Raw genomic sequence first — 72,089 nt, 5'->3', positions numbered from 1 at the left:
ACAGCTCCGGGACCAGCTAACAAATCCAGAGCTCATTCTTGATAAAATCCTCATTAACTGGAAGAGGAGCCCTCGACCCGATAAAGGTCATCTGGAAACACCTCAGTGGGTGGGAGACTGAAAGCTTTCCCACGAAGATCGGGTACAATGCAAAGGCATCTGTCTCCGTCGTGCTGGGGTTCTGGCCAGGGCAGGTAGCTTGAAAGGGAGCTAAAAGGCATCTGGACTGGGGAAAAAAGACATAACCTATGTCCATTTGCAGATGACATCCTCTTGCACATGGAAAAACCTAAGGAATCCACAAAAAGTATAAAGGCTAGTAAACGGTTCAGCAGGGTTGCCAGATACAAGATCAATGTACAAAAATTATCTGTATTTCTGTAATTAACATGAGAATCCAAAAATGAAGTGAAAACAAGTGCATTTTCCCTGGCAGCAGGGTGTGTGCTGGGGTTAGAGTGTGAGCCCAGGGGCTCCTGGACACAGGGGGAAGTCAGGGAGGGAGGGGCCTGCAGCAGGGGCGGGGGGATGGGGGGTTTGCGGATGTGAGGAGACAGGGGCCCAGGGCACCCACCGCCCAGCATCCAGCATATCTGGTGAGGTGCCATGGAGAAATAAAGCAACGTTTTCCCAGAAAAATACACAGGAAGTGGGAGCTGCTGAGTTATCACGTCAAAACAGTTGCCTCACTTGGTTTTTTAAAGTTTAAGAAAATATTTGAATGATCTTTATCATAGTGAAAAAAAAAACCAAGTGAAAATCTCAGCCAGAGTCCAGAGTTCATGTGTTCTTCCGTTGTCTAGATTCTGCTTATCCTTTCTGCTGTTTCACGTTGAAATTTCCACTTACTAATTATCCTTAACGTAAGTTATTTTCAGTACAATTACTCTATATCCATCATAGGAAAAAAAATTGAAAAACAAAGAAAAAGGAAGAAAGATGACTGGGAATATGCCCTATGCCCTTCAGATACATATTCATGTGTTGAAAAGTTACACACTAAACTTGTCAGTGAGGGGAGCAGGGCTTCTGCTTTTAGTTGAGGGAGATGGAAAATAAAAGGGAAATGAAAAATAAGGTATCCAAATAAATAGATAGAAAATGCATATTCAATACGCCTGTCAATAAATGTACATTTCCTAATTGCAATCCTATTGCTAAGGGGTTTCGTTTTCTCCTGTCAGTTTGAGGCTTTTCAATGTTCGCTCACATAAAAAATACGCCACGGTCCCGATAATAGATTAGAAAATGAAGTCGTAATTGCAATAAAATTCTAAGGGACTGACTGCAAAAGTCCGTTTCTCCAGGGAGGAGAGTAAGTGGCGTCACGGTCACGCTGGAAGGTTCTGGATGATCGTCGCAGTCGGTCCCGCCTTTTTCCACCTCTTGCCGCTTCTGACGCAGCCGCCTCCTCACGGGGCCTGACCGCGCCCTCAGGTGGCCCTGCCCGCCCTCGGCCCCTGGCCCCGTTAGGTCGGCCCCACGGAGCCTGGAGCACGTGGGCCGGGAAGGAGGAGATTATGCAGTCCCTGCCGGGGCGGGGCGGGGAGCGGGCCTTTCTGTGGCCCCGGGGGCTGCCCCGGGGATACTTCGGCCCAAGTCTGAACCCCTGGGGATGCTCTGCGACGCCTTTCTGGCCCTCGTTCATCCCCTGTCTTACAATCAGCTTCTTCTGCAGCGCGCACGCCCGCTCCAGACCGCAGAGCGCGCGGCCTCGCCAGGTGGGCACGTGGTCTCTGCGTGACTCTGCGTCACGGGTCCAGCGGGTCGGAAGCCCTGCTCTGCGGCCTCCCCTCCTTCTGCTCCAGCTGGAGGCTCCTCCGGCCCCACATCCCACGGCCACACAGAGCAGCTGCCTTGGCCGCGTCCCCTGGGCACCGTCGCTGCTTGTGAAGCAGGAGGGTGTGGGCCCCCGGGGGTCCCGCCTCTGCCATTAGGACGCAATGCGCCCCGCCCACCAGACACGCGGCCCGGGGAGCTGCACCCTTCCCGCGGGTTCGCGAGGCTTCGGGTCTGCCAAGGTGTGTCCCCCGTCTTTTCACATATTTCCAGGAAGTAAGATTTCTACTTTGCTTTCTTTTTCAGCCTGTATCCTTCTGCGCTCCCGGAGTGGAGGGCTTGGGCCTGGTGGGCCCCGAGAGACACCCCGGATGGCAAGGTTCGGGTGCTGGCATCCCTCCGGGAGGCTCCTGGGGCCCTGCCCACCGCCTGTGAGTTTGCGACGTGGGCCATTCCTGTCCTCTGGCCCTAGTGGCAGGTAGAGTGGCCACAGGAAGGATTCTGAGCTGAGAAGCAGCAGACGCAGGGCTGAGGCCCAGTGTCCCCTCTGAGCCCCGAAAGACCCCAGCGGGGGGTCTTCAGAAAAAAGGGGGACAGCCAAAGCTTTGGATAAGTTGAAGGAACGTGGTGAGTGCAGACGGGTTATCACTCGGTCCACAATATCAGCCACTCTGAAAATCTCCCCACACAGGTTGTAATATTTTAGGACAGGGATGTTCTTTATCAGATAAGTAAATAGTTTTCCAGATAAATACAGCTCAGCTTTAAAGAATTATTTCTATGATTAAATAAAAACCCCAAAACGTGGAAATTCTCTTGTGGGTCCAAAAGAGAGAATTTTCAAAGGACATAATTGGGATAAATGCAAGACTACAGGAAGCTTATTGAAAAACAGGGAAGAAGATGCCCATTTATTTGAATGAGAAAAAAATGAATAGGCAGTATCAGTAATCTGTAGGAATTAAAATACATTGATAAGACTGTGATGCTACCAACACAGAGAAAATATATAATAGGTGTAAAGAAATTGTAAAATTCGTTAGAATGATATAAGGAACCCTGGATTTCTTTAAGAAAAAATTACAGGCTAGAATCACCACAGTGGTTCACTGCTTATGTACATGTTGGAGTTTAAAAATCATTATTCAGATTTATTTTTCAAAATTATACTGTGGCACAAGCATCTCTGTAGAGTTTTCATTTAGCTGATAAACCAATATTAAAAAATAGTGCACTTCCATGGTGGCACAGTGGTTGAGAGTCCACCTGCCGATGCAGGGTACGCAGGTTTGTGCCCCGGTCCAGGAGGATCTCACATGCCGCGGAGCGGCTGGACCCGTGAGCCATGGCCGCTGAGCCTGCGCGTCCGGAGCCTGTGCTCCGCAACGGGAGAGGCCACAACAGTGAGAGGCCCGCGTAACGCCAAAAAAAAAAAAAAAAAAAAAAAAATAGTGCAAAGGGACTTATTAAAAAATTTGGGCATATTTTCCAACAGAATTGTTTGGGGGTCTTGAGAGTACACGGTGGTCGAAAGGCGCCCTCTAATTTTTCCTTGCAAACATTAGCGAACATTGTGCCTATCTCAAAATAGAACTGGTTCTGTAATTTTCAGAGAATTTCTGCATGTTGTTACAAGACTTAGAAATCCATTTGTTGTTACAAAAGATCATTCAGACCCTAGTACAGCACGGCCTCACCCTGAGGGTCACTAGGTGGATGTTCTCTGGAGAATGGAGAGCCCGTCTGGCCCTTTAACCTGAGTGGACCCGGTAGGAGTAGCTCAGTGTTGCCGTGTGAATCATGAATCCTCACAGGCTGACCTGAAATAAAACCTAAAGCGCCCACCCGGACGGAGACCTGTCCAGATGGTAGAAAGGACCTGGGCTTCACTGTGGTGAGCCTGGAGCCGGGCTGTGGTGACGGCGGGGGATGCCAGCCCACAGTTTGGAGGGACGGCGGCCCCGGGATGCTCTGTGCACAGGAGCTGGGTTACAGGGAACACGGAGGGGAGAGATGGGAATGGAAGGACAGGAGCTGCCAGAGGCTGACGGTGGCTTGTTTTCTCGACTCCTGGCCCCGGGACGTGGGGAAGGGCCGCCCTGTAGGATGGGAGCTGTGAGTGTCCGTGAGGCCCGGAGCCCATCCACGGCAGGCCGGTCCTGCCACTCCAGGGCCTCCTAATCGATGCTGAATTGGCGCCAAATGGATTGCGGGGGCTCCACGTCCAGGGGAAGAGGGTTGCAGTGAAAGCATCGACTCAAATGCAGTCCCTTCATTTTCCCCGTACAGACGGAGTGTGAGATGAGCCCATCTAGGTGAAAATACCTTAAACAGATTCTCATAGGAGCTGACATTCAAGATTGATTTCTTTTTCCCGGTGAAAATGATTACTTTCCTCTGGCTTCCTTCCAAGTCCTGTGCGTCTCTCTGGATGGACAGAAGTGAAACGCCGTGGACGGGAGTCTCCTCCACGCCAGCCCCGCGGCAGGAGTCCCAGACTTACCTCGTGTGGTGGCGGTCCCTGTGGTCACCACCAGCACAGCCTCCTTCACGGCTGGCTGACGCAACCTGTCTGTCCCCAGACGCTGGGCTCACAGGCAGCCCCAGTGCCTTTGTCTACAAGGGGAAGCGTGTTACAGTCCCCAAACCGCTTCTCCGTTAGTGAAAAGCTTTCCAGTGCACACGTCCATGCTGAGGACACGTGGCAGTCTCTCTCTGTGACACTGTGACGGTTGGGTTTGTGTGTCCACTGGGCCAGCGGTAGGCCCCGGTCACTCAACCCAACACTAATCTGGGTACGGCCGCGGACGTAGCAGCTGGCTGTAGACGAGGTTACCACCACTGTCGGGTGACGGCAGGTCCGGGGGTGACCTGTGATGTGCGGACAGGCTTCTAGCAGTCAGGGGAAGGCCTTTGGAGCACGGGCTGAGCTTGGCCAGAGAGGAGGGGCTTCTGCCCCAAGACGTCACCATCAGGTCCAGCCGTGGTCCCAGGCTGTCAGCCTGCTCTGTGGACGTTGGGCTTGCCAGCCTCATAGTCACATGAGCCAGTTCCTTGAAACAAAGCTCTTTATATCCATTTCTCTATCATCCCTCTATCTATCTATCATCTCTATCCATCTGTCCGTCCATCTTGGTTCTTTCTCTCCAGAGCCCTGACTCATACACACACTGTGTAAGTGACCTCTTTGCTCGCACAGTGGTCCCATCAGTGGTGTGGAGAAGCCAATCCAAATGGTACGTGAGTGATGGAGATTGCTTGGGCGATGAGTCCTTCTCTCCAGGATTGCGGGCAGCACATGCTGTGGTGCGTGAATCAACAACAAAGCACCAACAGTCTGGAGAACAAGCAGAAACAGAGCAGCCACCAGAGGATCAAAGCCTCTCTACTGACCTGCGCCATCCAGACTTGATCCTCACCCTGATCGAAGGTGCTTTCCTGCTCAATATGTCCTTTCTGATGGGTGAGGCCCATGAAGTGGTGAAGAATCCTCTCCTTGGCTGCTTACATCACCGGCTTTGCAGAGCAGGCACCTGCCGGCCATCTACTTGCTCAGCAGTGTGACAGGTGACGCTTCTTCCGAAACCAGAGGATGTTTTCTTTGGACCATAGTTGCAGTGGGCAGTTTAGGTACCTGGCCCCTTGCAGGGACTGGCCCCATCACAGCTGTCTGAACAGGGGCACTGCTGCTCTTGGGGCAGGTTGCCCCTGCCGGGCTGGGCGAGTCACACACCGGGGGGGACCGTGAGCTGGGCGCCCACATCACGATTGGGAACCAGCTGCTACTGTCAGGCGTCCAGACACCTCACGGCTTCTGTGAGATCTTTTGAGTCTGTTCCATTTAGGGTTTCACCCGCTGTGTCCAGGAAAGCGAGATGAGAAAGAGGAAAAGGGAGGGAGAGACACGGGTCTGCTCAGCCCATCAGCTGGGGCAGTCGGTCCCTCTGGGTCACAGAGCTGGACGTCAGCTTAGAGAGAGCACTGGCCACGCTGAGGACGGGGGCGTAGTGCCGCCAGGGGTAATTCTGCTAAATTCTCATCTCTGCGTGGGAAGATGCTTGTGAGCATCTGCTGCCGTGGGAATCGGGGCCCTTCTTCCTGGAAGCAAAGGGACCCAATCCCCACCCTCTGAAGGGCTGCACATCTCCTGTTCGGTGACGTGAAAATACGTCCTTCTGGAATCATCACAGACATGAAACAGAAAGCACCTGGCATAAGCAGCTAGAAGGTTTCTCCCCGTGTCCTCCTGCTATTCTAGAATAGAACTCAGAGGACGTGACGTCTGTGCTGTCACAGTGAACGGGAAAGGATCTGATCCCCACTTGTTTGGTGACTCAGGTGTCCGCTACCTGGCGCGCCTTCTGGAGCCTTCCTTTCCACACATGCAGCAGCTGTCTGGGGCCTGGAAACCCGACTGACTCAGGGCCCAGGGGCACCGTTTCAGTCCATAGAAGGATGCAACGCTCCACGCTCAATAGGACACAATAAAAACCCTTTGATTTCTTCTCGGAAACTGTCCCTTTGCCTTTTTTTTAAAGAGAGAAAATGGAAGTAATTAGTCCCTATTATGTCCAGTTGCATTCTTAACAGCAGGAACTCACCTGAACTCATATTCTTTTTCAATATGATGGGAACAGTGCAAAACAGGGCCCCATTTAAATACTAATAACTTAGAAAGGAACAGTTTATACCAAGACAATTATACATTTTAATTACATCTCATAGATAAGGTGGAGTAGCTTATATAAGATACATTTTATTTATTCAAAAGAATTCACAGGGATGACATTTCTGGAGAATAACCACAGCCTGCTCTCAAACTGTATTTTCTCTTTCACTACATTGTACACTTAAAACACTGTTAATAGAACAAAGCAAAGAATAGACCTTCTACTTTCTTTTGTCGGAGAGAGTTTCTCAATAAGAAAAGACCAGATCTGGAAAGCACAGACACTGCTCCTCTCCTCAGTAACCAAGGCCAGAAATTTTGCAGGAAAAGTTCTAATATTCAAGTGTGCATTTTAATATTTATTACTTTTGAACAGAAATTAAAGGAAATTTGAATATGTTTGCCTGAGGTTGTTCCCGAGTTTGTGCATTAGTCTAAACTGAAGTTTACTTTGAGTTAAATTTGTGTCTTTTATGTCACCTTAATAATTTCTAAAACCAAAATATTAGGCTAGTAAGAAATTTTCAGTTTCCAAGCATAATTATTGCCCTTTAGCTAAAATATATACAAAGTGGTATTTACTTAAATGAGGAAAAGAAAGTATGAAGTTTTATCATGAAAATTGCTTTTACATTTTACCTTTTAATAAAAAAGCAACTAACAGAGCAGAAAAATCTCAAATCTTCCTCTCATCCATAAACCTCTCTTTACATATTTTTCTGACTGCCCATTTCAGTGCTTCCCACACAGAAGTCTCAATAATATTTCTGAGTAAACTTTAGTTTTAGAATAATTTTAGATTTATGGGAAAAAGTGTATGTGAAGGTAGTTCATAGAGTTCCCATATACGCCACATGAGTTTCCCCTATTGGTAGTGTTATATGTTTGTGTAACAACAAATGAGGCAATATCTGTACATGGTTATTAACTAAAGTCCATGCTTTAGTCACATTTCCTCAGTTTTTACCTAGTGTCCCTTTTCAGTTCCAGGATCCCATCCAGGACATCACAATATATTTAGTTATCATGTTTCCTTAGGCTCCTTGAGGCGGTGACGTTTTCCCAGAATGTCCTTATTTTTGGTGACCTTGACAGTTTTGAGAACAGTGGTCAAGCATTTTGTAGTATATCCCTCAAATTGAGTTTGTCTGATGTTTTCCCTCATGATTAGACTGGGGTCGTGGGTTTTGGGAGGAAGACCAGCAAAGCAAAGTTCCCTTCTCATCAGATCCTATTTACACGACCTATCCCTGCCAATGTGGACCTTGATTTGCACCTGAGTGCTTTTTTGTGCTGTTATAAATGGTGTTTTAGTGTTCTGACTTTCAGGTGCTTTTTGCTTGTTTATGTGACAGACTCGACTTTACCATATTAATCTGGCAGCTTTCTACCTTGCTATTCTTGTTTATTTGTTCTAAGAGTTTTGCTTTGTTTTTGCATCTTTGGGATGTTCTACATAGACATGCATGCCATCTGCAAAGACAACTTTGTTTCTTCCTTCCCAATACATGCCTTTCATTTCTTTGTCTTGTCTTATTGCACTGACCAGGACTTCCATTGTGAAGTTGAACAGCTGTGGTGAGAGAGGACATCCTTACCTTCTTCCCAGTCTTAGGGGGAAATCATTACGAATTGTCTTAACTGTGGGTTTTTTGTTCCTGTTCCTTACTAAGTTGAGGAAATTCCCCTCTTGTCCTTGTTCTCTAAGAGTTTTTATCGTGAATGTGTGTTGGATTTTGTCAGATGCTTTTTCTGCTTTAATTGATATGATCATGTGAGCTAATCTTGCATCCTACCATGAAACATTATTTGTTATCAGACCCTGCAATGGTGACAGCTTTGTATTCACTTGACAGTCTATAGCCAAGTAGACTTTTTTAAAAGTCTTGGCACCAAATATAGTTTAATTTGGATGCCAGTTCTATTTAGGCTGGATCTATTCTAAAGCTATATTTCTGTTACCAGCTGGAGTTTTGCCAGCTGGAATTCTCCTAGCTGGCACTTTCCAAAGTACACCTCAATGAAAATTTTGCCTCAGTGACATTCTCTATGTTCATATACCAGTGAACAACAGATGATTAAATTATAGCCAATAATTTACTTTGCTGGCATCACATCTCTGGTGATACATAGCTTTATATCTATGGTGCTACACCAGTTATGTAACTTAACATCTATGATGTTACATTTCTTTGAAAAATTGTCATCCATCTACATTATGTGTGATAATTCACCATAATTTTTGATTAATCAAATGAATTTCATTTCCCACAAATAGCAAAAAAATATATATATATAGCAACTTCATCAGTATGTTAAGTATCTTCTTACCTTTCCTACTATTTTCCCTGCTTTCTTTTGTCCCCTGCAAACAACATCTGTTCACTGCATTTTTGGTGTTTCTTACAAATGGAAATGAATAATTCAGCTTGACAGTACAGTAGTCAAATGACACCTTTAGGCACTATTTACATCCAGTAAATAATTCCTTTGGCAAGGTAGATGGTGGAGACAAAACAGCAACTCCATGGGTCCAAAAATGACTTATAGGTTTCCTATCAGACTAGATCCTAAGGCTAAATTTGACACATGGAAGAAAAGAGCCTGATTCGTTCTATAGACCTTACTTCAGTTCTCAGGAATTTGAACAGTGATCTGATTGTTTCATGAAATATAGACTTATTGGTGACAGACACGTGCTTATCTGTTCTTTTTAATTCCTGGGAACATTGTAAAAGAAAATATATTAAAATAGTTCCTAACAGAGAAATCTTTAAAAAATATTACTGGAGTTGTAAACATGCAAAGAGTCCTGTAAGGAACTTACAGCAGCACTGGTGTCAGGACACATCAAACACTAATTCAGTTCTCCATCCTTCTCCAATCATTTTCTCACGTCGCTTTTTGTTACAGAGTGGAGGACTCATAGTGGCAATAAAATGCTGTTGACTGATTTCTGGCTCATTCTGTACTTTCGCTGGAAAGTAGAATTTTGAGTAAATCTCTACAAATACCTATGCAATTTCTAAATGTATATTTACAGTTTTAGTATACCATTGAGAGGAAGTACTGATGATAAATACCTGTGAATACTTTCTAATTTTAAATGAAATGAACTCCAATCTTTCTGGCATAATTCAAATTTCCTGAAAGAATAAAACCAGCTTCCAAAGGTGCTGAAGGAAACTTTGAGAACAGTAGATCTGATAATTTAGTCATTCTCACCTGTCCTCTCAAATTTTTGGATTTAATGACAAAGTAAAATAAAAAATTAAAAAAAAGATTGATGTAGATTCAACAAGATGTCAAGTCTTTTCAATGAAAAACATTGAATACACATTGAAAACAGAAAATATGATCTATTATCACCAAGTTTTTGAAAAACAAACAACATTTAAACATTTTTGTTCTTATGGTTCTTATTTCTCTAACGATCAGTGAAAACTTGGTCAGGGGTGGCCGCAGCATCTCAGGATCAACACAGTTACTTCGTGATTCATCCTGATAAGTGTGGAGAGAAGGAATCCACAGTGTGCCGAATGACTGGTCTGTGCTGGGAGCTTTAGGGTGTGTGTGTGTGAGTGTGTGTGTGTATGAGTGTGTGTGTGAGTGTGTGTGTGTGTGTGGTCTCTTGTAATCCTCTTAGGGCTGACAAGTAAAGAAACCAACTTTCCGAGAGGTTTAGTAACAAGCCCATGTGTGTCTGACTCCAAAGCCTCTGAATTCCACACTCCTGGTGAAGCCTTGGATGGTCTGTGCTCTGCAGTGTGGTCCAAAGGACAACAGGACCTCAGGGGTTGGGGACTGGCTGAATACACCAGTCATACCAAGTAGAATGAGCATCAGAATGGTGTACTAGATTTCAACAGAAACTACAGTTTCGAAGTTCAAATTGGAAATAAAATTCCAAGAGTTTAGGGAGGAAAAGGTTGGAAAAAATATGTCTATGCATATATTCTGTAATAACTTTTTGTCAGGAAGCAAAGAGGAGAAACAGGGTATGTGCTTTAATGGAGATGGGAAAGTGCTTTAGGATGAGAATCCATGGACCAAGGAATCAAATTAGTAACTGGTCTCCCTGTTAGTAACTTAGTAACTGGTCTCCCTCCTCTCCCCCAATGGGAGAGGCCACAACAGTGAGAGGCCCGCATACCACAAAAAAAAAAAAAAAAAAAAATCAAATCAAACAACTTTTAATAATACTTTACTGCCAGAGGAAAATAAAATCGGAGCAGCCACTATAAAATAAAAAAGCAATTAGCAACTTTCTGATTGCTATTTCTTTAAGGTACTACCCCAAGAGGCAGAGAGAAGAAAATCTAAAATCTTTCTGAAGAGAAAGAAACGAACTGTCTATAGTTTTTGAAAGATGTCTGGAAATATGTGGTCTAGAAAGCACAGCCCGTGACCCTCAGAGTCAGACCAGGGCTGGTCGATGCTGAGGGTATAAACTGTGTGCAGGGTCCCCGCCCTTGGTCGGGGGCCTGACCACTAACAATACAGCTTCAGGCTTTGCTCAGTGACGATTATTTCATCAGGGGATGATGAAGTCACAGAGAAACTGAGAGTTAAATAGACTTTGAGAAGCCCTGTTTATATAAACCACTTATGTCTTTTCTAATAAACCATATTCAAACTCCTACCTGGCATTGTAATCCATAATTTCTGTTTATTCAGGACTTACCAAAACCCAAAGAACAGGCCTTGGTAAAGAAGCACGATGAAATGAAGATCTGCCAGTACTTTAGCTTGTCTGTTGGCCCCGACTTACTCAAAATGTCCATTGACTCCTGCTGTGCTTCTAGAACATTCCCCGGGGGCCTTCCTGGCACTGTTACTCACCGTGATTTACCACGAGTTTAGGTAACCTGACGTGTACCAGGCATCATCCCAGCTCAGAGGATGAGCATCTACAGACACTCAGTTCACTGTGTCTCTCTCCACGTCTGTCACCTCCGCGTGGAAATTCTTGCCCCTACTTTTGTGCAGACCTCTTCTGGGCCCCGCATAAGTGTCCATCTCTGGGACAAGCAGGAATTAAGGGCCCCCGGAGCACCGTGTTTGCTGTGCTGTGACACAGGCCCCATCCTCCCACTGCCCCTTGCCCTCTGGGAGCCACACACACTTCCTGGGACACGTTGGTAACAGGTCTGTGGAGCCACGTCCACCGAGATGCTGCTTCCAGAAATGTATCCTTAGAAAATAATTAGGCAGATACATAAGTATTTCTAAATACAAAATCAGAAAAGCCCTATTGTAAGCATGCAGCATTGTTTACAACAGGTAAGAATTTAAGAAGAATCCTAAATAACCCCCGATAGGGAATTTGTGTGAAGAAGTTATGGTGTCCCATGGCACAAACACTGTGCAGCTATTAAAACTGAGGCCAGTGTGTGTTTATGGACACAGGAATACCCGCATCATATATTGCTGAACGAACAAGTCAGGTGTAGAATATCCACTCTGTATGTGTGTAGGTTGCGTATCTATGTATCTGAGCATCTGTCCATGTATCTATCAATCATCTCTCTATCTATCATCTATCTCCTACACATTACATGCAAGTAGAAAAAAAATCTGAAGACTATACAACAAAATGCTCAAAATGGTAACAGTATATACCTCTGGTGACACAAAATCATTTTTAATAACTTTTCCACAGCTTCGCTTTTTACCCGGTTCATTTGTAAATAAGCAACGAGGATGATTTCGTTCACGATTTTTTCCGGTTTCCTCAGAAGTCCGAGGCCACCCTTGTCTCATGCCCCTGCTCCTGCCTCAGGGTCCACCACTGTGCCCTTCACAGCCCGACCTGGCCCGGGCGCCCATCCGGAAATGCCTGTGTCGTTGACCAAGCCTGCGGGTTATAGCACAACGGGGAAGAGCCAGAGGGAACAAGTCACCCAGCTGCACTGTTTAGACTTTCCCAGCAAGAACCCACGATCCAATGAAGGTATGGAGGCGGCACCAGGAACACATTTGTAAAAACACATGTGTTGCACAGATTTACGTCACTTAGTTCTAACTCGGCACGGCGTGGTGGCATAATGAATATTATATTGTGAGGAGTACATACGGCCATTTTTTCATATCCAGAGAACGACCACGCGAACCTAAGTGTGCAAAGGACGGCCCCCGCAGAGACAGCTCAGGTGAGAAGCAGCTGCACTCGGGGCCTCGTCCCGGCCCTGACAACCGTCCAGTTGCCCCGGGGAGTGTGTAGGGCCTCTCCTGCCCACCCCCCGTCCAGCTTCCCTGGCCCCTGGCACACAACAGCTCTGGTCAAGGTTCCTGCGGCTCAGCTTTGGAGGGAGCTGAGGGACCCCAGGAGCTGAACGGGTAAATTCTTAGTCGTCTGTTGCTCAGTGTCCTGAACCCAGAGGAAACGGTACTTCTTGAAAACATGCAGCTTGTTTTCCAACATAAACCCTGGACGTCCTCTAATCCATATTATACAAATCAGGAGCTTCACTGCCAAAGAGAGGACAAGGAAGAAGAACGTTGAAAAGGGGTAGTTTGTTGTCAAGCCTTCAAGGACTTCCTCTAAGTTGAACTCAGCTGCCACTTCCTCTGCTGTGATGGGTCTCCCACCCCTGCCATCTCCCCCCTCCTCATATTTAATTTAGCAAAACTCTCCAGCAGAGCCATTCTTTGCTTGGCTTTGCAGAAAATCGAGGGAAACACTGTCTGTTGCTAGACGGTGCTCGGATCACTAATAATAGATCGTCACCTTTCACATCACCTGACCTTATTTTACTTGCATTTTATCTTCGCGAAACAATTCTTTTTAGATTAGCAGTCACTCAGATGAACAATCACAAGCTCACAGTGCAGTTTATCAAACTTGGAAAAGGCTTCCACATGAACAGACTTGTTTTTGTAGAGCCAGACTCAATTTAGAGAAGCACCTTCCCTGCCCCCACCCCCCACCCCCCCACCTGTGAACTTGGGTCATCTGGTCCTGGCTCCTGTCGTGACCACCAGGGACGTGCTGGGCAGCCCAGGCTGATCTTAGGACCCTGCCTGCAAGCTGGGCTTTTGGGATTAATGATCTTTCTGGTGTTTCTAGGTATAAACTCCTTGAGTAATACAAAAAAAAAAGCCCCATCTTGTCCTATAACTTCTGTGTGGTTCTCCATCTGAGTAAGTCACAGAGTCTTGGGTCCTATGATAATTGCTTCACTGACCTGTGAAAAGTTTTGAAGGAAACTTGGCATTAGTATCTGAAGTGGATGTATCAGATCTAGGCTAACCTTTTAGATTTTCCAGCTGTCTAGTGTTAAAAACCAATTCCCCCCCCAAAATAAATTAAGAGTTAACAGTATTATTTCAGAGCTCAGTGTCAAAATAAGGAAACAAAAACGTTTCCAAGTCCTGCCACATGGGGTTTTCATTTGGAAGTGAAGCAGCCAGTATCTGCACTTCTAGAGAAAAACCTCTAGCGTTTGTGTTTTGACATCATTTTTACGCTTTTTCAAACTTTCTTTTCCTTGCTTTGAAAGCCGACCACAGGCTCCCTTAGTGGTGCCAGGGAAGGGGACCTGGGACAGCTGATCCCATCTCAGAGGACACATCATCTGAGTCTCAAGAATTTCAGGGTGAGAAGCCACTGGACTGGCTCTTTTCACAAATTATAGAGGACACGCTGCCTTTAGAAGTACACGTGTTTCCTAGGGCTCATCTTCCCCATAGACAAAGTGCTGGCCAGGCCCAGGCTGCCAGAAAAAATGCAGCATGCCAGACACTGCACGGGACACAGTCATACTAAAAAATCGTTCACTGTTTGAGATTCAATGTAACTGGGCTTCCTGTGTTTTATTTGCTAAATTTGGCAACTGTGGGCCAAGGACACAGACTTGGAGTCAGGCAGACCCATTCGGTGTTGGCACTTCTGAGCTCTGTGTAGCAAATGGAAAAGTATATTCTGTTTTTATTCTACAAGTGTTAATTTTTATGTTTAAAAATATTTGAACTTAATTTGCGCCTCCTATGAAATTAAACAAAAGGAGTTAACACTCCGACTTCCTCATTTATAGCTTCCTAACACGTCTAGTTCTTGTTCTTCTTACTTATCAGCCTGTGTTGACATAATTTAGGATTTTAGAGCCAGAATATTATTCAGTTACCATTTTAAATTACTGCATCTTTTTTTTTTTTTTTTTTCGGTACACGGGCCTCTCACTGTTGTGGCCTCTCCCGTTGTGGAGCACAGGCTCCGGACGCGCAGGCTCAGTGGCCATGGCTCACAGGCCCAGCCGCTCCACGGCACGTGGGATCTTCCCAGACCGGGGCACGAACCTGTGTCCCCTGCATCGGCAGGCGGACTCTCAACCACTGCGCCACCAGGGAAGCCCTACTGCATCTTTTTTCCTTAAATGATCTTTGTTTTAATTACATTTCATGTTATATGACAATTGTTTGGATTGATCTCTCTTTTAGTGGTTTCTCTGCTTACAGTTATCTCTGTTATACTGTGACTTTGCCATTCTTGAGGTTTTAATTTATTTAGTTTTATCTACTTTTGAAATATAGGAAGGGTAGCTTATGAGTATTTGCTTGTGCGTGATGCCTTTCTCTCTCTCTCTCTCTCTCTTTCTCTGTTTTTCCTTCCTTCCTTCCACATGAAGGACTATCAATTTAGATGTAACTTGAGTTACAATATCTTTATCTCAAAGTCCTACAGATAGTTTTTCTTTAATTCTAGCATTGGTACTGCATGAGCAAACTACAAGATTAGTTTGTAGGTAATGTTTTTCCTGCCTAAAGATTTGTATTGCTATTTCTGAAATTTTATTAGGATAGGTCTAGTTGTTGGCCTATGTATTATCACATTTTTTTGAACTCAGTGATCTCTTTTGATTTGCAGATTGAAGACAATTTTTTTTCACTAAGGAAAGTTTATTAGTCTTCCTGGGCTGCCATAACAGAACACCATGGACTGGGGGCTTAAACAGCAGACATTTATTCTCTCCCGGTCCTGGAGGCCAGAAGTCCAGGATCGAGGTGTCAGCGGGGCTGGTTTCTCCCGAGGCCTCTCTCCTTGGCCTGCAAGTATGCCCCCCTGCTGTGTCCTCACATGGTTTTGTGTGCTGGTACTTCTGGCATTTTTGTGGGTCCAAATTTCCTGTTCTATAAGGACACCAGTCAGATTGGATTTGGGTTACCCTAACAGCCTCGTTTTTACTTAATCACCTCTATGTTATTTTTTAAAAAATATTATTGGAGTATAGTTGATCTGCAATAGCGTGTTAGTTTCAGGTGTAGAGCAAAGTGATTCAGTTATACGTATACACAAATTCATTCCTTTTCAGATTCTTTTCCCATATAGGTTATTACAGAATATTGAGTAGAGTTCCCTGGGCTGTACAGTATCAATCACCTCTTTAAATGCCCCATCTCCAAATACAGTTGCATTCTGAGGTACTGGGGGTTAGACTTTCAACCTATGAACTTTGGGAGGGGACACATTTCAGCCTATACAGAAAATTATATGCTTTTAAATTATTCTGTTAGTTATTTTCAACTGATTTTGTCTTTAAAATCCATTATTTAAATGTACGTTAAATTCCTAAGTCTAGCCAGCTTTTCAGCTATAATTTTCTCTGTCTTTTGCTCTTGTTCCTGGGAGAAATCCTTGTTCTCATCTCATACTATATTGATCTGACATCCTGCAGTGCTTTGCCAGTGGATAACCGACTCTATTGTTTCCACGTGGGTTTTCCTTCCCAAAGAGTCTCTCCAAATTTCAAATGGTTCTTTCTTCTCGACTTCCCTATTTATTTTTCTTTTTTATTTTTATTTTTTTGCGGTACGCGGGCCTCTCACTGTTGTGGCCTCTCCCATTGCGGAGCACAGGCTCCGGACGTGCAGGCTCAGCGGCCATGGCTCACGGACCCAGCCGCTCCGTGGCATGTGGGATCTTCCCGGACCGGTGCACGAGCCCGCATCCCCTGCATCGGCAGGCGGACTCTCAACCACTGCGCCACCAGGGAAGCCCAACTTCCCTATTTCTAGATGAGCGAACACCAATCTTACTGAGAAAATCATTTTAAAAAGGACTCTGTTTCTTGTAGTAAGTATTTTGTGGGGAGATGTTTGATCTCATCCTTCAAAAGAATTACTGCAAGAAATGACTGCAGGAAAAGTATTTATTTATTTATTTGTTTTTTGTTTTTTTAGACTAAATATGTCCCTACGGAATAGTTACTGCAAGAACCAGGAACACACTTGATGATGTATACTCATCTCACCCACACACGATATAAAGCAAGCGCAAGCTAGCTTCTTCTAGGATGTTCACGAGCTTTAACGGTGACTGGACAAGTGCCCAAGGAAACTAGGTGAAGTCAGGATGGGCACCAGCCAGAACCCAAGCGTCGATTTGCTGCATCACTTTGCTTAAGGGTGAAACCCAGGAGAGACACCTATGCTAAGAGGCTACAAGTTAGAAGAACCAAAAAATAGCTTAAGTAAATGCTCCCTGTCCACTAACTAAAAAGCTTTTTAAGTAGCGAAAATAATTTTCATGCTTTGGCTATTTCTTCCGAGTCGATAGCAATCAACCCTGAAATCAGCAGAAGCTGATGACGTGGAGATCCACGCAAATACTTCCTTTTCCCTCTGCAGGTGTGACTACAACCTGAGGCCAAGACACTTATAAGTGGAATCTAAAAAGAAATTATACAAACGAACATACTTACAAAAGAGAAACAGACTCACAGACTTAGAGAAAGAACTTATGGTTACGTGGGGAAAGGTTGGGGGAGGCATAAGTAGGGAGTTTGGGACTGACATGTACACACTGCTGTATTTGAAATGGATAACCAACAAGGACCTACTGTATAGCACAGGGCACTCTGCTCAATAGTATGCAAAAAGAATTTGAAAAAGAATAGATACATGTATATGTATAACTGAATCACTTTGCTGTATACCTGAAGCTATCACAACATTGTTAATCAACGATACTCCAGTATAAAATAAAAAAAGGTAAAAAAAAATGCTTGGGCCATAATTCCCTGTGCTATACAATATATCCTTGCTGCTTTTTAAATGGAGTGTAATCTGTAAACATAATCTATGAATCACTATGCTGTACACCTGAAATTAATATAATATTGAAAATCAACTCTACTTCAATTAAAAAATGCTTGGGCTAATTAAAAAAAAAGAGTTTACTAAAAACCACTTTTCAGTCCATTGGGTGGTCTCCTTTCACTGTGAAGTTAGTGGTGGCCCACAGCTCAGCTCTGTACTTCTAGCCTCAGATTTTCAAATTTTTTAATAGTTTGGGATTTACATTTTAAATCAAATTTTGTTTTATTATCATATAAAATATTCACTCAGTTCGAAAGTAATATTGATCATTCAAAGTACAGTTCCTCAACCAAGCCAGGATTAGGGGTGCTGACCCTCACAGTGAAAAATCTGCATATACACTTGGGGTTGGCCCTCCGTGTCTACAGCTCTGCATGTGCAGAGTCAACCAAGTGCGGACCATGTACACATTGACATTCACTGGGAAAAAACTGCATAGAAGTGGACCCACACAGTTCAAACCCATTGTGTTCAAGAGTCTGCTGTATATCCCCCCTATTATTTCTATTTTGTGGTCCATCCTTCCATTTTTGTTTTATGAATAAAAGTATTTATTAACATATACCTGTTTTCTTAGACAAATGATAATACACTATATGCACTTTTTCCATTTTTGTGGAAACTAAGTGTGTTGTTTCAATTTTGGCTAAGCATGTGAAATAATTTGCATAATGATGACATAATATTGAGAATATTTGATTAAATCAATAATTGTTCTTATTTCTTCATGAATACGGACTTAAATGGATCAGTAGTTTGTCTCATTAAATTCTAACAAAGCTAAGATAGATATTGTGTCTTGGTAACAGAATTTTCATTTATATTAACTCTGAAATTGAGCTTTCCAGAGTCAACATTTAAATTTTGATTTAACAACTGAAAAAGATTTTTTTATCAACCACATCTCATTCCATTAACATGAAGGAGGGACTATAATCAGTTTTTGGAGCTCTGATTCTTTAAAATTCTGTGTTCAACTTTGGAATCTTTTTTCTGTTTTTTTTTTTCAAATCAGCATACAGTTTAGTAAATAAATATACAGAGAATGCATGAATCAGTTCATGACAGTAAAGGGACTTTCAACAGGCCAATGACAGGTTGTTAATTCACGTCCTGCACTCTTCGGGAAGTTGTCCAATGAAATGCGTGTTACGATTAAAGCTCTGATGCGCTTGGTGCTCAAATGAGGCTTCAGGACCAAACAGCATCACCCTTGCAGCAGTTGGCTCCATCACAAAGGAGAAGAAGCATCTCTGAGACCTTGTTGGTGAACATATGGCAGGCTCTGATTCCCTCACTAAATCAGATGATATTACTAGAAGTGGGTCATTATGCACACATTGTAATCTATCGTTAAGCCCAACAAAGTAATATTTAGCTAGTGCTTTAATTGTGCTACTGGGATTTATCTGTGCTTTTCAAAGAAGAAAAGAAAAGACAAGCAGAAGGAAATAGGGAGAAGCAGTGAATTTTCCATTTTGATAAGAGAGAGAGTCATTTTTGACAAATGACTCTGTGGGACTGAGCAGTCACTCGGTCCAATGAGGGTGGAATCCCAGTGTTGCTGGGTTACCACCTACAGGAATATCTTTTTGGAAGGGGTGCCTTCGCAGCCCCCATTGCAGTTTCTGTACATCAGGTTACACAGCGAAGCGTGACTCAGGTCAGCCTAATGGGATTGGAGTCTATACCACCTTTTCTATTGAAAATAAATTCATTCAACGTATATTCCAGTCAATCGTTCATTTCTTGAGACCTTTCCTATAGGCACTTTTCCCTCCAATAGTTTGTCAGTCATTCATTCCTCATTATTTGTAGTTAGGAATAAAGTCATTACAAATTTGTAGACTATGGTGACACGTTGTGCTCTGCATTGGTAGCCATCTCCTCATGCTTACCCCTGCCTACTTTAGGATTCCTTCCATCACACTGGAAGGTCAACGGTGTTGTAAAAATAGCAAGCTTCTTAGACTGAACAATCCTATGCTTTTCTTTGGAATTAGCCTGCATCAGACATTATCACCTGCTCTCTGAAACCTTGTACCAAGTTGTCACCCCCTTGGGCCAGTGGGGGTGAGCCAGGAGTGGTTACCATTTCTCAGGTATCTTTCAGGTATGGTGGGGCATGCTCTGTTGCCAGAGGGGCACAAGGAGAAGTCGCGACCTTCATGCTGGCAGACCCACTAGACAGGTTCCTTTGCAATGTGTTAGGAGAAGTATCCACACCAATTCAGGCTCCGTCTCCAACAGCTGGAGATAAAGAACCCTATTTTCTATTCTGTCTGGGTTAATAAAACAAGCAACTTAATAAATAGCATTTTGACAAACACAGTGAATCTCGCAGTGATGTGGAAGGACCCCTGAGGCGGACACTGCAAGACTGACACTTTGGATTCCCAGCTGAGCTAGATGTGACATCCTTTCTCCCACTGCCCAGCACCAGCTCTGGTGCATGCCCAGGGTCCCTGGGTCAATCTCGTGACTCAGGCTGGTCACCTGGGGAGGTGCTGACCACCATGGGGAGGCCAGGTGAGTCCAGGACATAATCAAACTGCCTTGTTATAGGGCGTGGCCCAGATTGACAGAGGGGCACGCACACCCAGATATATCTGCTCAAACGTTCAAAGTCATAGTTTAAAGAACCTTAAGTACATATACTATGCTGCTATCTTTTGAATACGTGATATGAAAAGAAAAGAAAAAAGAGATAGCTGTGGAAAAAGTAGGAAGTGATTTACATTTGCCAGAGATTAAGGGTGGAGCAAAGGAAGAATGGAAGCTGGTCTGCTACCCAAGGCTACGGTAGGACCGGGTCTGTGCTGAGAAGAAACCAGAAATATGTTAACATCCTTTATGAAGGGAACACGCTCCACAGCGTAATCTAGACCCAGAATTTCACCTCCTCAAGATGCACTGGGATTGGTTCCTATGTTAACAGATTGTTAATGACTCCAAGAGGGCTGGTAAGCACAGAAATATTTTCAGGGTAAGGGCTCCTCTAGTTTAGCTGGAAAATAGACATCAGGTTCTGATGACACAGATTATGGAATATTTCAAGAATTCTCAAAGCTCTGTCGAGAGGGTCTCTCTGTAGCTTACTTCTGTTTGGAAGGTTTTAGGAACATAAACTCAAGGAAATGAGATTGATGGCCTGTTGGATCCATCATGCCTTAGCTTTGAGCAGGACGGGGATGTAGAAATGCACATAGGACCTTCCTCCTGGACTCCTATGTGGTGAGAAGCGGGTGTTACATGCTGTTTGCCAATGGGCTTATCATTGATGATGTGCTCTGTTATACTTATCTTGGGATTTTTGTGTGGAGCAAAGGTGGATGCACCACAAGCTGCTCACTCACCTGGGACAGTTTCTCCGTGGTCCTCAAATAGTCATGGCAGCCCTTCTCTGATGCCTGAAAGCTTTAACAGAGCAGAATATATACTAAGAGAAGAAACTTAGTCTCCAGTAAATGATATCATTCACGATTTACCATTTTTAGGAAATATCCAGCTCTCCTGAAGCCTTTCTCACAGTTCTTTCTTAAATTCAAACCACATTAGTTTATATTTGAGAGTTTCAGAAGTTTCATTTATTGTCACCAGCTATGTAAGAGGTTCTAATCTTGGTGATTTATACGTGTTATTTCATTTAACCCCGAGAACAATCCTGAGAAGTGGGTATTAGGTATGTCTTGATATATGGAGAGTTAGGTTAAGGTTTAATTGAGAATTAAACCTAAATTTTTAACTCTGCTACTCCTAGAAATAAATTTGAAATAGGCATATAATCCTATTCATATTATACTTCTTATTATTCATCTTATTTCTTCTTGGAAATCTGTTTCAGTTTTCCCATCCATTTCCAGAGAATACAGGCTTTATTTATTGATATATTTCTAAACTTTTGCAATTTCTGTCTGTTCAGTAACACAAATCTCTTCGAAGAATTCAGTCCTGTAAAAGGCTACCCATTTTCCCCCAAGAAAATAGCTTTTCATTTGTTTTGGGATGCAGCCAAACTTTGGTTGATTTTTATTTTTTTTTTTGCTTTGAAACCAAGTTTGAAGTTTAAAGAAAAGGAAAAACAAGAAAGGCTGAAACCATCTCTCTTTGTTGCTCTCTTATGTGTCAAGATGAGCATATTTTCCAGAAGGTGACTTGCTGATTCTAGTTTAATCTATACTTAGTTAAGAGGAATAGACCTCGTTTTCTCCTTCTGAGCAATCACAGCCTGCTTCCCAGGCTGCCCGGGCGCGGAGTTAGGACCCCTCAGCCTGGTCTCGACTCGAGTCACCATCACCGTGCAGGCGGTGGCGTGGCGGATCCTTGCTAAATTGCATTCTGCGCTCCTGGGCTTCTCTGCACTTGCACAGTTGGGCTGAAGAAACATCCACATTTACCAAAGTCATCTCCTCCAAAAGGAAATCTTGCAGTGACGTGTTAATAGCACTGTTTTATACGGCACAGCAAATTTAGCCCATCCCTAGAGGCACAGCAAATTTTGATATATTCTGCTTCTCCTACATTATGCTTATCGGCTTGGTGTTTAATTTGCAGCTTGTTAGCCATTATTCATGCTGTTTGCCAGTTTCTCTTCTGTGTTTCACACCATTGTCAAATTAACATTTTACTGGAATATGCCTGGAAAAGGTAGGTGCAGCTCAAAATAAACTGGTTTATCATTTGAATTTCTCTTTGCCTGAGTAGTTTCCAGAACTTTGGCATTTCATAGACTGCAAGGCAAATTAATGTGTAGGAAGATTTACTGCCGCAGCTATGAAGCAGTCTTTCTATCGATCTATTATCTATCATCTGTCTATTATCTATCTATCTATGATCTCTATCATCTACTTAATCTTTGTATATACATACACATACTTAAACACACTAATAGTAATTGATAGAAAGGGTCTTCTATGCTTCAGAGCAATAATTAATTATCCAAATATCCTTTTATTTTAGCAGGGAAGAGAAAGTGAGGGGCAAGGCCAAAGTAGATGTCATGATTCTGTTTAATTTTAAACTAATATTAGACCTTGGTCAAAGGGTACAAACTTTTAGTTATGATTCAGTTCTGGAAATATAATGTACAGCATGGTGATTGTAGTTAATAATAATGTATAGCGTACTTGAAATTTGCTAAGAGAGTAGATCTTAAATGTTCTCACGACACACACACACACACAAATGGTAACTATGTGAGGTGACGAATGTGTTAATTAGCTTCATTGTGGTAATCATTTCAGAATATATACACAAAACATCATGTTGTACACATAAATATGTATACTTTTTTATTTGTCAATTATATCTCAGTAAAGCTGGAAAAACTTAAGAAGATAAAAACTGTGTGAAACTATGGTATTTGAAAAGTTCCTTTAGTGGCAAAATTAAAATGTATAGACCTCATCCATATGCATTTTTTAACTTACTGGTCTCTAAGTTCAGAGATGGTAACCACACAGATATTTCGCATATTTTAGAGAAACTGCTAAATGTGTGTGCATTCGTGTGTTTTGTGTGTGTATTTGTGTGTGTATTTATGTGTGTTTGCATGTGCATCTGGTGTGTGTTTGGTGGTGTGTGTGTGTGTGTGTGTGTGTCTGGAGGGGCTGGTGGTGGCAGAGGAAAGGAAGGAAGTGCAGTGCAGGGGGATTTGCACACATCACCCTGAACGTCTACACTGTAGCTGCTGCCCAATTGCAGACATTCTGAGCTGAGTGTATGAATGCGCACAAGGGGTGATGAGGAGGGGCCGCAGCCTGGTGATTTCGAGGGAGGTGGGCACCTGGCAGGCAGGCTGATGGACTCCACTCTCAGCTAATCCCTGGATGGGATCCACTCAGGTCACGCCACCCCCTCCGTGAAGCGAAGGTGTTCGTGCTCCCTCACCTTCTCTCGTTCCTCTCTGGGACTCTGAAAATTTGTGAACAAAAAAGGGATTCCTATTTTTCTAGCTTTTCTTCCAGATGAAAACAACAGGGCAGTGGCTGGCTGCATTGGCCTCCTGGTGTTGTCACCTGCTGTGGCTCTAGGAGACCATCCTGGGATGCCTGGGGCTCCCTTTCCCCAGAGGAGTGGTCTTCTTTATTGGACTTGAGGGCTGTGTGAGAATGACTTGCTGGGCTTTAATGTTGCAGAGACAGATGGTCAGAGGCAGCCCAGAGTAGAGGGAAAGGAAAAATAGCTGTGTGTTCAGGTGTCACAACAGTGACAAATCTAAGGGTTAGCAGTTCTTCTGGGTGGGCTTTGTAAAACTTACAGATACTGTTCAGAGTTGCATAGCTACCTGCATCCCTGTGTCCATATCCCCATGTTTATCTACATCTCTAACTCTATCACCTGAGATTATGTCTACATATATCTATACCATCCATATCAGCTACACCTGTATGTACATCGATCATGTGTGTATGTGTCATCTATACCTATATCCATATCATCTATGCATATTATCTATATGACTACTTCTGTATCTATATCTGAATCTATACATATAGCTACATCTATACTTATACCCATACCCATATCCATACATATATATATTTTTCAGACAGGAGCCTGACTTTATTTCCACTCTTAATAATAAACTTCAGTTGACAACAACACAAGAGACTGTGCAGGTCAACTTTTTATTAAAAAAAAACAAACAGGATATGCACAGTGCATGCCGCGATTGCCTCTAAACTAATACAACAAGCAATGACTAAAGCTGCAGAGAGGTTCAGTCTTTACATTCAGCAAGTGTGAATCCACTCTTACATGATTTTTGGAACTTGTGAATGGAAAATATTGCCAGGAAACTCTGCTAAGTGTTGTTACTGAATGGGCAAGTCACCGAATAGGCCAATACAGCTAAAACAAGCACCTATTTGAGGGTTGCAGTGGCTAGAATTCACCGAAAATCTGTATCTACGTCTGTATCTGTGTCTATTCATAGCATCTCTACCTACATCTATACGTACATCTATACCCAAACCCAAACCTCCCTCCCCATCTCCATCTCCATCCCCAAACCCACACCCACCCCAACCCCCATCCCCACCCCTACCTCCATCCGCATCCCCATCTTCATCTCCATCTCCATCTCTATCATGTGTACCCAGACCCTAACCCAGACCCAAACCTCCATCTCCATCCCCCTCCCCACCCACACTCCCACATCCATCCTCATCTTCATTCCTATCTTCATCTCCATCTCTGTCTCCATCATCTATTCCCATACCCTAACCCAAATCTAAACTCATACCCATATCCGTCTTCAGGCTCACCTGGGAGATATTTCTCGTCTACTTCCAGACTACCGCAATAAAGTGAACATTGAAATAAAGTGAATCACACAATTTTTTTGGTTTTCCAGGGCATATAAAAGTTATGTTTACACTATACTATGGTCTATTAAGTGTGTAATAGCTTTATGTCTGAAGAAACAATGTACATGCCTTAATTAGAAATACTTTGTTACTAAAAAATGCTAACCATCATCTGAGCCTTCGGTGAGTTTTAATCTTCGTGCAATAGTTAACATCAAAGTCACTGATCACAGATCCCCAGAACAATTATAATAATGGTGAGCAAGTTTGAACATTGTGAGAATTACCAAAATGGGACACAGAGACATGGAGTGACCAGATGCTGTTGGGAAAATGGCACCGGTGGACTTGCTGGACACAAGGTTGCCACAGACCTTCAGTTTGTAACAGATGCAGTATCTGCAAAGTGCAAAAGCAAATTGCAGTAAAATGAGGTGTGCCTGTGTCTTCAGCTCTACTGACATCACTATGCACAACTACACCTATATCTGCACCTGCATCCACATCTGTATCTGTCTATGTCATCTCTCTTCATGTTTATGTCTAATCCTCTGCATCTATGCTGTATGGATATCTATAAAACCAGCTTATGCTGGAACCAACAGGCATCCACTCAGCTTGAATTCTCTCATTCAGCTTCCACTGTGTTACAAGCTGGTTGCAATTAAGAAATCTATTAATAACCATGGGAGAATTTTACTCAGGTGCAGAGACAGATAAATTGAGGGTGAAATTAGATTGTAGATGACAGATTATGATGGGTAAGATATTTCTCTTTTTACCAAAGAGAAATACATTAAATGAATGCTTTGGGAACAAAGAAGCCCAGTTCATTAAAATTTTCAGCCCCCATTTTTAAGGTGCCTCTATGACACCCCATAAGATGTTCACTATAGAATATTTCTTAGGCTTTCAGACACTGGAAGGACTGTTTTACGTGTTTTCTTATCTGTATGGATTGAAATGCCAGGCTAAAATTGGTCATTCTTAGTTTTTTTTTTCACTGACTTTGATATTTTAATTGAAACCTGTTATCGTCAACACATGAGATTTCAGAGATGACAACTAAATTCAACAAAGCCCACTAATTGGTTATTTAAACTTAAAATTTCTTAAGGAACATTAGAATGGGCTCAGTCCATTTTCGCATCCTCCTCACAACTTTATCCATCCTTGACATGGAGAAGCAATTGTAGCAGCGTTCTCCCAGCATTCTAGAACTTTCTGGAGATTGTCACCTCTTGCTTTCTGGTTTCCTCCCACGGTCCTCCTGCAGGTGCAGTGTGCTCAGCCTGAAACCCCCCTCCGGAGCCTCCATCTGCCCCGTTTCTTTGCCTACAGAAGCTCCCTCATTTTCTTCTGGTAAAGGGCAAGTATTCCAGACAGGAATGAACACTTACTAAGAACCTTCTGTGTGCCCAGCTCTCTGATCCTTCTCAACCATGTCATAGCTCCCCGGGAAGTATTTTTCCCTGTTTGTTAGCTGCGTTTCAGGCATATTCAGGGTGGTCCCTCTGGGAGGCTCTTTCTTGGGATGACTCAGCTCCCGGGAGAGTTGCTGCCCCAAACCTGAAGCTGGTGGGAGCCTCGGCCCGGGAACACTGACGGGACAGCACTGGGCGTCATCCAGCATTCGCTTATTCTGGAGTCAAAAATGACTCTGATGTAGTTTTATCTGAGCAAAGGCATGTGCCTCTGATGGATTTAGACATTTCTACAGCTTTGAACCCACAGGAAATTCTCCAGCATTTACCGCTTTCCCTTTCCCTCACCCCAACACAGCCAGTCCAAGCCTGGCCATTCACCCCTCTGTCCCCAGCCACCTCCCTGTCCTCACAGCTCTTTTATGTCCCAGGAAAGAGCCTCCCAGGGGGCCTGCCCACTGAATATGCCTGAAACGTGCCTCTAGCCCTGGGGTCTCTGGTCTCCTCCCCAGGCTGATCTCTCGTACTTGTCCTTAAAATGTTTTTCTGTGAATAGGTAACCCATGGCCATGGTACAAATTTAAAGATGGAATGAAAATAAGTCTTCTATCATGGCCCCCAGTACCCTTTTACCTTCCCAAAGTCAAAACCTGTTAGCCCTCTTGTGTGTCCTTTGGGAGATTTTCTGCGCCTCTACCAGCCTTGAATGGTTGCATTCATTTGTGATACATCTCCCTGCGATGCATTATTTAGACTGTTTCCCCGTCTTGTGCTGCTGGATAGCAAAACTACCTTGGAGATCATCCTACACTTTCCCTGGAGTCATACACAAGTAGGTGACTGTAGGAAGCTCTTCTGCAGGTAGGATTGTTGGGTCCAAGAGTTTGTAGGTTTTAAATATTGAAACACATTCCAAAGTTTGATAGCTTTACTAGGTTACCTGTAGAGCTTCTATCGATAACCTCATTATTTGAGTGACTGATGACAGACCTTTATCCTCAAGTCTGATATTTGAGTGTGAGCAAATGTCATGTGTTTGTCAATCTGATAGATGAAAAATTGTATCCCGTTGTTTTAGTTTGCATTTCTCATAATGAGTAAGGTAGAGCATCGTCCATGTGTTTGGGGGCTATTTCTACCTCTTTCACATTTCCTGTTTGTTCACACATTCTGCCCATATTGCTATCATGTCATCGATGTTTATCATATTGATTTGTAGAAGCTCTTTAAATGAAGGGAAGCAGGGTTTTCTCTGTGATATATGTTGTAAATAGGCTGCCTGTTTATTTCTTTTTTTGCCTTTTTGGTGGAGCTTTGCCATCGGAAAACTTCTATTTTTACACAGTTAAATTCATCATTCTGTTCTTTTACAGCCTCTGAATTTTTAGTTTTTCAGAGAGGAGCACTTCCTTACTCAGTGATTAGGGACATTTTCCAGCATTTTCTTCTAGTATTCTATTTTGTTTTTATTTTGTGGTTAATACTTTATTCGATATGGAACTTATTCTGATGTCAGTAGAAAGGTAGGAATTAAACTTTGTTTTTTTTCAGATTGCCTCTTGTCCCTGGAGCACTTATTGGACCTTCCTTTTCTCTGTGATATGAAATGACACCTTTATTATATACTAAATCCCTGATATAGGTATTTGGATCTATCTCTGGATTCCTTATTCTATCCCATTGATTTATCTGTCCACTCGGTTCAACTGCTGTGACATTGACATCATGGTATGTTTTAGCATCAGCTATGAATAGTCCCTCTAATCACTCTTTTTCCCACAGCAATATTATTGGTATTATTTTTATGGTTTTTCCCTTATGGGTGTTTTATCAGGATCTCATGATATTTTAAGATAATTCAAGCAGAATTGATATCTTCACGATATGGACTTATATCTAAAAGTAAAGTGTGACTTTTAATACAGAAAGCTTTTCTTTTGGAACACTCAGTTATTCCAAAGTTGTCTTCATACGTATCCTGTAGATATCTTGTTGACTTTATTTTTTCCATCCTATTGCTCATCTGGTCATTGATTACATATGGAATGGTCATGATCTGGTGTTTTACTTTTTACCTAGCTACCTTCCTGAATTATTTTATAATTCATAACACTTTCAGGTGATTTTTTTGTATTTTCCAGAGGTACGATCCTCTCACCTGCAAATGATGCATGATGCTCTGTGGTCTTGGTTCTGTACCATCTGTACCACCAGCCCTTCCCCGTCTTATAGACGCACTTCAGTCAGCACCAAACTCTTATAAACTCTTCCTTAACTTACTTCAATTCCATCTTTCCTTTCTTATCATAATCAACACGTTTCTACTTTCTCAGCATCTTAGACTTGTAGTCTCCTTCGCTGTTTGTACATTAATATAAATAAATTATATTAATTAATATTAATTAATTAGAGGTAATTAATATAAATACCTTAGACAGCTGACGGGAGTCAGGGACCACGCTGGGCCATAGGGAAGGAAAGGAGAGGGTAGGACCCTCACCCTTGGTGAGCTCCTCACAAGGCCTCAAGTCCACGTACCATCTGCCATCGAATGGCTGTTCTCTGCTGTCTCACAGTCCTCCACTTCTCTCCTTTTTCTTCCAATTCTCAACTTGACTTGTCACATTTGCTCACCCGGACTTGGCTCTCACCCCAGTGCAAGGCCTGTCCCATCGACTTTCCGGTTAAACTCCTTCTGCCCTGACCCTGGACCTATTGCCCACCAGCAGTTCCCCAGAAGCCCCACGGCATCTGCAGACCCTCTCCTTCCTTCCCTCAGTTCTCCTGCCCACTGTCCACCTGACTGCCCAGCCGGAGACAGGAGGTGCTTAAACCCTTCCCTTTCCAACATCCTACCTTCGACCTCCTATCAAAGGCTACTCATTCCAATCCCAGCCGCTGTCCGCTCAGTGCTGACTTCATGCCAGGCTTTGCCTGGACGTTTTGTGTCTGGTCCAGTCATGACAAAAAACCCCACACAATACTTAGTGTTAAATTTACTTTACTTCACTGTTTCTTAATTATTTGCCTACAGAGCTGTGCCCTAACACCCGAGCTTCAGTTTTTCGAGCAAAGACTATGGATTACAGTATCTGGCTTGTTTGTAAGTACTCAGTAAGTGTTTTATTATTAAATGAAAACGTTAGGTATTATTTTGCTGCCTGTCCTTGCAAAGCATAACTGAGAGCTCTGGATAGAACACAGTGCTACATCTGTTTTGCTTATTCACGTTGGATCTAATCCTCACGTTGTAATTTTCAGATTTCTTTCCCTCCTCTTCCAGAGCAGTGACTCACTGTTTTGGTGGTGGGCATTCCATGTTCTACAACAGCAGTTAACTCTGTGCTCTCAGATCACTGTTGAGGACACAGAGTGACAACTCAGAGTCATCAGTTTCCAGTAACTCATTGTGGACTCTTGCGGGGAAGATCTCAGGGAGAACCACCATGGTAATGACATTAATGAATATGCTTAATTCTACAAATGTAAACTGAAACGTTCATGTGTCCCAGACACTGTGGTAGGTGCTAAGGTTCTAATCACAATGACAGTCATGAAAGGTTCACATGAGCTTGGGCTTATGCTAAGTATTTGAAAGCTTAAAATCCTGTAAATCTCAAAATGACCCTCTGAGATAGGTACTTGTCTGGCATCAATTCTCTGAGGATGACGCCCTGTTGCTGGGGTGCCCATTGCAGGGTGAGCGTGGAGGCTGCTGGCTCTCAGGGCTGTGTCCATCTTGCTGCAGAACCCCATCCATGGGCTGTGGATTCCATACTCATGGGGGCCGGGGGCTGCGCCCAGATGGCAGGTCCCTGCTCTGTGCAGCTTACGCGGTCCTTGGAAGATTATGTGCCCTGTTATGTGCTCTGACCATCTCCTCCACAGAAGTTCTCTGAAGCTGGAACCCATATCTGTCATTTATATCATTGCAGCTCAGTTGTCTAGCAGATACCCTGGTGTATATTGTAGAGGTGAAAACTGTTTTGCTGAATTGATTTAAATCACAGTAAAATCCTGACTCAGAAAAATTAAAGTATTGGTCTACAAACAAAAACTACTATCCCATGGGATAGAGGTACTTTTTTTTGAGTTCTAATTTTGGAAAAGTTTTGGTCACTGCTGTGAAGTGGTGAGTCTATGTTCGTGTGTGTGTGTGGGGGGGGGTGTTATTTCCTTTTGTGGTGAGAGGTGAACATTTCTTCGCTCTATAAAAGCCTGTCCATCTTTACCATGTGCTTGGAACACTGCAGTCTAGGACTTTACTGGAAAATCAATTGGTGGCAACAGAGATGAATTTAAGACCTTGCTTGAGTAGACGATGAACCACTGACCGTGGGACTGTCCACCCAAGAGTAACCGACAGGAGGAAATTCTAACTGCAGAGAGATGGCCTAAAACCAAAGACAATATCCTGATAATTTTATCTTTCAGTGTGGGGACTGGATAGTCAAGAAAACCGGTGACCTCACAGCCCATTTCCTTTGGTGGCTTTATGTAAATACTGACAACCAGGAGGTTACTCTGTCCTCCTGGCCTGGGGGTTATTTATCTTAGGTCCAGACCTAGGCTTGTTGAGCACGAGCTTCGTCTGAACCGAGTACCCAACAAAAGCGGGACTTTCCCAGGTTTATGCGCTACCGTCTCTGAAGGTAAACAATGTCGATGTTGTCAAGAGAATGGACCTCGAGACACAAATTGTTTTCAAATGTCGTTTTCAACGTGTCAAAATGCTGCCACAGTGGTACCAGCTCCTTTAGGATTTGAACCTGGAGGTTTTCACGTGGCCATTCCTCCACCTCATACTGAGTCCCAGAAAACAGAATTGGGTCAACAGTCTCTGGAGACGGTGTATCCCTTCTACTAAATGGCATAAAATTAGAGGAGAAATGTCTCAGCCTGACTCTGAAGAGTGGGCCATTTCCCTCCACTGATGCAGCCACTGTAATTTGTTCATCCCTTAGACGCCCGTGACACTGGCATGTAGATTTGGTACAAGGCTCTGGGGCCCGGCTTGACTGTACAATGCGTTAATATGTTTGAGAATCATGAACTTCTCTGGAGAGAATTTTATAAGAAATTTTGATTCCACATATAAGCGATGTCACATGATATTTGTCTTTCTCTGTCTGACTTACTTCACTTAGTATGATCATCTCCAGGTCCATCCATGTTGCTGCAAATACAAATGAATTTATTTCCAAAACAGAAAGAGACTACAGACATAGAAAGCAAACTTAATAGTTACCAAGGGGGCAAAGGGGAAGGGATAAATTAGGAGGTTGGGATTAACAGATACACACTACTATATATAAAATAGATCACCAACAAGGACTTATTGTATAGCACAGGGAACTCTACTTAATATTTTCTAATAACCTAGAAGGGAAAAGAATCTGATAAAGAATGTATATATATATATATACATATATATATACACGTATATGTATGTGTATATATATAACTGAATCACTGTGTTGTACACCTGAAACTAATCCATTGTAAGTCAACTATACTTCAATAAAAATAACAAATAGATAAAATTAATAAAAGAAATGTCAGTATTGGAAAACTTCCTTGAGAAGAAGGAAGCGTCCACATTTAAGCAGTTATATCCACTCCAAAGGAAGTCTGTCTTGCAGCACCCATGTGTCAGCGTGTGTCAGAGGCCTCAGGTCACAGAGGCAGCTGGACAAACACCTTGGGCAGCGTGCTGTGAGGGAGGTGGCCGGGGAGCGATGGGGCCCTGTCGCGGGACCCTCCTCATGGCCCCCTGTGTCCTCACGCTCTGGCCTAACCAGGTCCCAACGACTCTTCCAGACTCTCCCCTCATCCTCACAGCCCAGCTCTGTACCAGCCAACCTATCCTTGTTTTCTTTTCCTAATAGATTGATTTGCTCATTTTCTGCCGAAAAGAGATGGCTTCCAACTGTTAGGTGGTGTGAATATGAAGGGAAAATGGCCAACTTGTTGAGAACCCAAAGGTCTCTCAACCGCGATGATCAGGAGTGGGTGATGCCAGCCATGCCTGACTCTGAACGGGAGGAGGTGCTTGTTCTCTGCCTCAGAAGGTGACAGTTTCCTTCTCAAAGTGGCTGGGTGTGTGCTTGGACAAAGGGGCTGGGGTGTGCACTGACATACCCTGCAAAGCAGAGGCAGAGGATGGGGGATTTCTGCAGCCGTGAGGGAAGAGGTTAAATCTCCCTCCAGGAGGGAGGTGGCTAAAGGTGAGGTGGTGCAGAAAAGGTGCTGAAGGGCATGGGGGAGGGGCGGGCAGGAAACAAGATGCTTCCTGGAGGAAAGCAGTTGCTGAAAACCCCAAAGGATCTGAGGAGCATCTCATATTCCACCTGCTTCACCTGGATCCTTGCGATGCAGGTCCCCTCCCCTCCAATCCCCATGCGGGTTTGGCACACCCTCGCCCTTTTGGGGCTTTCTGTCTTTGGTGTGGTGGCTTCTGCTCTGCGGTGTCACCGGAGAGATGAGTGTGATGGGGCTGGTGAAAGATGTGCTCCTGCCTGGAACCAGGGTCCCAGCTGAGAAGAGACCCCGCTGGCCTCCTCATCCAGGACGATGGGCTTTGGGTCGCGCTGCTGCCCAGGTGTTCCAGCTCATCTCACGAGATGAGGGCCACAGCGCCCAGCTGACCCCAGCTTGCGTGGGATTTCAAGGGAAGGCAGTTCTAGAAGCAAGGTTTACTAGTTGCCGTTTAAAAAGCAGGAAGGAGAGAAGCCAAGCTGCCCCAATGGGCTGAGGGACCGGCCTGTCTCAGAGCCACCCGGACAGTGAAATGTGTGAGAAAGCAATTCGCGGGAAATTCTCATATGCATATGAAAAATCACGGGATGAAAGGGGCGCGGGATTAGGACAAGATAAATTTATACCAGCTTTGCACATTCCATTGACAAATCTGCTGTTTTTGCGTTGTTGCCCCCGACCTCCCGGTTACCGAGGGGATGACATTAAAGTGGAGAAAACGGCTTATTCTGTGCGATAAATTCAAACAGAGATGACGCACGTTGCCCACCAAGTATATCTAAGAAATTGTGGGGAAATGTCAAGCATTTCAAGGGAAAGCTGCTGTAAATTCTGAGGCCGGAGACTTTTCACAATTTCTGCCGAGGAGAAAGGGCTCTTTGTTTGTGCTGGCCTGACGCTCAGCGTGTGGAATATTATGAGCTGCGGTCACAGGGAAGCTGATGGGGAAAAAGGAGAAGTGGGGGTGTGACCAGACTCAGGCCCCAGAGGCTGAGCTGCAGAGGTCAGGGTGCTTGGGTTGGACGGAGCGGATCCCCCCAGGCTCTGCCCCCTGCCCACCCTCCCAACTCCTTCCTCCTGCTGGGCACCCTACCCAGACCTGGGGGAACACCCACCGCAGGGGCCCCGGGGCCTCTCCAGAGCCGTGTCACTGCACCACTGCTGCGCATGGACCGCTTTCTCTGGGACGCATACGCTGGGAGCGTAAGTGCTGTTATTCTAGAAACCGGGAATCAGAGGAGAGAAAAGAACTCCATCCTGCAGGTTCTGGGAATTTGTCCAGTTTGGATTACATTTCATTTGGGGAAATAAAGGAAATAAAAAGGAAAAGAGCATATGACAAAGACCCCAACTTGAAAACACAATAAACCCACACCCTGGCGCTGAGGGCACATGCAGGACAAGAAGTGGTCTCAGTCACGGTCACCCTGATGCAGGTCGGGTGAGGGGTATGGGTGGTGGGCGAGGGGAGAACGGAGACTGCCCCCCAACTGGGGGGTCCACACTGGACAGTGTTTTCTTCACCGTCTGGGCCTCTGAAGGGAGGGTGTCTAGTGACCGCAGAGACTGTTTCTCCAGTCGGCGGGCGGGACCTCAGCCTCACAGGCAGGTGAGGGGGAGACCGCTGCCCTCTGTGCCCCATGCCTGGCAGCCTCTGCACCCATCTTTCTGGCCACTGGCCCCATGCGTGGCCCCTCTCCTGCCAGGGAATCCGCCGGCAGGCAGGCTAGTGCTGCTGCAGACCTGTAAGTCGGCTTCAACTTTAAGCACTTCCTTGGTCTCCCCGTCCCCACTTGCACTTCATCTCTGGGTCCATCCAGATGCCGGATCACCCACCTGTCGGAAGAGGTTGCTGATAATCACACTGACACAGGTGCTACTGGCCTTTTTTAATGAGAGATAAAGATTCTCCCGCGTGATGACAGAAAGACAATGAGCGTGTCCAGCTTGGCCACGGTCAATACACTCTCCTTCGAGGGCAGCGGCATCAAAGTTTCATTACACAGCCGGGGTTGGGGGGTGCTTACGAGGAACCCGAATATCGTGTCGCTCACCTCAGGTCTGCAGAGGAGGACACTGGGTGCCCGACGGTGAGGGGCCCACCTCGGGGGGCAGTTCATGGTGTCCACGCAGCTCCCGTCCTAGGGGCGCTGTGCCCCCTGCTAGTCTCACAGTCACGAGGAAACGCCAGTTTCACGGAACAGAATTACTACCAGGGGATCTGAAGGCAAACGGTCAGCTTAGGGTCGGCGCTGGGGCATCTCTGGGAAGCCAGCGGTGTGGGGACCATGCCAGCTGGGCTGCTCCAGGAAGCTTCTCGGAAAGACGTCTCATGTTGCTGCTTCGTAGGATGGACACCCGGTCCCGGTGGGGCGGAACAAGTGAGAAGCAGATGGGGAGTTGTGTCCCCGAGACTCTCACACGAGGGGGTGCCGGGACATGGCTGAGAGGACAGGACGCCCAGTGGTGGGGGGCTCTGCACCGTGGTGACCCTCGGGTTACCTCGGGAGCCTTTAAAACTGATGCTAGGACGCCGCACCCACACGGATGGAGTGAGAGTCTCTGGTCTCTTCCAAGGTGGAATTAGTGGGTTTGGGTGGCAGGAACCTGGTCGAAAGGAGGCTGGGGCGGAACTCAGGATGCCGTGGGAGGCGGTGGGGGGGCTTCTGATCCCTGCGACCTCTCCAGTGGGGAACGGAGGTCAAGACTCAGGTCCTAATGATGGGACTTCCCGTCTCATGAAATCCCTACCAGAGCCAGGAGCTCCCCTGGACCTTCTGCGCCGCCCGCGGAGCCCCCCACCCTTCCCGGAGAACACGTCCTCACAGCTGTCTGCTCAGCCGAGATGGTGAGACCCATCTGCCATCTCTCTGGATGCAATTTCCCTGAAAACCTTCTGGCTGGGCTGAACCCTTGTATGGTATTTGTGCCCTGTGGCCACTGTAACAAAAGTGTCACAAACGTGATGGCTTGAAACAGCAAAACGTACTGTCTTACCGTTCACGGCTCAGACGTTTCCCTGGACTGAGGTCCAGGTGTTGGCAGGGCCTTGCTGCTCCAGGAGATTCTTGGGGAAAAGGGGTTTCATTGTGGTTTTGGCTTCTGGTGGCTGCTGGTGACCCTTGACAGCACCACTCCGACCTCAGCCTCTGTGGGCAGGTGGCCTTTTCCTCTTTCGTGCGCTCCCGTGCAAGGACCCTGCATAGAGCCCACCAGAGAAGCCCACATAGTCCCCCTTCTGAAAGCCCTTGATCTAATCAAACCCGCAAGGCCCTTTTCCCATAGAAGTCACCATTTACAGATTCCAGGATTGGGACCTGACACTTTGGGGGCTGCTGCTGAGCTGAGCTCACCCCACATCAGTCTCTGCTCCTTTCTGAGCCCTGTGTCCTCTGGGGGACATGCCCCGGCCCTCTGGGCCTCTCAGTGGAGCCTGGCCCAGTGCTCTCAGCTCTTGTGCCAGGACCCCCCGTGGTCCCTGCTCTGGTTCACTGGGCCGTGTACTGGCCTCGACAGGGCTCTGGATGAACTCAGGGGAGCTCACTCTAATGCTTGCACAGTGGCCCTTAAGCTCTGCCCTGCGGGTTCTGTGGCCTTGAATGGATTTCTGAAACTCTCTGCATTTTGATTCCTCACCTGCAGGGCAGGTGTGCTTTAGAGCCTTCGTGAGGGTTCCACGAGGCTGAGCGTGTGGGTTCCTTGCATCACGCCTGGAGCCCAGGAGGTGACGCACATGTATCAGCTGCAGACAGCGGTCAGGGCCGTGCAATTCTAGATTCCACGGGTCTCTGGAAGGAAGCGCACTCTCCGAGGACGACGCACGTGCTCCCAAAGATAGATATAAATACGGTCGGGCAGCTCTTCCTTCAGGACCGCCCCCCCACCCCGACGGGAGCTGGTGTCTCGCGGAGACTCAGGGTGAGTCCCCACGGCTGAAGGACGAGCTGACCGAGGTCGGCACTCTCGGCCCGGCCGACACCCCCGGCACCTGGACTGACAGCCGCCGTCTGTCCAGCCCGACGGTGTCCCAGCCAGACGCAGGGCGGCCACCTCCCTACTTGCCGCCTGGTGTCCGCGCACCTCCCGTCCCGTGGGTCTGGACGTACTTTGTTCAGCTTTAACGCGCATCCCTTTGTTTACCTGGGGCCAGCGACACGGGGGTCTGAGGACTGGGCTCTGCGGGGCCTCAGCGGGGCCTTCGGGGATCCGGTGGTGGGTGTGCAGGGCGTGAAGGTCGGGCCGGGCTCCGTCCTCCGGGCCCAGGTGTGAGCCGCGGGAAGGGGTCTCCTCCCGCCTTCGTGGGACCGGGCAGGGTCGGGGCTGTGTGGCAGGGCGTGAGAGGTCTTCCTCCAGAAACCTTCTGGCCTTTTCTTCAGGCAGCCTCTCGCTGCCTTTCAGCGAGGCAGAAACAGCGCTTTGAGAAAGCTGACCGCACAGGCTTCCCTGGAGGAGCGGCAGCCCTGCCACGGGCGCCGGAGGCGTCCAGGCCTCTGCGTGCAGCCCCGCGGCCCACGGGCTGAGTGCACAGGCCCGTCGTGGGCCGCTCTGGCCCTGCCCCCCGTGCGGCCGCGGCCAGTCCCTCCCCTGTCCTCTCGGCCACACGGGCTGAGGCCGCAGGGACCCGCTGGGGCGAGGCTGGGAGACGCAGGCCCCCCGCCCCGTGCTGCACGGTGAAAACGGAGCCCCACTGTGTCCGCCCGAGGAAGGGGAGGTCGTAGAATTAAAGTCTCCGCCAGCTTGGTGTCCCACCCCTCGACGGCGGCGCCTCAGAGAGACAGGGCCAGGGGCTGCGGACTCACGGGGTGCGGGAGCCCGGCCGAGGCTGGCGATGAGAACCGGAGCCGTCCAGAAGCTCCGCTGGAGGCCGGACCCGGGGTTCACCCACGAGGCTCCGAGCCGACACGCGGCCACGACGGTGCCTGCAGCCCCGGCCGCCGAGGCCTTGAAGCCCCTGACAGCCTGTCTATGGGAGACCCCACTTGCGAGGGATTTATAACTCAGCCACAAAAATCCACTCTGACCTTACGGTTGGCGATGAGACCTGGGCTCAGGAGTGAGTTAATTCATGAACTTGTCCTTTCTTCGCCCGTTTGACTGACGCCGTCAAACAGGCCTCACCAGAGACGCGGTCTCAGCAGGTCCCATAAAACGGGAAGCTTGAGGCTCAGCCAAGCCTCTGTGGGAGAACGCGGGGCGCCAGGACCGCAGGACACGTGTGGGTGGCAGTCAGAGCTCTGGGGCCGCTGGAGGCTGGGACGGCGCTGCCCGAGGGCTGGAGGCCTGCGAGTGGGCCCCCCGACCTCGGCAAGGCCCGCCCTGTGCCCCACGGCCTGTCCTGTCTCATGAAACGAGCGTCAGCCTCGCCGGGCTCCTCCCTGCCGTCCAACGGGAGCACCTGCCGTCTCTGGAGCAGGAGAGGGACATGCCCCCACTTCCCCTGTTCCCTCCGTGGCAGGGCTGCCGTCGGCCAGCAGGGCAGCTGGGGGGATGCCGGCCTAGGCTCCCCTGGCACTGAGGCCCCGGACCCAGCTCTCCCCGGCAGGGGCCCAGGGTCATGAGCATTTGTCCCTGAGTCCAGGGTGCATTTCCAGCCCCACTGGCCTTGAGCGTGTGGAGGAGTTGGGGGGCAGGGCCGAGGGGTCAGACTCGTGCAAACCCTGCCCAGGTGGGATGACACCCTGATCGCTTGACCTGCTTAGATGAGGGAAACTCGAATGCAGGCTCGTTGTCCCCGGGAGAGGCCAGTCGTCAGGAAGCGCAGTGCTTGTCTGGGGCCTGGAGACATCTTGACAGCCGGGCGGCGGCTGGAACCCTCAGGGACCCGTGCCGTCCGGCTGCACCTTCTCGAGAGAGCCCGGCGGGCTGGCAGTCTCCCTGACCTGCTGGCCACCTGAGGACAAGGCTGGGGAAAGGGCGACAAGGTCTTGGTCGGAGGCCCTCGATGAGGAGGGGGGAGGTACCTGCCTCAGGAGAGCCACAGGCCGGAAGGGGAGTCGGGCCCCCAGGGGCAGCGGCGCGTGTCCCACGGCCCAGAGCCAAGGGGCTGCTCGTCCATCCCCCAGACGTGGACCGGTCTCAGCGCTGAAGGGAGTGGAGGGCGTCCTGCAGGGGCCCCTTGAGGACAGCTGCACCGGATACGGGAGGGGAATGGGACCACCCTGCGGACCCACGCCCCTGGGGTCGCTGCCCCTGAGGCAGCGGTTGGGAAAGGGTCATGGTTTCCTGCTGGGATCTGGGAGTAGAGGAGATAAATAAGACCAGAGTCCGACAGTCGGGGCGGAGGTTTGTCCTGAGGAGGTGACAGCATCCTCCGTGGGGGACGGATGGGGGTCTGGTCAGCAGTTCCCTCCAGAAGCAGTGAGGGGCGTGCGCCGCCCACCCTGGGGGAAGTGGCCCGTCTCGTCCCTCTGTCCACCTCCCCTCGCGGGCTAGGGAAGGGTGTGGGTGGGGGGGGCGTGAATGCCCTTGGGGGGCAGGTGGGGGAGGGGTCCTGGCACATTCCCCCGAGCTCCGCTGCTTGGTTCTGCACCCCGGCTCTGCATCTACCGACCTAACGTTAAAGCGTTACCCAGCCAGATTGGTTTCATGTGTCACGTATTCCGTGGTCAGGGGTGTCCACTGTTGGGCTGAGGCCTCCCTGGCCAAGCCCTACAGTCGTGTCCTGATGTTGCAGGAGAGGACTTGACAGCGTCTCCGTTCGGCTGCTGTGAAAGTTCACCCTGATGGTCTAGGGCTCCGGCCGCCCACTGCCCAGTGCTGCAGAGACAAGGCTGTACCCCCACCCCTCCCACGGTGAATAGATTTTCCTGAAAATCCCTGGGACACGGAGGACGAAGACGTGCTCTCCTCATAGGATAAATCTCTGCAACAATCACTACCCTCTTTGCGCTGTCAGCTGATTCAGACAGCGTTCAGACAACGGATCCAGGAGCCCTTTAGACGGGAAAATGAAGCATCTAAGCCTCTGAGTGTCTGAAACCTTGGTCTCTGCTCAGTATCTAAGGCCACCACCCAGGGCTGGAGATGGCATCCTTGTCTTCTCTCCAAATGAAAATATTTTTTTTCTAATGAAATTTACCTTCAATTAGGGCACACCAAAAGATGATTACTTTTGCATCTTGTGTTTGGATAACTAAAAAAAGAAACCCAAACACAAACGAAATCAAACCAAACAAAAGTGAAAAACAACCAAGCAACAAAACAAACAACTAAAACTAAAAAGAAAAAAAAAAAACACACTATCAAGAAGCCAAGAAGTCATGACTTAAAAAAAACCCCGAAGTTCATTCGTACTATATGGTTACTTATGACCCATGTTTCTCACCAGGTGACTTGTCACCGTAATCGTCAATGATTAAAGTAGAGCTCAGATCCTGAGTCAAGACCAGTTCCTATTCAAGCCAATGACAGAGACTGTCCAGCAGAGGTTCCTGTAGTGGTCAGTGATCTCCAACCTCATCAGAGCCAGCCTGTTGGCCTGTTGGGCGAGATCATGAAACACATGAGAGGAAAAGCATCCACGTGATGCAGGAAGATGCAAGCAGAAGCCATGAGACAAGAGGAACCAGAGTCCACAGGCTCATGAGGTAGAGTGGAGAGAGGTGGGAAAGACAGAGACAGAGAGATGGAGAAACAGGGACAGAGACAGAGAGAGAGAGAGAGAGACAGAGAGAGAGACAGAGACAGAGAGACAGAGACAGAGACAGAGAGAAAGAGAGAGAGACAGAGACAGAGAGATGGAGAAACAGGGACAGAGAGAGAGAGAGAGAGAGAGAGGGAAAGACTAAGAAGTTTATTGCTGGGCGAAATGGAAACCACTAAAGAGAAACTCACACGGAGGCCACAGTTTGGCTACACCCTGGACCAGACACCCATAGTCATGTAACCAAAACTTACACCTGTCCTGACTTCCTCGAAATGCTGACTCTGACTTCAAACAAAACTGCAGCTTTCTTCACGTCGGGGTAAACGTACAGACTCGTAGCCCATCAACTATAAGCAAATAAGCTTATCTAGTGCTACCTAAAAAGAATGTACGTTTCTGGCAGCCAATTGGGATTAAAATCCATGTACCTCTCGTTCGTGCTTTATAAACTGAGCCATAAAGTCCGAGAACCAAGCTTCTCACCACTTTTGGTCTGAAATCTCTTTGTTTGCAAACATTTTGTTTCCTGCTCAAAAAAAATTTCATATCATAGCTCTCTGAATTTACTTTGGATGAAAAATTTAACCCAGGCAATTGCCTTGCCAGTGAGTCTTTTTCAAGCCAAGTTCCCTCTGAACTCAGCAGGGTAGTTTTTCCTTTCAGCATGAAATTATACTTGTTCACATCTGTAAGTCAAAAGTACTACCAGTGACTGTACTTTCATAGTGAGTTCATCTCACTTTTAGTCATTTTCAACTTCATGTTGGATGATCTTGCTGGCTGTGCCTTTTTATCCATCCAGCTGGGCAACCACGGGACAGACCAGCCCATGTTACCTCATCTCAAGTCTGATGATCTTCTGGGTGGAGGAGGGACCCATTCCCCGATCGTTGTGGCTGAGGCCAGCCCATGGGAAAGCCATTAGAGGGTCACAGGGGGGTTTTAGGGACCAGAGTGAAGCCTTCGCTTGTTCTCCACATCTAGACCACCGGGGCTGAGAACATGGGGTGACCAGCTGGCAACTTTGTCTTGTAAATCATGGGTGTTCTGGGGGGTATGACAGCCTCAAAACATAATACAGAAACGGGGAAGTGAGAGTGGGATCAACCGTTACAGTGATGTGCAGAGCAAATTCAAATCCAAACTTTAATAAGGATTCTTTAAATTAAGAATAAGAAAAACACTGTGATCCTTGGACTCAGTTCTAGGTACTAAGATTTGCGTCCAGGAAGGGTATGTTTCGCCTGGTATATCTGCTCGTTCACTCCTGCATTCTGGTGCTTGATGCACAGTAATATTTAATAAACATCTGTTAGCACAGTGGCCAGAAACTGTGAGCAAAGAAGATTAAGAAAAGTGAAATGTTTGCCCATTTTATTTGATAAACTTTTCCTAATGTTATGAAATACCATTTTTTTCTTTCCTTTTCCTAGATAATTGTTTATATAGGGACCTGTTTTATGAGCCAGGAGAAAGATGCAACACTTTCAGACCAGATCCAGAAAATCAAAGTCATATCAAAAGAAAGTAGATAGCAAGTGAAGATTATGTCACAGCACTTGATAAAATTCGTAACGACTTCCAGACAAATCCTAAGAAAAAAGGAAACTCAAGTAACAGAGCTTCAGATAAAGAACAGACACAGTCAATAATACATTTTACCAACGTCACAATAGATAAAATCATATCTTAAAAATTGTTTTTAAGTAACTTCTTATAGCCTACAATCTTTTATTTACAATAGTAAGTACAGACCGTACAAAGAGCAGGTGTGTAACAATAGTCAGTTTTTCATAATTTATATTTTATTTTAGCCTTCTGTTTTTGACCTGTAAGCTTTGCATCGTATTTTAGCATCAGGATGGTCTCTGGTATTTTTTCCATAGCATCTCATAATTAGATTCCGTTGAAAACTGTATATCAACTGATGCACATCTTTGTATTTGGGGAAATTGTTTTCTGTTTGAACGTCAAATAGGAAACATGTTTATGATGAAATGATGTTATTGGGTAGCGTTATGACTATGAGAAGCGGCTTCTAATCTGTTTTGTTCAGAGAATGTTACCAGAGCCCTCAAAATGCTCCCAGGGGACTGGCATTTCCTCACCCAGAAGGTATATTGCAAAACAAAAGGAAGCGCTCAATTAGCCATTTATCTATTGTTCCATTCATTCAACACCTGCCTCCTCTGGGCCAAAGGGGGCTTAGAAAGCTTGCAGAGGAGGGAAAATGCAGCTTAGCCTGAAAATAGAGGTGGGGGGTGGTGAAGAGGACGGCTCTGGACCAAAATGGCACGTGCTTGAAACTTGAAGTGTGTCCAGGAGCTCCTAAGTGTGTGGTTATGACGCAGGTGCCAATTGGGTGTTCAGGGAAGTTGTACACGTGATGAGATGAGACCTGGGCAGCTGGGTGTGCGCGTGGCTTTGGGACATGAAGGACATTCCAGCTGCAGCTGGAAAGAGGGAAAGAGCTGTAGGACCGCTGGGCTTGTCCCCAAAGAAGTAAGGACAGGAGGCAGTGATAATGACTTTGGGCCTGGGAGGCTGTATCTCAAAACAGTATAACAGAACACATTGAGCCACGGAGACTCGAGGTTGCTGGGAGAAGGCGTGTGATGGGGAAAGGAAAACACAGGATGACTGCGTGGTCTTGGCTTTGGAGACTGGGTAGAAAGTGTTGGTGTCATTAACTGGGATGAAGACAGTGGGTAGAAAAGGAGATTAGAGACACAGTGGAAGAGGGGACGAGAGAACGTAATCTGCAGTTCCAAACATGTCGAGTTTTAGGGTTCTGTAGACTTTCGAATAGAAGTAGTAGTTCACACAACAGTAAGTTACACTAAGACACATCACCTGTGATTATTCTCACGATGATGGGTCACATCAGGATAAATCACAGTAGAATAGATAGCGCTATAATAGTTCACACCACGATAGCTCACCCTATGGTAAACCACACCAGATGGTTCACACCAAGACAGAGCACACCAGGACAGACCACAGTAGGATGGACCACACCAGGAAAGACCACATCAGTACAGATCATACCAGGACAGATCACACCAAGACAGACCACACCAGATAGTTTGCACCAGGACAGACCACACCAGGACAGATCACACCAGGACAGACCACACCAGGAGGGATCACACCAGGATAGATCACTCCAGGACAGACCACAGTAGGATGGACCACATACAGCAGTTAGTACTCTGCTAGAACACCCTAGGAGAGTCACACTAGGATATTTTACTCCAGGGCAGCTCACACTGTGATGGATCCCACCATGACTGCTCACACTAGGACAGTTCACACCACAATCCAGTCTTTGTTTTCACTTCTTGGTTTGTTTTTGCATTAACCCTTGAAATTACGAAGACCGACATTTACCTTGGTCCCTGATGACACTGGTACATTTTTTTGCTGTTGTGAAAACACTGACATGCATGGGCACACACACACGTACGGGAGCCCCCCCCCCCAACTAGCGGCTCCTCTTCCTCTGGTGCTCCTGAGCTCCTCATACAAAGATCCTGCTCTTTCCCCTTTCTTCTCGACCCGTTTTCTTCCTTGTCGCTGTTACCTGGCAGGCCCCTGCCCTCCCCTCTCTGCCGGGTGTGGCCTCAGGACTGCAGGACTCACAGACAGACCCTGCTCTAAGGGGCCCATGTCCCCCAGGTGTTTGGAACAGTGACTTTATCAAATCCCATGGCCTCAGCTCCCGTCTATGTGCTGACACCTCCAAATCTAACCCACAGTAGAACCAGGTATCTGTGGGATGAATGGACAAAGATTCATGCGTACGAGCAATTATTGCCTAAAATATTTGTGTGTATCATTATGGGCCAACTGGGTCTCCCCTGAATTCATACTTTGGAGCCCTAAGGCCCAGGACCCCAGAATGTGACCGCATTTGGGGAGAGGGCCTTTAAAGAGGCGATTAAGGTGAAATGAGGTCAGGAGGGTGGGCCCTGACCCAGTATGACTGTGTCCTCATAAGATCAGGACCTAGCGACCCACAGAAGGGAGAAAACCGCATCCACATTCCAGTGAGAGAGGCCTCGGGAGAAACCGACCTGCTGACCCCTGGATCTTGGACTCCCAGCCTCCGGGACCTAGAGGTGAAATGTCGGCTGCGTAAGCCCTGCCTGCGGTACCTGGTTACCGCAGCCCCAGCAAACTAGTCGAGACACAGGTGGATAAGCTGTGGAGAAGAGTCTCCGACCTCCTGGAAGCCTCTTCCCTGTGCAGTGACAGCACCCTTTGGGTGAGCTGAGAGTTTGAGGAGCTTACAAGTCAGTCACCGGATCACTACCGACTCAGCTCAGCAGGCGTCAAGGTCACGTTCGCCTCTGCGGTTGTTCAAGGTGTTGAGCGTTTGCCGAGTGGAAGGAACGACCAGGTTTTTGGCACATGGGACAAGGAGCTGGTCCCCGGGAGGCTGGTGGCCACGGACAGGCTGCCCGGCGCCCTCCTTCCTCCACGGTCCTCACTGTTCAGGGCCTGGCTCCTGGAGCCCAAAAGGCTCGGGTTTGTACAGACACGACAAGGCCGCCCCCCGGGTACCGTTCCTGCTCCAGTATTCCTTGCTATCCCTCCAGCCAAGAACGCAGGACACACTCTGTCTCTCACTCTCTGGGCATCACTGAGGTCTGTGCTCAGCAGGTGTGGGATGGGACAGTCTGTGTCCTGTGTCCAGGGACCTTGTCACACCACGTGGTTGGAGGCCACCCCATTGTCCTGTTGGCATCCACGAGGCCACTTGGCAGGCCTGTGCTTCTCTCCTCCCCTCCTGGGTCTCCAGCACTCAACACTGGGCAGACATGGTCACAGCCAAGGCTGGGTCACCTGGGGCCTTCCCCGGCATCTCCCAGGGAGTGGGCCCCAGGGCCCTCCTCGCCTTGCCCAGGCATCCGCAGCAACTCCTGTGCCAGCACGCTTCTCCTCCAAGTGCAGGGCTGAGCTGTCATCCGCTTCCCAGAGCTCCTGGTTGCCAGTAAGGGGACATTCAGCTGCTCCCTGTCTGAGGCACCCACTCTTCTCGAGGCGTCCGAATGGCCCACGTGGCCTGTTCTCAGATTCTATGAGTGTATCCTATTACACTCTCCTTCTGAATTATTTCATACAAAATCAAAGGCAACTGGTCCTACAAATATATTTCTCCTCTGACCAATCATGAGTGAAATGTATTTAAAAAGGGGACATTTAAAAAGTAAGACTATTTTGGGGAAAAATGTTTACATTAACCTCTTTTGAAGGATTAAAAAAAATAGCATCAGATGGATATCATTCTAACATATTTGGTAAATATCTGCAATCTTTCTTTCCATGTAGATTTATAATCAGTTGAAGTATGTCACAGAAATTCATGTTTAGGGGTTCCTACCCCTACCTTCCACATAATCCATTAGTCTAAGAAATTGTCTTAAAAGCAGCATGTCATTATTTTAGAGTTAAACAGTTTAACGTTTTATGCAGGAACATCAAAACCATATATGCTTCAAACACCAAACCTTTTTTTAATGGCTTTCAGATAAAACAATTTATTTATGCAATTAACAACAACATGCAATTTCTAATAATTAGCAGATAATAGTTATCTGCAAAGTACTTTATAAAATTGCTTTTGAACTGCATTCGTTCTGTGGGGAATCACTGAAAATTGGACTATAAAATTACTGGAAAATGTACTGCATTAACAAGAATTTTCTGTATTCAGTTTCTCTTCAAATTTATGGGCTTGAATATTTGTAAACATTTGGTTTCACAGACAGAAACCCTATCACCTCACCTCTCTGAAAGGGGAAGAAACACATTTTAGTATATTTGGTTATTGTAGGATTTTTATTTTCTTTATTTTAACTTTGCTTTCTCCTCTTTCCCACCCACCCCCATAATGAGGACATTATTATTATTATTTATTTTTTTTTTTTTGCTGTACGCGGGCCTCTCACTGTTGTGGCCTCTCCCGTTGTGGAGCACAGGCTCCGGACGCCCAGGCTCAGCGGCCAGGGCTCACGGGCCCAGCCGCTCCGCGGCATGTGGGATCCTCCCGGACCAGGGCATGAACCCGTGTCCCCTGCATCGGCAGGCAGACTCTCAACCACTGCGCTACCAGGGAAGCCCCATGAGGACATTATTTTGTTATTATTTCTTCTTTGAGAATTAAAAAATAAATCCCTCATATGCCATTTTATTGGTATACATCAGTTCTTTCTAATTCCCTCTTATAAACAATATTATACATTCAGCAATTGTGAAACATCTCTATTACTCTGAGCTGCCTTTGAAGACAGGACAATAACAAACATTAAGGAAATACGTTGGACGCACATCAGGAGACAGTGAAGGTGAGAAGGGTATTCTCTGCCCCGTCTTCGTTCTTTAGGAGAAATTCCGATTTTGTCATCCACCAGCCGCTCAACATCGTTCCATGGTGTTGGAAAATGTCATTATTTAGAGGCATATTTTCATCTTGTTTCCGACAGAACATTCTTTGTTAATGCACTGCCATAACCGTTAAAGCCACAAATCCAGGTTCGTTTTTGCCAAGAGGAGAACATAAAGCCTGGAAGGCTTGTCGCCGCGGCTGGTGGCCTGAGCTGGCTGAGACCCCCAGGGGCCACGTGGCCATCGAGACACCCAGACTCAGGCAGCTCGGTGTGGCCCTTGGGCACCTGGCAGCCTGGATGCAGAACGGAGCCCCAGGCCGGGCCTCCGAGGGGCGGCCGTTCTCATGTCCCATCTGCCAAGGCCATTTGCCGACTTGAATCAGGAAAATGACCCCTGTGTGACAAGGGAGGCGGCATTCAGGTTGGGGGGGTAGCAGGGGGTGGTTCTCGGGGGCCCCCTCCCTGGTGATTTGGCACCTTTGTGCCCTCCGGGGAAGCAGCTAGGAGAGATGGGAGGGGATGCGGGATGCGATTCAAAGAGAAAAATAAAGGAGATCAGTTCTCAGAGCTCAGGACGGTGGTTTCTTCTTGGAGGAGGGGAGGGGGCTGCCCAGTGGCCCCCCTCCCCCGTGGCCGTGCCCTCATGCACCCAGAACGTCCCAGCCTCCAGCGCCCACCAGGTTCCAGATGCGCGAGAAGTGGCCATAGCAGCTTGTTCACTTCCTGCCGCGAGCTGAGTCCAGAGGCAAAGGGCAGAGAAGTAAGCTCAGCAGGTACCGCAGCGTGAGAGCTGGAGTGCAGGCCCCTTTGCGCCCAGGAGCTTCCCCTCCCGGACAGCTGGACACCCGGTTCCCCTGCACGGGATCCTGTCCTTGTGTCTCCGATGAGGTCGCACGGGCTGGGGACTGGCTGGAAGTCTGAGTGGCATCAGGGATGACCCCCAGGTTCCTGCCGGCCTTGTGGCCTGGGCTGGCCGTTCCACCTGCCCAGCCCTTGGGTGCTGGGTGAACAGTGTCTCCCTCCAAGTCCCCGTCTACCCAGAACCTCAGCATGTGACCTTGCATGGAAAGAGGTCCAAATGTGCAATGCACTTAGTGAAGAGCAGGTAGACCGTGCCGGGTGGGCCCAGGCCGAGGGCTGCATCCACGTGGGGTCAGACGCACAGGGATAGAGACCCGAGACCCGCAGCGGCCAACCAGCCAAGACCAGGATGGTGGCCAATGCTGGGGGCCGGCAGGGGCAGGAAGGACCCTCCCCTGGAGCCTCTGCAGGGAGCACAGTCCTGCTGGCACCTGACCTTGGACTTCTGGCCTCAGGACGGTGAGTGGACGCATTTCTGTTGTCTGAGCCCCAGTTGGCGGTGCTGTGCGATGGGCCCGGGACTCCCACAGCCTGCTCCCCCTGCCCTGTGGCCTCCTCTTTCTAACTCGGAGCGGTTCCAGCCCCCCCCCCACATCCTCCCTCCCCTCTGTGACCGAGGTGGGGATGGGCCCGGTCTTCCCAGATCCAGGGTCCCGTGATTCCCGAGGGTCCCTGGCATCGATTGTCCTGATTCTGTGGTTGCCGTCTGTTTCCTGTTGGCCCTCTCTTTTCCTTGCCTTTTCTTCTAATCTTCTCCTAAACACTCTGCCTATATTGTTGTTATTTTCATTGTCCTGATTTTCCTCACCTGTCACTGTGACTTCTAGTCCCCTTGAATGTATCTATCTTTGTATGCGCACGCCCCCAGACTCGGGGCCACCAGAGAGAGGACCTCAGGGGGCTCCTTGCTGATTTCGGGACACTGTGCAGAAACGGCTTCCATTACCCCCTCGTAGGGCAGGCAGGAACTTGGGTTCTGCTGAGGACCTAATATTTAAAACGTGAGATGTGTGTGTGTGTTAATTTATTCAGCATTTTGAGCTTTATAAGTAATCAATGAAATCGACAACCCAGGACAGAACGTCCAAGGAAGCAGAAATTTATGGTGACAGTAAGAGGTCACTGTGAAGAACCACAGCTTTTCCATGTCCTGCTGTCCTGCTGTCCGGCACACTCCCATGATGCCCGGCTCTGAAGCCAGCACCTCCCAGAGACCCAACCCTCCCCGTGCTCAACACCAGTATTTAGATGGGGGGGGGGTGCTTTCCCTTGCTAAGTAAGGGGTGGGGCAGGACAACTTTGAGACTGCCCCCATACATAAGGCGGCAGACCACAGATTTGGGGGAATCACATTGCAGGCAGAGGGAAGGAAAGCGGGAAAAATATGTGCGTGCTTAAGTGTGCTGGCCGTGTGAAGACACATGGGAACACCCCCAGGATTCTCAGGCAGAAATCTCAATGACCTTTTCTCTTCCCAGACCCCCAAATAAAATCCTGAATTAATAGTAATAAGAAAAGCAGCAGACTGAATTTAAAATGGCTTGGAAGAAAATAACCTGCTCCTTAAAAACATATATAAAATCCTTTATGTTTGTGAAATACTCAAGCTAGAAATTTAAAATTTTGCATAAAATGAAAGATATCGTTTGTCAGTTTCAGTAAAACTCCATGCTGTATATTTTGCAAGTTCCTCATAGCAATGAGCTTTGGTGAGGAGGTCGTTTGGCAAAATGGTCCGTCAGCAAATCTGTTCTGCCAACTGGCTTTCAGAGGTGGATTTGGATCTATGAATTTGTGTGTCAGTGGGTTGATATTCCCCAAATTGATTTGTGGTGAATTGACCCAAAGTTCAGTCTTTTACTAGAATTTTTTAAATTAAACTTTCCATTTGAGACAATTGTAGATTTATAGGCAGTTGTAAGAAGTAACAGAGGGAGATCCTGCAGACACTTCAGCCTCCTTCCCTCAATGGCAGTATCTCACAAAACTGCAGCGAATCTTGAGCCAGGAAGCCGACACTGACATGGTCCTGGCACTGAGCATCCGTCCTCGCCAGGGCCCCCTGACCTGTCTCTAACCCTCCCAGCCCCACCTTTAAACCTAACCCAGCAACCACTGGTCTGTTCTCTGTCCCTGTACTCCTGTCATTCCACAAATGGTGTATAAGTAAGATCCTATACTATTTAACCTTTTGACATTGACATTTTGTTTTTTCTTTCAGCGCATAATTCTCTGGATATCTGTTCAAGTTGTTGCATACATCAACAGTTCCTTCTTTTTCATTGCCAAGTAGCATTCCATGAGATTCCATAGTTTATCCATTCACCTGTTAAAATACATCTGTGCTGATTCCAGTTTTTGGCTATAACATTTCTGGAAACATTCATGTACAGATTTTTGCATGAGAATAACCTTCTTTTTCTCTGGGATAAATGCACACAAGTGCAACTGCTGGATTGTACGATAGTTTCAAGTTTAGTTTTATAAGAAACTGCCAAACACTTTTCCAGAGTAGCTGAACCATTTTACATTCCCAACAGCATGTATGAGGGATCCAGTTTCTCTGATTCTCATCAGCATTTGATGTTGTCTTGGTTTTTGTTTTAATCATTTTGATGTGTGTGTCATGGTACTTTACTGTGATTTAATTTGCATTTCCCTAATGGATGAGGTTGAAAATATTTTCATGGGCTTATTTGCCATCTGAGTATCTTCTTTAGTAAAATGTCTGCTCATGACTTTTGCCCATTTTCTAGTTGGCTTTTTATTAAATGTAGAGTTTTGAGAGTTCTTTGTATATTCTGGATACTAGTGCTTAGGTAGCTGTGTGTTTTGCAAACATTTTATCTCAGTGTGTGGCTTGTATTTTCCTACATTTAATAGGATCATGCACAAACAAAACTTTTTAAAAATTTTTGAAGAGTACAATTTATCAAATTTTCCTTTTATGGGTCATGCTTTTGGTATCAAGTCTATGAAATCTTTGCTCAGTTCTAGATCATGAAGGTTTCCTTTGATCTTTTTTCTTAAAGTTTTATAGTTTTACATTTGAGTCTCATGATCCATTTTGAGTAAATTTTTGTACAAAGTGTGAGGTTTGGGGTGAGGTTTATTTTTTTGTCTATGGATGTTCAATTGCTCCAATACCATTTGGTAGAAAGGCTGTCCTTCCATTAAATTGCTTTTTCATCTTTGTCAATAATTAATTGGGCATATTTGTGTGAGTCTGCTTCCTTGTTCTCTATTCTATTTCATTGATCTGTATGTCAATCTCAATATCACAATGCCAATACCCAAACAAACATCACACAGTCAAAATTATTCTAGTTATAGTGTAAGCCTCAATGTTAAGGTTGAACGATTGTCCACTCTTTAGTGTCCTTTATAAAGATTGTTTTCACTCTTCCAGTGTTTGTGCCTTCCCATACAAATTTTAGGAAAAGCTCATCTATGTTTACAAAAGCCTTGCAGCTTTTAATAGGAACTGTATTAAACCTATAGATCAACATCTATGGGAAGATGAATATCTTTTCTGTGTTAGATGTTCCAATCCAAGGACATGATCTGTTTCTCTATTTATTCACACATTTGATTTATTTAATAAACATATTGAATTTTCAGCTTACAGATACTGTACACCTCTTAAGTTTTTATCTAAGTGATTAATTTTCTTCAGCGTGATTATAAATGGCATTGTGTTTTTGCTTTTAATTTCTACATATTCATTGTTAGTATATAGACCTGTGTTTGATTTTTGTGTGTTGACCTTGTGCCCTGCAACTTTGCTGGACTCACTTATTAGTTTTAGTGTTTTTTTTTCTTTAGAGATTTCTTGGGAACTCTACATAGACAGCTGTAAATGGGCAAAGTTGTATTTCTTCCTTTTAATTTGTACACTTTTTACTTCTCTGTCTTCCTTAATTGCATTGGCTAGAATTTCCAGTATTCTATTGAATACGAATGGTGAAGGCAGCTATCCTGGTTTTGTTCCCAGTCTCAGAGAAAGTGTTCATTTGTGCAACATTCAGTGTGCTGCTAGCTGTAGGATTTTTGTAAATGCTCTTTATCAAATTTACTTAGTTCCCCTCTATTCCTCAATTCCTGAAAATTTTTTTATCCTGAATGAGTGTTAGATTGCGCGAAATGTTTTTTCTGCATAAATTGATATGATCAATCATATTATTTTTCATCTTTAGTCTGTTGATATGGTGCATTTCATAGACCTATTTTCAAATATTGAATACCTGGAGTAAGTCTCACATGGTCATGGTATCAAATTCTTTTCATACATTGTTGGATCAGATTTGCTAATATTTTGTTGAGGATTTTTGTGTGTAAGTTCATGAGAGATAAGGCTCTGTAGCTTTTTGTCTGGTTTTGGTATCAGTACAACAGTGCATTCATAAAATGTGTTGGGAAGTGTTTCATTCACTTCTAATTTCTGAAAACCATTGAGCAAACTTGTTAATTCTTTTAAAAAATGTTTGGTAGTACTCTTCAGTAAAACCATTCACACCTAGAGACTTCTTTTTTGGGGAGGTTTTAAGTTATGAATTCAGTGTTTGTAATGCTTAGATTATTCAGATTAGCTCTCTTATCTTGACTGAGTTTCGTAGCTTCTGGTTTTCAAAGAATGTCTCTTACTTCTAAAATGATGAATTCATGAGTCTAAAGTGCTCATAATATTCCCTTATTGTTTTTTTAAGTATGCTGGATCTGTAATTATATCTTTTGTTTCATTCCTGATATTGGTGATTTATGTCTTCTCTTTTGTATTTTCATCAGTCTTGTTAGAGTCTTATGAATTTTATTGATTTTTTTTCAAGTTATGAGTTTTTTGTTTGGTTGATTTTCTCTACTGCTTTCCTGTTTTAAATTGTATTGGTTTCTGTTCTTATCTTTATTATTTCCTTACTTCTGCTTGTTCAGAATTTATTTTGCTCAACTTTTGTCCCAGTTTTTTTGAGGTAGAACTTATTGACTTAAGAGCTCTCCTCTTTTTTCTGCCTTTCTAATATATAGTGTTATAAAATTTCCTCATTGCACAGCTTTAGCTGCATCCATCTATTTTGATATATTTAAAATTTTTTACTTTTATAAATTCTATATATTTTTTATTTACTCTGAGACATCTTCTTAGATCCATTGATTATTTAGAAGTATATTATTAATTTCCAAGTGTTTGAGACTTTCCTATTGTCTTTCTGTTATTGTTTTTTTTTTTTTTTTTTTGCTGTACACGGGCCTCTCACTGCTGTGGCCTCTCCCGTTGCGGAGCACAGGCTCCGGACACACAGCCTCCGCGGCCATGGCTCGCGGGCCCAGCCGCTCCGCGGCATGTGGGATCCTCCGGGATCGGGGCACGAACCCGTGTCCCCTGCATCGGCAGGCGGACTCTCAACCACTGCGCCACCAGGGAGGCCCTCTGTTATTGGTTTTTAATTTGATTCCATTGTGGTCAGAAAACTTAGTATGGCATTGATTCTCTTGTACTGGCTGAGGTTTGATTCTGGTCTAGGATATGTTCAATCTTGGTGAATATTTCATGAATGCTTGGACAAAACCTATGTATCCTATTGTTGTTGTAAATGCTTTGTAGATGCAATTAGATCCAGCTGGTTAATTGTATTGTTTGGCTCTTCTATATTCTTACTGATTTTATGTCTAATAGTTCTATTTGTTGCTTATGGGGGGCAGGAAGCACTGAAGTATCCTAATATAATTGTGGATTTGTCTCTTTCTAATTTCAGGTCTACAATTTTTGCTCCTTGTATTTTGAAGCTGTGGATACATTTAGGATCATTATGTCTTCCTGCTGGGTTGATCCTTTTATCATTATGTAATGTCTTTCTTTGCCTCTAGTAATTTTCTTGGCTCTGAAGTCTCCTTTTTTGGATATTAATATAGGAACTCATGCTTTGTTGCTGTTGCTGTTAATATTTGTATGTTTTTTCTTTTTTTATCCTTTCATTTTCAACATAACTGCAATGCTGAATTTGAAGTGAATTTTTTGGAAACAACATATAGTTGGGGTATGTTTTTAAAATCTACTCTGCCAATCTCTGCATTTTAATTGGTGTATTTGTATCATTTATATTTAAGGTAATAATTGATATGTTAGGGCTTAAGTCTACCATTTTACTATTTTATGTTTTGTATGTTTCTTGTTCTTCTCATTCTCTTTTTGTGGATCACCTGACCACTTTGAAGGACTTTATTTTGATTTATTTATAGGATTTTTGGTAATATTGCTTTGTATATTGTCTTACTGGTTGCTCTGCCATTAGGCTATACCTATGTGCCTTATCACACTCTAACTGATATCAACTGAAGTGTAGAAAACTTACTTTCATTTAGTTCCATTTATTCTTCCCACTCTTAAACATGGGGGGTGGGGTCCTAGAATTCCCAGAGCTTCAGTAGAATTGAATATGGCTATCTAGGACAAGGGGTCAGATGTGGCTGGAAAGAGATCTATGGACCAGACCATGTACCTACGCATAGGTATGCCTGATAAGGAAGTCAAATGTTTGCATCATGCTTTAGAATCTCTTGCTTTGTTTGTTGTTTTTATCTAGGAGACATGAGGGCTTGAGGCAGGGAAGATGCACTGGAATGTGTTTGACCAGTTATGGAAAGAAAATATACAAGAAATAATAAGAAATACATATTTTGGGTCACTGAACTAAATCATGACCTTTTAATTCATGTCCAGTTGTATAATTTCAGATAGTTGCAAGACATTTCAAGATCCTACAGAGTTAACTGCATGGAGAAAGCATGTTGAAAAAGCATTTGTCCAAAGATACTGAAAAATCCCAAGAAAACAAAAAAATATATTTATACCACATCAATCATTTAAATCTTCTGCATTAGAGGGTGTCCCTTTTCTACGTCATTTCATTGGTTGCTGGAGGAGTGCACCTTGGTTCTGAAACATCACTGCCCCCACTATCCCCACTGAGATGATACCTCTATGACCTGTCCCCTCTCCTTTCCCTCCCTCCTGGTTGTCCTCTCACAGAGAACAGAAGGCAGCCCTCGGGCTTTGGGCACAGGGGGTGAGTACTTGACATGTATGAAAACTAAACAAGATGTGCTTTATCTTGTTATCACCTTCTGATGTCACCCTTTTCTCATAGTAACACAAGTAGTTGTTTGCAAAGGGATTTGGACACTGCACATTAGAGTATTTCAAATAATAGAATTTAAATCACAAAGACCAATTAATATAGTGCATGCTGATGGAGAAGAGGACGTGGAAAAATAAAGGTGTAGAATTACCTTATAAAGTAATAGGTAGTGAGCGAATCTGTTCTAAGACTGAGGGCTACTCGTTTATGTATTTTTAATGGTTCTGTATGTGCACTGCCACTGCGTGATTGTAAGGAGCAGGCTGGACAGACAAGGATGTGGACTGACTTTCAGAATTGCCTCTTGCTGGGACCAGACTTGGGGAAGAAGATTTGGAGGTGGGAGATGTGGGTGTGAGGGCACCTCCCTCACATGGACTGTTCAACTCTGGCCATGATACTTAGCCTCTCAGAGCTTCTTTTTCATCGTCTTTAAAGTATCTGCCTGCTAACCTCCCAGAACTGCACACGTTATCGTTAAGTTGTATCTCTCTGCATCTACATATATCTGCATGTATTACATTTAAAATGTAAAACTGCATATGGGGGGCTTCCATGGTGGCACAGTGGTTAAGTACCTGCCTGCCAAGGCAGGGGACATGGGTTTGAGCCCTGGTCTGGGAAGATCCCACATGCCGCAGAGCAACTAAACCTGTGCGCCACAACTACTGAGCCCCTGTGCCACAACTGCTTATACCAGTGTGCCCTAGAGCTCCATGCTCTGCAGCAAGAGAAGCCACGCAATGAGAAGCCTATGCACCACAATGAAGAGCAGCCCCTGCTCGCCGCAACTAGAGAAAGCCCGCACCCAGCGACAAAGACCAAATGCAGCCAAAAATAAATAAATAAACAAACAAATAAATAAATAATTGCATATGGGTATGAATATTAATATCATCCTTGAACAGTACATAACAATCAACATAATACAGGACTAAGCACCAACATGGAATCTGTACATTTTGGAAGCAAGAATGAACTGGACTATCAGAAGATTGAGTGACTCTAGGCAAGTTTTGTGATCTTAGGCAAATAACAAACCACCTGAACCCTCAATTCCCTTGTTTATAATGTGAACGTTTTGGGTTATAGGTTCCTTTCACGTCAGTGACTCTCTGAATGGTGAGGACTGTAAGCCATGTGGGAGTTCAAAGAAAAAGAAATTAATAATGTGAGAATAATATGAGGAAAAAGGGGATAAAAATTGCCGTGCAGAAAATACAAAATAAAAGAATGCAATGAAGTGCATTAGAACACAAAGAAGGAGAACCAAATCAGGCTGAAAGAAAGGTGATTTCCAGGTTAAGACGGTGAAGGCTCGGCCTGTTTGCAACCTCCCTTTATACTGATGGAACACATGCCAAAAGGCCCAGCAGATTCTCAGGACTGCCAACTGGAGCAGGGTGGGCTCTGAAACCCCACATCAGCGCCAGAGGGAAAATAGACAGTTGGAGAATTTCAAACTCTTCTCTCCTTCACAAGCAGTGTTCTCACTGACAAAAAGCTGCTGAGGTGAGGATGCTGCTTCCTCCTCATGGCCTCCCAGCGCCCCTTACTCCTGGGCCCCATCCTCCCACGTATGTCCAGAGACACCCCAGCATCAAGGCCTGCTCTGTGATGGAGTTGGCCAGGTGGCATGTTCCATCCTGGAAGTTTTATTGGACATCTATACAGGCAATTATGTTACATTTCAAGAAACACATCTTTCTATTTTTTACAGAGAAGACAAAATATGAGTATTTTTTAGTCCTAATTCATTTTGTGAAGCCTACATAACCCTGATTGCAAAATCTGACAAAACACATGCAGGAAAAGGAATTCAAAGACCAATTTCAATCATGGACTGCAAAAATTAAACAGGAGAAAATAAAAACCTAGAGTATATGGAATGAAAAAATATAATATGGTCCATTTTTATTTCAGGAATGTAAGGGCTTTTGAAAATGAAGAAATGGATTAATGTGATTTGCACATCAAAAGTTTGGCTTGAGAAACCCTGCGACCCTCCCCATAGAAGTTAATAAAATTCAGCGTCTGATTCATGGTAAACTAGGAATAGAAGGGTATGTAGGAGTGGAAGGATACTAAGGACAGAAGGAACGATTTTTTTAAAGCCAAAGTAATCTTTGACGCTACAGCACTGGTAGGTTTGGACACATTGGTGGCGTCAGTGAAGGACACTTTTCCGAAAGCGGGGTCTCCAACCCCAGCACTGTGGGGTACTTTGGGCTGGAAAATCCTTTGTAGCTGGGGGCTGTGATGTGCATCGCGGGACCCTGAGCACCCCTCACCCCCACCCCCGGCCCCCACCAGATGCCAGCAGCAGCCCCTGCCCCGGTGTGGCAGTCCAAATGCCTCCAGACATGGCAAGTGGGCCTGGGCAAATCACCCCAGGGGCACCCCCAGCAGGGCAATACCTGTGAGTGTGTGAAACCGTAAAGGGTCTAGAGCAGCAGTGACAGAAACCTTGAGCACTGAAATGAATCCACTATGACTGGGACCGAAGGTCAACAGTATTTAATTTTGATTAATTTAGATCCCAGTGACCCCCTCTGTGGCTCATGGTCACCCTATGGGGCACAGTGGGTTTATAATGTTTGACCCAGGGCTGCACTTCTAGAATATTATACTAAAGCGACTATTGGAGGTTTGTCCAAAGACCTGTGTCTCTGGCACTGTGACCTTTAGTAATGAAAAATAAAACTGATTTCAGGACAGCAGCAGGATCTAGCGTGGTTCTCATCAAGGTGTTGTTACAAATATGTCAGTTTTGAGGGGTGTTGGGGAAGCAGGGGCGTTTGTGAGTCACATGTCTGCCGATTGCCGCCACCAGGCAGGGTCCACATCCGGAAAAGGTCGTGATGAGCTTTTCTTGACTTTATCTGTTTTGTGCTGGTTTTAAGCTTCCCACGACTACACCCCTTTGCTCAGAATGGCAAACATCCCACTGCATAAAATCAATTGCATATTTTTTAAGTGCTTCTATGAATTTAAAGTACATCACATTATTCCAAATGAATCAAAACTAGACTGAGAATTGGGTGAGCAGAATAAAGGTAAAAATGTTTACAGAAAGGATTACTTCCCATTTTTCTAGGAAGCAACTTTTATGTTCCATGAACAAACGTTATCTGAGAACCACTCAAATGTAACAAATAACTTATTTACTCTGCTGATACTTTTCTGGGAGAGTTGACAAGTGTATCTGTGGAGTCTGGAGGACATCCCAATTCAGAGATTCTTCTTTAGAATATCTTTCCCAAACCATCATAATCCACTGTCACCATTCTGCCTTCTGTAAGAAGTAACGTAAACCACAGTGCAATTCTGAGTGTTCCTGGGTCACAGAAGACAGAGGTAGACGGTCAGGATCAATGCCCTCTGGCTCCCTCCTGTCTACCAACTCCACCAGCTGGATGACACAAGTGATCCATCTTAGGGAGACAGGAAGTCATCCCGGGGGAACCAAGTGCGGGCGTGTCCTCCACTCGAAGGACCACATTACGGCTTAGGTCCATCTGATAGGCCACTTGTGGAAGTCCCCACTTCTCTGGGACACAGGGTGTGCAAAGGCAATGGCTCAGAATCCATTCTAGTAACAGAATCTCAATCAGCCCTTGAGCTAAGAATCTTAAGCACGGAAATATTTTCCCAAAGCAGCATGCTTCTTCTTCTGCATATAATATACCTTGTTATGTATGACGGTCTTCCCAAATAAGGGAAAAATACAGGAAAGGGGATCTGAGTGACAGAACACTACAGAATAGGACAATTACAAGATAATGCCTTGGTGATGCCACTTCGTGAATTTGCAAACTTTTCAGAGCTGGCATTTGTTTCAGACTTCTTTGTACCATCTCAGAGATGGATGGCTACAAGGAACGTTGATCTGTTTAATCACTTTTTCTTCATATTATTTAGAAAAAAGAAGTTAGTTTTTCTGGTCTGTTTTAAAAACTCTTAGGTACTTAAATCAAACAAATAGGCCCGGGAGCATTCATGACAGATTTAGTTCTGTCTGCTTTCTTCTCTTTTCCTCCCTCCCTTCTTTCCTGCCTCCCTCCCTTATTCCTGCTTTCTAATTTTCCTTTTATCCTAAACTTCTCATACCTGAGCTTTAAAAATCAGTGTCCTTCTTCCTTTCATAGGAAAAATTCACAATACAGTGAAGGATTCAGTTGGATAGGTTTTCTCTTAAGACATGTAGAATAGTCTGCACTGAAAGCTGTGTTTTACTGCATGTTCCATTATGAAGTCAAATCAATAGATGCAACCTTGACTGTGTACACAATGGCTTGACTTCAAGATTAAAGTAAAAATTTTGAATATCGGTCTTACCACCTCAAGTTTGCCTGTTTTAATGGCTATTGGATTTTTATAAAAATTAGGCAATTAGACAGAAGTATATTTTAAAAAGCTTTATGTAGATTCATTTTGTATTAATTAATTACAGATTAGAAATTGAAACAAAAATCATCAAAATACAAACAGTGATAGGACAGTTCTTACTAGAATAGGAAGAGATAACTACAATGATGGTTCAAATATAGTGCTAGATATAATTTCATTTTTTCTACCAATATTTTGAGAGAAATTCTAAGAAAAGAACCATCTCTTACTCACTTTTGAATGTGCATATGTCCCATCCAAATTAGAGCTTTGATTTATTAAATAATAAGGTTGTCATAACCTTTTGTTTCACTGAACGCATTCAATTACTAATTGTTCTCCCATATAATGTCATTTTAACATTTAACATTTTTCCCTATTTCTACCAAATTCTCCAACTGTACTTACAGCTTGTTATAAGACATTTTCTTTCCAACTCTGAAATTAAAATCTGATGTTATCATGCCTCATGTGATCAATTGCATGGCACACACGTCTCTCCGTAGGAATCAGAATCAGACCTAGTGGACTCAACAGTTTGCCTGATGGCACTTTCAAGGAAAGGTCCTCTTTCCATTTTTTTTTTTTTAATTTTTATTGGAGTATGGTTGCTTTATAATGTTGTGTTAGCCTCCACTGTTCAACAAAATGAATCAGCCATACACATACAGATATCCCCTCCCTTTTGGACTTCCCTCCCATTTTGGTTATCACAGTGCCTTAGGTAGAGTTCCCTGTGCTATACATTATGTTCCCATCAGTTGCCTATTTTATACATAGTAGAAGGTCCTCTTTCTTAACTCACTCCAGACTTGTGTGAGCACGGCCCTGAGGGGAGGTCACGAGGGTGTGAAAACAATGTTATTTCCTGTTCATTGTTCACCACTGCTCTCATCCTCCAGCTCCGATGTCCTTCTAAGTCTAAGACAATGAAGAGGAAAGTTGTGGGATCTGTTCTATGTGAGAGGAGAGCTGCTCTCTGTTGGGTGGGCTCCTTGCCAAGTGCAAGTTAGCCGTGTGTGGGTTTCAAGGAGATTGAAGGGTTTCCTGTTCTCTTTACACATGAGCATTCCCTGGTGATGGGAGAGAATTCGTCTTACAGTTACTTGTATCAATACCTTCCAATGTCTCTTAAATTTGAATATGCGAACCGACCCATCTTTAACAAAGCCTTTAGAGTATGTTTTACTTTGCTAAGAAATTTTCTCATCTGTTGCTCCAGCCATAAGACAGCCTCCTTTACCCTTAGTAAAGCACAGTCATCAAGCAGTACTTTCTTTCTCCTCCTCAGTGCTTCTCCTCCTCATTTTCACCCCTTTGGCACAAATATTTTTCTTTAGAGCAATTGCTTTACTGTGAGAGATCTTTTCTCATTTATCTTTGTTGTCATTTAGTCATATCACTTTTTCTTAGTTTTCTGTACAGACTTATGCTTCCTTTTTTTTTTGCCGTACGCGGGCCTCTCACTGTTGTGGCCTCTCCCGTTGCGGAGCACAGGCTCCGGATGCGCAGGCTCAGCAGCCATGGCTCACGGGCCCAGCTGCTCCGCGGCATATGGGATCCTCCCAGACCGGGGCACGAACCCGTATCCCCTGCATCGGCAGGCCGACTCTCAACCACTGCGCCACCAGGGAGGCCCTATGCTTCCTTTTTTAAAAAGCTGTTTCTAAGTGTGCAATGAGGTAAGCAGAGGGATTTGATTGAACACGATGCCTCAGTGAAGTTCCCAAGGAGAATCCTGGCTGGACACCACAGGCCTCCCAGGTCAGGAGGAAATGACCTGGATGGGAAGAGACCGCAGGACCAGGAAATGAAACACCCTCTCTCCAGGGACCAGAAGAAACCTCGAATCATTCACTCATTCAACAATATTTTATGCTTCCACTATTGCCAGGCAGTGCAAAGAGAATGGAAGACATTGGCTTCCTCAGCGGAGCGCGTTGGCCAGTCAGATCTCATCTCTGAAAAGTCAAACTTACTATTTTAGCCATTTGAATACAGAAGCCAAATGTTCTTCTCATGAGAGGTCATTTGGATAGTTCAAAACTTGTAACACATTGATTTATCCAGGTGGGAAGTGTTTGTAAAACTCAGCTTTTAAACATATTTGAGAAAAGTGAATGATTTGGCAGGTAAACAATAAAATTATCTGTGTATTTAATATCCAATGTCTTTAGGAGATGAAAGAAAACAGAACAATGCCTCTTCAATGGTTTAGTCTTATGGCTTAATCATCTTTAGAAAATATACTGGTCCAACATCGAATGTTTGTTTAAAAAAATACAGTTGTATGGGATTTTTGTTTGTTGTTTTGAGGTTTGGTGAGTACAAACCAAAATTCATTTTTAAATTGATGTTTTGTCTCATGTTCATACACATAAAGGTACATACAAACAGCATTTTGGAGAAAGGCAAAGAGGATGCCAATAATGGGACACAGACAACAAGCAGCGTTTGTGTGGCTGTTGATCATTTATAACGTGGTTTTACATGCAGGGGTCAGTATGTATATAACAAATATTACTACTGTTTCCACTCTATGTATGAAGAAACTGAAAACCGGGAGTTGAAATAATTTTAAGAAAGAGATTGAAAGACTTAAATACAAAGAGAAAGAGCAGGGGAAACAAACAAACATTTCTGGAAGGTGGGCTGTTAGATGTGTTGGACACTCTTCCTTTTCACCTTCATGGCCACCTAACAAAAGGCAGTGACCACCCACACCCCGAAGTCATGTCCTGGGGACCTAGTTCAGGTGCAGCCCATGTCCAAGATCAGCCATTCCTGACACCCCCAGCCTCATCTTCCACTGGCCCATGATGACTGAATGTCTGGTGATGTAAATTGTGCGATGATTATTAGCATGGCTATTGCCTGTGGTCCTGAGATTTATAGTTTCCCCAAATCAGGGCACATACTGGGAAAACATACATCCACTGCATGTGCTAATGGGTAGTACAGATGAAAACTCCCCATCACACTGGCTAATCACGAGCCATAGAAAATGTGCACAGAAATGCACGGAAGACATAAGGGAATTGAACGTGAGAGTACTAATTTTGTTTTCTTCCCCATTCTACTGCTTGATGTGTGGAGGTAGTCACCCAACACAGTTAAGGCAGCTAAATCCCATTAGCAACCTGCTCGAGTTTGCCTGGTGTATTAGTTGCTTCTCAGGACTGTGCTCCGTGCGATGCCGGGCTCCTCTCTCTGCAGGTTATTGACATGTTTTCTTAAGATTGTGTAATGTTTTATTGACTTCATAATTATTCTGTGTGTGTGGTTAGTTTGGTTTATATCTATGTGTAAGCTTATTTTATGCTCTTTAAAATGTAATAAAACTAAATTATATATGATTCTCCCAGAGTAGAGAGGGTCTTGGTGAAGAGAGAAGAATTCTGACTACCATTGTCTTGAGTTATTTGGTAAAAAAAAAATGGTGAGTCCCCTCTATATGCGGGATGCTGTATTAACAACGTAGCAGACAAGCCCGGCCTTCAGATAGTTTACAGTTTGGTAGGGAAGGTGAGGAACATAAATTATCCATATTTCATCAACCAAGAGCAGTGCCAGAAGGAGGTGCAGACTAGCACACAAGTTCAGGGGCAAGACCTGCATTTTCTGATTTAGATTCAGGAAGTTTTTAGGAAAGTGGTATTTAACCAGATTTTGAAGGATATGAACAATTTTGAGAAGCAGAAAAAAAGTGAATACTCCTGAGGGAAGGAAAAAAAAAGGAGAAAGGAACTTTTTTTTGGGGGGGGCGGTTTGATGTGCTATGTGATGAATTAATGAAGTAACAAAGTTAGAGCCCCAGGCAGAGGAGGGTGGAGACAGAGGCCAACTGCCCTCACCAGGAAGGCTTCCCTCTCCCCGGAGTCACAAAACCCCGGTCTGAATGCTTATTCTGCTGTGGAGAGAGTGGTCTCTTCTATTCCTGGTGCAAACCTCAGCCCCCTGATCTGTGAAGTGGGGTTAAGACGGCCTCCATCGCAGAGGCTCGTTGAGAGAACTGAGTACAAAGACGTATGTGAGGTGCTCAGCATACTTCCCGGCATCCAGTAAGTGGTCACTGAGTGTGAACTGTGTTCATTAAAGATGAAAACATCACAGAAATGGAGAGTTGTTGAGGCCACCAACAGGGGGTGTGTGGGGGGGTAGGAAATAGGGGGACACAGAGCGCTGGAGAATGAAAGGGGAAGAAAGGGAGACCAGTGAAGAACACAGCGGATAACCCGGCATGGACAGGAAGGAAGAAAAGCGGTGTGTAGGCTCCTTGGGTCCAGGACAACTGAACATTCCAAGGGACGTCGCTTAGGAATGTCAGCCACTGCGGGAGAGTCAAGGCGGGGGCGGACTGAGAACATTTACCTAGAGTTGGCGTTCAGAAGCGGCTTTTAAGAGGGTAGCTTTTATAGAAATAGGAGAAGAAAAGCCACTTGTAAACAGGTCAGCAGTGAGCTGGTGGCAGGGAAGTAACGTCCAGGAGGGAGGATGCTTGAGAACTTGGGTCGTTCGTGGCAAACAAACCAACCACAGCATGAAATGGTGGAAACAGCAAAGTCCAGAGGGAACGTCTGTGATGAAGGGGACCCCGGGGGGCTGAGATGAGGTGAAAGGCAGCCAGGCCAGTCCAGGAGGAGGCCGGTGTCAAGCCAGAAGTTACGGAGCGGGGAGGGGTGGGAGAGGCCTGGACGGGCAGAGGTTAGGGACATGGGCCGAGGAGGGCGGGCCGGGGAAGAAGGAGAGAAGTGCTGCGGACGGAGCAGTTCCGAGGGGCGGGGAGTTTCACCCAGCGGCAGACGGACTGGGCAGGGGCCCGGGGAACCGAGTCCTAATCGCAGAGGCTCGACCACCTTCCTGGCCTTGGACACAGCTCTCGTGTTCTTACCGGGAAATACAGAATTTAAATAATCTTCAAGGCAGACTAGCACAGAAGTTCAGTTCACGTTTCTAACGTGAACGCGTTATGTTTCTTGACAGACGGTTTTTCATTTTCCTATAACTCTGGTTGGAGGGATGATTGTTTTATACACAGCTTTGAATTTGTCTTAATGCTGTAGTTGAATAAGTATGACCTTGACGTGCAGGGGTAGAGGCTTGTGTTTTCAAGTTTATGACTTGGATTTTCAAAGCAAACCATTTCAAATTCGCAATAACGTTACAGAAGGCAGGAAGCGGCCAGCAGCGCTCTTTTGACCATTCCCTGGCCTCTCCTGAGCCGTGAGCCTCTCCTGCCCGCCTCTCCTGTCTGCAGATGCTGGGATGCTCTGGGCCGCGCCTCTGCCTGCAGAGCCCCTGCTGCCCTCAGGCTGCAGGAGTGGGGACCCCCAGGAGGGAAGGGTGCCCAGGAGTGTGTCTGAAAGTGGGCGACCATCTGGGAAGTCTCTTGACCCTGTTGGTCAACACCCACTTTGCAACAAGACCAAGGTGTGTCTCCAGAGTCCCCTCCTGAGTTTGGCGGAGTGACTGGGGTGCTCGTGAGGGGAGGGGACGTGCCAGGAGAGAGGCTGCCCCAGTGCTGCTCCCCAGGGACTGGGTTCTTTCAGCGGAGCTGGAAGGGCTGCTTCTCAGGGACAGGAGTGCTGGGACCAACCTTCTGGTGAGTAAGGACTGTGTGTCCTCAAGAAGCCACACTGCTCCACCAGCAGCCAGCATGGGGCTTGATGTTTTGTTTCATTCTTTTTAAAAATTCTCTAACACAAGATATTTTTTATTAAGGAGAATTTAAGGGTCTGTAAGGTAGAGAAAATGACCAATTGTGCCACCCACACATGCGAACCGTCAACATCTTATTGTAAGATCCCTCTACTCATTTCTGAGCGTGGATGTTTGGTATGTTTCTGTCCTTATAATCCTACCATATGAATGCTTTTGTTTCCCATTTTGTACCTAACACATGCACATTCTTCTGTGTCATCAGTGATTTAACATGTCCTCAGCAGAGAACTCACTGCGTGGTGGGTGATGACGGCCAGCTGAGGATGAAGGAAGCATTCCCTGCCCTGTTGAGGCAGGGACCATTCAGGGCGCCGGGGGGCAGGGTGCGGGGCGTGCAGGGTGTGGGCCCAGAGGACTCAGCTACTGTCAGAACTTCCAAAGCACAGACCCGGCAGCTGGCAGATCGAAACTGGCTCTTGGACATTCAATCAAAGTCATTTAAAAATGAGTTGATCTGAGAAACCGGAAAGTACCTAGAAATGAAGAGCCACTTAGGTGTAAATTTAGATGGTGTGGATGTAGGTGCACCAGCAGAAAAGCCATTGCAGAAACTAAACGGAGAAGGTCAAGCCAGCTCTGGAGTTTCCATTGCCCCAGTTGTCTAAACACTTAGTAAATGAAATCGACGGGTCTGAACGATGAAATCGATGTCTGGATGGACCAACAAATTGAAGCCCAGCACGAGGCTGAATTCCACACCAGACCCACAAGAGGACCTCAGATGATCCTGCAAGAGAACAGGAATCTTGTCTTCCCTGTAGTAGTGTATTAACGTTCTTATAAAAATAAGATTATCCCATACACTGGGGATAAAATAGCCTTTAAATGAAAGTTGCATAAGAATTCACAGAAAACAAACAAAATGATATATTTCATATTTTGGGGGCACTGCAAAGTTAAACAGGTACATATTCATGGATTAAGTATATTCTAAAGTTGCTCTAAAATGCAATCTAAATTTGATATTGTAAAAAATTAGAGAATTATTATGATAGAACCATAAACATTTTGTGATGGAAGAAGAAGAACAAAGTCAAATGAAGAGATTCATTATATGACTTGCAGTATCATACATTCAGCATAATTTTTTGTAGAAAACAAATTCATCCTTTTAGGCTGCTTAAATACGGTTTCCAAAAGGAATGGGGTTGATTCTACAGAGGTACCTACAGAACCTATGTGTGCGGGGCCACCAGCGAATTCGCTAATGGGAGTTATTTATAAAGGTTCATGCAGGTGCTGCTTCCAGCTGCCACCTGGCCTTGTCTGGGTGGCGGTCGGGGGTCTTGTGTGCTACTGCGAGGACCTCCCTCACTTCACACAAAAGCTTCAAGTTTGGGGTCCCCAGCTGGACCCCAGACCAGCTGGCTGCCCATCCGGGGGGTTCTCACAGTTCCCCTCAGGATTGACAATTCTCCAGAACAACTCACAGAGCTCAGGAAAGAGCTGTGCATATAATCACAGTTTCATTAAAGCAAAAGGAAGCAAGTCAGGACTGGCCAAAGGGAGAGAGTCACAGGGCAGAATCTGGGAAGGATCCCGACGAGAAGGATTTGTCACCTTCAGGGTCAAGATACCCTCCCGGCACCACGTGTGTCTTCATGCTCAGTGTTTGCATTCCGGGAGGTCTCCGTCCAGAGTTTTTACTGATGTCTTGTTACGTAGCCATGGTCGATCGAATCATTGTCCACTTGTTTGGACTCTGTCTCCAGCCTCAACCAATTAGTCAGATTCATTAAGGGCAAAGGCTGAGGCTTCCTGGAGAAGAAGGACTCTCCTCAGGACCACAGTACTGACTTCTGGGTCTCCAGCTGGATGGTCCGACCTACAGAATCTGGACTCTTGCCAGCCTCCACAATCACGTAAGCCGATTCCTCATATAGATGTATACACCCTTATATACATTTTATAAGGATACATATATATTTACATAATATACCTATATATACACACATGTATCCCATGGATAGCTATGTATATAAAATATAATCCCATATAGGTTCATGTAGGTATATTTCAAATATATATACTCCAGAGAAATAGAACCAAGAGAAGGTTATGTATAATTGGTACAGACGGGCTCTTATGCCTAGACTACTTAGAGGATAACCAAGATCTTTGCCTGCAAATGGGGTGGTACTGTCACAAACACCTGAAAACACGGAGGTGGATTTGGAATCGGACCATGATGGGAGGCTGGAAGAACGCTGGGGGGGCGGGCACAGTAGAACAAGCGTAGATGTGCTGAGCAGACTATCTGTAGAAACATGGACTTTGAGGACATAGACAGTCAGGGCTCCCAGATTGCTTGTAGAGATCTGAAGAGGAGGAGGCTGTCCGGGAGGGCTTAGGAGGAGGTCAGGGAAGAAGGAAGAGCCTTGCCATACAGGGGCCAAAGCCCAGCGGAATGGTGTCCTGCCGTTACGTGGCACACACAGCTTGTAAACCATGAAACTGGACCCTTAGCTGAAGAGACTTCCAAGCAAAGTGTTGAGTGTACAGCCTGGTGTCTCCTTGGTGCTTATTGTAAAATGCAAGAAGAAGATAAATTGAGGGAAGAACTGTGTAATAAAAAGATGATTTGGGAAATTCTCAGCCTATCCAGATTACAAAACGCACTAAATTAAGAGATTTACTAACAGGAAAGTGAGCTCTAGAGGAAAAGCTGAGGGTATGGCTGTACCATCGTTTGTTAATACCTTGGAAAGATCAAAAGGTCAGAGTAGGCAGTCATGCAGAGAAATCTCTTAGAAGAGATTAAGGGTGTAGCTTAGAGATGCCTCAATAACACCAGAGAATTCCTAGGAAGCCTAAAGCGTTATCCCTCAGCCACCTCAGCAAAAGCCAGAAGTAGGGATGGGGCTATGTAGGAAAATCTGTGGATGACCCTCTGGTCTAAGGCAGTGAGTCCCTGTGACATACATGGGTGACCCACAGGGTCTCAAGAATTTTGTATCCACAGAAACACTGCCGGCTTGGTCCAAAAGGAGCAGAGAGTGTACGAAATGAAAGCAGGCTGTCAGGTCCCCCAAATTCGACAGACAGGAAGCAGACTAATCCAGCTGCTCAGTAGAAAGCAAGTGCTATCTTTCATGAGAAAAGAAAAATGACTCAGAAGGCAGAGCTTTCTGAAGAGGTGGAGGATTGGTCCCAGACCTTGCAATTTTGAAACTGAAGTTTTGAAATTGCTTGGGATCAGTGGCTCCTTTTTTTCCTTTCATTTTCTCCTCTTTGAACCAAAATGTCTATAATACTCATCACATCATTGTATGCATCATGTCACTGTATTTTGAGGGTGGATAACTTGTTTTCTAGTTTCATAGGTCCACATATCAGGAGGGGTTTTGCCCCAGGATTGGTCAGACCCAGATTCCCATGCATATCTGATTTAGATTATGATTAATAGAAAACTAATATAATATTTTAGGAAAAGAAAATGCAACCTATGATCAAGAACTGCCATTTTGTTCAATAGACATTCAACAGACTTTCTTACATGCTTATTCAAAACATTGTACTTAATTACACAGCTATGTTATTTATTTATAGGTAGTAGTGGCCACTATGACTTTTAAAGGCCAATATAGATGCAAATCCAACCTGACAGTCTTTATGAAGTTTCATTTTCTTTTCAGAATAAAAATGAGAATAATGATAATTCTTCCCATAAAAGATAATGTCATAATCCCACATTTTACTAAAGTTATTCTTATCACCAATTAGCAGAAAGTCATTTACATATAAATTTTAGACTAGTAAAGTCTCACAGGGACTTTGGAAGGTAAAATGAATCAAGCAATATTACCTCATTTCATAGAAAAGAAGATACGTGGAGGAGAGAAAAGCTTTTGTAAGGAAACATTGCAAGTTAGTGACTGGCTCCGGAGCAGAACACAAGTTTGCTGAGTTTGAGTTCTTGCCTTGCGTATCAGCTATTGCCAAATTTTTCTCTCATGACCTTGAGTGACACTGTGACTGGTCCCCACCCTCCAGGGAATCGGCACTGAAATGTTGGAAATTTTTCATTACACAGAACATCTCCATTAGGTACTGAAACAATAAAACTCTAGACTTATTATATTATACTGTACCCACAAATGGCATAATTACAAACCAATCCCTAATTTGAGAATTCCAGAGAGTTCAAAAGGGTCAAATGTTTAATTGAAATGGAATATTAGACTAAATTGCTAGTGCACTGCTTCAATATTATTGAAGTACTAATAAATACATTAAAAGATTGTTAGCAAAAGTACTTCCTGCTGAAGAATGATCATCCCAGGAAGACCATTAGCTCATTTTGTAATATACAGAGAATGTTGTTTTTAGCTAATTAAATGCCATGCATTTTTGATAGCACTTAACAATATGTGGTTAATTATTATTATGCAGGGTTTGTTCTATAGTATTGATTATGATGAACTCATTTGGCTTTTATAAGGATGGGAAATGTGTTGGTTTGGGGGAGGTACAGCACTTATGGTGTTCTATTGTAATTTAGATTTAAATTAATAAACTTTGGAAGTTGATATGAAAGACAAAGTTTTCTAAATAGGGTCTAACATTGAGACAAAATAATAGTTAAGGGAAGAATCTTTGTAGGTTTGACATCTTGATAAAGCTGAGTTTATTCTACACTAAAAAGCATCATCTTTATGCAAATCACTGTAAGAATTGCATAAATGAATGGATTCTCACCACCTGGACTCAAGGACCCTGTTAACAGAGTAATTTGAAGAATTTCTGATTCCTGAATCATGCTCCCATGACTTAGTCACTCTGGTACTTGGCTCTTCTGTCTCCAAGCTGTCTCAGGGCTTCCTCTCCCATCAGGGTGGTTCCCCAAATGGGGTCCAGCTCAAATTCCCTGCGGAGGTGTTAGAACACACTGTGTCAGGATCCAGCCCCACACACCACGACTCAGGTCCTCCAAGCGGGCTTGGACAGTGTACTTTGCCAAGTGACTGAGTGCCTGGGCTGGCGGTGGGGCTGGGTGGTGATGGCAGATGAGCTCGGGGTCTCTTTTTGGGGTGGTGAGGATGTCCTGGACTTAGGCGTGGCAGTGACTGCATGCCTCTGTAAATTTAGTAAAAATCATTGACTTGGACGCTTGGAAAGAGCACAGGTGGTGGTTTGTGAATTGCCCCTGGACACAGGGGTTAAAAGAAGACCTGGCGGTGGGGCCTGGCCTCACACGTGTGTCTCCTCTCAGGCCGGGAAGGGGACCCTTCAGACCTGACAGGATACACCGGACTGTGAGGGTGCCAGGCTCCCTGGCTGCAGGTGTGCACACCTGCGCTGACAGGCTGGCTGCAGGTGGAAAGGTGGTGGATTTCACCCAGTCCTTGTTTGTGTATCTTTCACATGATGCACACGTGTCATTAAAAGCTAGCATTTCCGGCAACGTGCAGAGCACACGCGTCTCATCCAAATGCAGCCTGGATGCTGAGCAGAGACTCTCCTAGGAGCCTCGGGTCAGGCCAGCTCGCTGCCCCTGCGTAGCCAGTGTGAGCAGACACACCAGGACAGGCCCTAAGTCTAAAGGAACCACATCTCTGATGGGCCCCCAACTACTGGGAGGAACGTGCCCTCGGTGGTGGGGAGGGCGCACGGTCAGCTCCTGGGTCACCGGGCCCCACACCTCCGTCTGCGGCTTAGGCTGAGGAAAGACGCCTGCCCTCTTCACTCTGGTGTGAGGCTCTGGGGCCACAAGGGGCTTGCATGGGGGACGGGGGGCTTAAGGTTCCCAGGGTCATTTCCGAACGTCTCAACTCAGTGATTTTAATAAAGTGTGCTGAAGAAGCTACTCTGTAGGTAATAGGAGGGCATTTTATTAGAAGGAAGACTTGTTTTAACTCAAAACACTTAAAATAATATCTTCTGTGAACTTGGGTCTGAGGCCATCTGCAGGTTGGGGTCTTACCTCACCATGTTTTGACAAAAGCAGGAGGATGGGACGGGGACCTGGCCGTGCAGGGCTGGGGCCTCTGCCCTGGTGCAGCCGGAGGTGCTGGACGGGCGGTTGGGCAGGGCAGGTCCCAGAGCAGGACGATGACACCACCTGTGTCCTGTGCTTTCATTTCCTTGTTCGCAGCCCTTGTCACCTGCTCTTTGAACGTCCCTCTGAGAGCTTCCAGGCAAGCGTTCTTTGCCCCATTTTACAGATTTGGAACAAGGGCTGGGGCGGGTCGTATGTGAAGGTTACAGTCAGGGTCACAGTGAGGGTTCGGGACGGGAAGCAGCACCTAGCAGCCGGGGTGTCCGGAGGGCAGGGCTCAAACTCCTCCTTCCCTGCAGGAGCGGATATTGCAAAGTGAAGGGAGCGGCACACGTAGGAGCGTCTCGGTGCTGGAGCCCTCTCCTCGCTCATCCTTCACCTCTCAGAAGCCTCCTTATTGTTTATCAACTGTACGCACTTCTATGTTATTTTAAGGCAGAATAAATGAAGGAGGGAAGGAAGATAAATAGGGTATGAGGTGAGGATTGCCATCCCACGTGGCTCCCAGGAACGTGAAAATCACCGGGTTTGAGGTCTGATTCACCTGATTCCACCAGTTCCCAGTCCTGTGACGTTGAAAATTCAATCTCTCTGAGTTCAAGTTTTCACATCTGGGACACAGGGTTAATTATTGCCTGGTTGAGTTTTTGCGATGATCAAACATGGTAAAGTGTAAAATGCTTGGCCAAAATGCAAACAGGGGACCTGAGCTGCCAGGGGGGCGCTGTCCTGAGCCCCCTGAGCCGCACCCTCTTCCTTTCTTCCTCCAAACTTGGCCTGGCTGACTTGTTCACATGGCAGTGAGGTAGGTTCCTCTTGTTGCATACATTGGGTTTGCTTTGTGTTAATCCCCGTGTTCAGAAGCAATACTTCATTTAAATGGGAGCCACGCTAAAACAGCTTATGTGAGCGTAGACTGTTGCCTGATGGCTCAGGGATCTCATGGAAAGTTCTTCCTCTGTACCCGGTATGGTTAGAAGAAATTAACGCCATCAGACAGCGGCGCAGGTACACAGCAGCATGCGGCAGAAATGAACATCAGCTGGGAAAACACGATCGTTCAATAGTCTGACACAGTTGGAAATTTCCATTCATTGATAAGTTCTTAAAATAAGCAGAAGAATCAGGTTTTTACTGTGTCTGATAATGTGCTGTTGTTTCTCAAATTCAGGTTTACTTCTCAACTATTAATAGCTGACTCAGACCCATCCCCTCTAGTGCTAATTACCAGCAGAGAAAGGAGGAAAAAAACCAATTTAGACGAGTATATTAGTCTTTCTGAATACGTTAGTAGAACAAAGGTGTCTCCCGCAAACATTCTATGAAATGTCGAGTGTTCTCGCCCCTGCTCTGTAGATGTGGACTGGGAAAGAGAGCAAAGGATGCTAGTTTTTAAAAATGTTTAAAATTCTA

The sequence above is a fragment of the Mesoplodon densirostris genome, chromosome 15, assembly GCF_025265405.1.
Source record: "Mesoplodon densirostris isolate mMesDen1 chromosome 15, mMesDen1 primary haplotype, whole genome shotgun sequence".
NCBI lineage: Eukaryota > Metazoa > Chordata > Mammalia > Artiodactyla > Ziphiidae > Mesoplodon > Mesoplodon densirostris.
This window is presented reverse-complemented; position numbering follows the sequence as displayed.